The following is a 62,718-nucleotide window of genomic DNA, read 5'->3' on the forward strand; positions in this document are numbered from 1 at the left end:
TCACCTTCTGATATACTATATGATAATGTGTTTACTTGTTATGTTTCTTGTTTTCCCCTGACTCCCCATGACAGATTGTAAACACCATCATGTCAGGGATTTTTTTTTTTTTAAGAGATTTTTGACTGAGTTGTCCACTAATGTGTCTCAAGAGCCTAGAACAGTGCCTGGCACATAAAAGGCATATGTAGGAACACGTGAGCAAAGGGGTGCATGAATGGGTGAATAGATGAATGAATAGCGACTCTAAGCCTCATACAACAGGGGTCACAACCTCAAATCCCTTGCTAGCCTGCCCATAACAAACAGACGAAGGAGTAAGTGCCCAGTTGTGACCTTTCAATTCGAGCCAGCTAAACAAAACCCACCCAATGGCCTGCAGGCCCTCAGTGTGCCTTCCTAGGCACTGAACAGAACGTTCCCATTTTGTTGGTGGAGAAACTCTGGCCAGGTGGTTTAAGTGGCCTGCGGCGGATGACAGAGCTGGTACTGAACCGTCGTTGATCTCCCCAGTCTTTTCCCCGTCCCCGCGACTTAGATACTATTTCTGAGAGTCTCGCTCTCTTCCCGTAGTCAGAGGTCAGAGCCTGGTGCCCCCAGGAGCTGAGTCTGGTGTCCCAGTGCGTGCTGCAACGGGAATGGGCGCCCGGGTCCCGTGAGTCGCCGGGAGCGGGACTCCCGCCGTCCCCCGAGCCGCGCCGCGCTCCCGCCCCTGCCCATCCCCGGCCGCGCTGTCAGTCTCCATTAGCGCTAACAGGCTCCAGACAGAGCGGGCCCGGCGCTGGGTTAATGCAATCGGCGCGTTACCTGGGGCGCAGGCTACATTACCAGCCCGGCCCCCGCCCGGCGCGGTCAGAACCAGCCAGCGTGAGCCCCGCCGGCCGCCCCGCGCTTTCAGCGCTCCTCAGGCCGCGCCCGAGCGCCACGCGGCGGAGCCCAGCCCCAGCCCGCGCCCCACAGCCTGGCGAGGCGAGGCGAGGCGAAGCGAGGCGGGTCCGGAGCAGGCAAGGCAGAGCGCACGGCAGCCGGGATCCCGTCGCCGCCGAACGCGTGAGTGCGCCCTGCGCGCGGAACCGAGCTAGGTGTGCCGGGGAGGCCCAGGTTGGGATGCGCAGAGGTAGGGTGCCAGCGAGTTTGAAGTGCAGAGGTAATAAGTGTCCGGGGAGACTCCTGGGGCTCTCGGACGTGGCTCAGACCCGAGCCGAGGGTAGGGGGCAGCCAGCTGCACCCGGCCGGGTCACCGCCCTGGGAAATCTCTGCCTGGACGTGTCCAAACTCCGCCGTTTGGGGACAAGAGAGAGCGGGTGAATGAGGGAAGAGCTGCGGGGTGCCTAGCAGGATCCCTAGGGCGGCAGGGGTGGTCTCCACCTCGAAGTGCCGTCCCAGTCGGGCGCCCCACTACCTCTGCTTCCAAATTTTTCCAACAGACGCGCGCCCTTTTCTAGGAACCTTGCGTCCGCTCAGCGCGCGCCGACCACAGTATCCCGGCGCTCCCGGGAGGCCTCGGGAGGCGCAGGCAGGGTGGAAGGGCCCAGTGACCGCATCTTTTCCTTTTATTCCAGCAGAGTCTCGGCGTGCTCCCAGTATCGCCGACTCCCCTCTCGCCAGCCGCACCCATGCTTCTGGCGCGGATGAACCCACAGGTGCAGCCTGAGAACAGCGGGGCGGGCCCGGGGTCGGAGCAGCCCCAGCGGAAGCGCAAAGCTGCAGAACTCTTGGTGGTGAAAGAGCGCAACGGCGTCCAGTGCCTCCTGGCATCCCGCGACGGCGACGAGCAGCCCCGGGAGACCTGGGGCAAGAAAATCGACTTTCTGCTGTCGGTGGTCGGCTTCGCCGTAGACCTGGCCAACGTGTGGCGCTTCCCCTATCTCTGCTACAAGAACGGCGGAGGTGAGCCCCCTGACGGGCTGGGGGTTTGTACTTGGGAGGCTACCTGAAGTCCACAGCGGTGGCCGGGAGAGGAGCTGGGATACACACGGGAGGAGAAGAGGAGGCGGAAGGGCAAGTCTGGGACGCAGGAAGGGACTGGATAGGGCTCACGGAAAAAGGAGTCCCCTGTGGAACAGGGAAATCGAGGCATGACTTTGGACGGTGATAGGCGCATGCGTGGAAGGACCAGGTTGGGTGAGGAACTCTGACTTTTTGATGGTCCGCAGGAAGGGAGGTGGAGAGCTCTTGACTGGGCGCCGAAAGTGCCCACGGTGACCCCAACTCCAGCGCTCCAGGTTTGATAAAGGACTTGGGTACCCTGAAGGCACTTGGGAGGCCCTGCTCCCTTGGGGACAGAAACCCTGGAACAGAGACGCATAAAGAGAAGCTAGTGGCAGAGAGAACTCCACTCTCGGGTTGGTGGTCCTTTGGCTGGAGGGACCAGAGCACACAGCCTAGGCGGGATTGCATCAGTGGGTACCAAGAACTGGCCTGGTCCTTGAGACAGGAGGCCTGGGTGATTGGGATGAAGCGTCTACCTGCTGGGGTCCTGGCCACGTTGCAGGGTGGAGTGGGAGGAAGGTCTGGAGGAGACCCCAGTCCAGCAACCAGGCTCTCTCCCCCTCCCCCTGCTGGGTGACCGATTACTGTCTGCCCTGGGATGAGAGCCTTGAAATCAACTATAGCCTACTCAGGGGGCAGAGTCCTGGGCGAAGCAGCCCAGGGGGCAGGATCCTGGGGCCTAAAGCCCTAACTCCTTCCTGAGAGCTTCTGCCCAAACCACCCCAGACCTGCCCCCTTTGCTGGGATGAGCTCAGGAGTACCCTGTAGAGAGCCTGGGAAAATGACCCAGAGAAAGAAGTCGGCAAAGGGGTGGCCACCAGCAACCGAAACACTTTTCTATCCACTGGGCCATCTGCCTGGCAGGGGCTCTGGCTCAGGACTCCAGGGGGTCAGAGGGAGGTAGGGTGAGGGTTTGGAGCTGGAGGGAAAGCTCATGACCTTGTTCCATAGGGTCTGGGCCCCTGCTGATTGCTTCAGTGTGTACTCTGGACACTTGCTTTGGGTGAGGAATGGAAAACAGATGATCCAGAGGTGAAACTTTTCCTTGTTTGACTGCTGCATCTTCTCAAGAGTTTCTGGTCAGGTTTAAGCATTCTGGCCCTTTGGACTCAAGGAGGGAGGAAATGCAGATTCTCTGTATTTTTAGCAGACAGGGAGACGAGGAATGAAAGACAGACTAAGAAAACCTAGGACACTCTGTCTAGCATGTCCTCCATGACTGTCCGAGGCTGCGTGTCCCTAGACAGCAGAAGCTTCTGTCATCAATCAGCAATACTGATTGGGTTCCTCTTGGCATGAGCTACAGTGCTAGGCTCTGCAGGGGTCACCTAGATGTACTAACCACCACTTCTGCCTGCCAGGAGCTCTAGTCATCTAAGGGCTTCATTGTCATGCACTACCCATCATTTCCATTGTTATAAGTATCTGTTGAAACTAAAAGCACCCCAGATGGCCAATTGAACACATCAGCTAGATGGATATTCTGGGGCTTTCACTCACACTGTCCGCTCACTTGGCCACCGCCACCAACTGAGAGCGCCTGCTGTATGCAAGGTAGTCTGTACCAGGCGCCCAGGGCACCAAACACAGCACATTTGTCACACGTTCCAATTTTTAGGTGAAGTTGGCCAGAAGCTCCCTCTCCTAGGCTTGCTAGCCCTGCACATCACCCATCCTGAGTCGTTGAGTCATTTGTCTCTTTGTGAGTCTGTCTTCCAAACAGACGGGGGTACATTGAGAGCAGAGACTGTGGCTTTTTCATGCCTGTATTTCTAATGCCCAAGATAAGGGCTAGATCCTGGCAATGTGGTAGAAGGTGCCCGACAAACTTCTGTTGAATGAAAAAAATGAATGAAATGGTTCAAGCCCTCAGAGACCTAATGCCTACCCAGGAACAGCAGAACCCCCAACTCCACCGGCAGGAGCTAACAAAGTGAGGCAGCCTGTGCTGGTGGGAGGCGGGGTTGGCACCTAGAGATCAGAAGCCCTGGCTGTGGAGTCCTGGGTTCCAGCTTCTAGCTGTGTGACATTGGGCACCTCTCCAAGCCTCTGTTTCCTCATCTGTCAAATGGAAACAATGGTGTTCAACTCAGAGGGTTGTTGTGAGGACTCAATGTGATAATGCTGTGGAGGGCCTGGCATGAAGTACGGCCTTAGTAAAGATAGCTGCCACCTCTTATTCACATCCTTGCGATGATGCGCGAGATGGATGGGAGAGGTGTCATGTGCTCTAAAGGCCTGAGGAGAGGCTGCTTAGGAAAGACTCAGAGGAAGTGAGCTGTGTGGTTGGAACTCAGCTCCTTGGGACGGATGGAGCGCGGACAAGCCTGGGGAAGGGAGCAGGTGTACTAGTTGCTCAAGAATGCAGGAGGGATGGTCTCTGAGATTAGGAGTGCAGACTGGCTGAAGGGCAGGCCGGGAGAGATAAGGGTGGAGAGGCAAGTTGGGGCCAGGCTATGGAGACCGTGGCTGGCAGGCTACGGGGTGGGGAGGTTATACGAGTGAATTTCCATTTCTGGCTAGGATGTCTACGGCTGGCACAATGGAGCAGTGCAGTCCCACATCTCAGAGTCTGAGGTGTTCTTACTCTGCACCCCTCCAGGGGATGCTCGGCTGGCTTCTTCTGGGCTTTGTCTCTGCTGAGACCTCCTGGCTGCTCCTTGTGGATCAGTTCTCATCCAGCAATTATAAAGTCAGGCCTAGAGATGGGCAAGCAGGTTGGCAGGTGGATATCCTGTAATTCTAGAAGCAGCCCAAAGACCCAAGTTCAAATCCCATCTCTGTCACTCTCTCTGAGCTCAAGTTCCCCGCTACAGCTGGAGGTGAGCTTGGATGACCCCCAAGATCCGTCCCTCTCCAACGCCTGGCTCAGCACTGCACCCAAGCCAGGACTCACGCACCCTGTTATTTAACAGGCTGTGTTCTCTTCTGGTGCCAATATTAACACGGTAACCTCCAAGTCCAGCTGTTCATGCTGGCCCAGACTGGAGGATGTTTTGAAATGATAAAAGTGCCAATAGTTTAGGCCCCTGGCTAATATATTTTTTTTTGGCTAATATTTTTTGAATGCGTTACTGAGAAAGATCAACCTGTCCGAACATCTTCCCATAAGCCAGCTGCTGGGATGCACGGGGGCAAGTGGCTTCCTTCCAGCCGGGAAAGCCACTCTTGGAAATTCCAAGGCTTTGTTCAGAACCTTCTCAAACAGGGAGGCGGTGTCAGTGGGGCTCTTTCCAAGGTGCTCCGCTCCTGTGGTCTTGGGCCAGGCCTGTGTTGGTCCCCAGGGAGGAGTGGACGGATCCATCGAGTCCCCGTGTCTGTCTCCTTGCCATGGAAGAGGCCACTCTGAATTATCCTTTGTAAATGAACGCTTCTGTTTGAGATGTGTCCGGCTGACAGCTCTGAGCTGTCAGAGAGATGTCCTTTAAGTTCAGACAGACCTGAGTTTGAATCTGAGCCTGACACTTCCCAGAAGTGTGGCCTCGGACAAGGCACTCGTCCTTTTTGGACCTCAGTTTCCATGTGCAGAAAAGGAAGGTGACTGCCTCTCCCCACAGGGTGATATGACATTAGATATAATATAAGCAAAGTACTTACAACAGTGTCTGACATGTAGTAGGGGCTCAATAAATGAAGTTGTTGCTGTTATTTTTATTGTTCAATGATTTTTAACTGCTAGACCCGGGCTAGATACAGGAGTAGGCTGGGGTCCTGATTTTGGAGCAGATTTGATTCTAAGAGGAAGTTAGAAGGGATATAAGGCTGGAAAGTGGTCACACTTGGGCCTGGGGTTTCTAACAGCCTAACCTTATCCCACTGTTTTTTCCCTACCTGGAAAATGGGGATTAACATTCCTATATGGGGTCCCATGAGATATGTAGTTCTGGGTCCCAAATGGGGTTCCCTTCCTTCCTCAAGTGAGCTCAGGGTCTCAGGTACCCACAGACCTTCGGGAATCCTCTTGGCCAAAATATCTGGGGTTCTTGAGGTCAAGTAAGAGGCGGTGACGGGTACAAAAGGCAGGAGTTTGCAAACTCATCGCCCTCGCGTTGGGCCTGGCTGCAGGGGGCCATCTACACCCTGAGCCTGCCAAGCCCGAGGCTGATGGTTCAGCTCAGATGTACATGAGCCAGCCAGCTGGTATGGCCCTTCGGCTAACAAGTTTGCAGGAAGGAGGCATTCATCAGGGGCTGGAGCTGAGACTGTGATCTGGCATTACCGGCATGATTTGGCCCATTGCTCTGAGCTGGCCAAAAAGATCTAGAGGGACTGTTTTCAACAAGGTGGGATTTCATAGGGGTAAATGTTACATCCTGCCCTGTGATCCCAAACCCAACTGCCTAAGTAAGGATTAGGCCACAGCACAAGTGGAGAAAGGCCCCGGGGCTTTCATTAGCTGCAATCCTCTGTGTGAGTCACTGCCGGGATCCATTTATTTAACAAAAAAACCCCACTTACTAAATGCCTGTCATATGCCAGGAATATAGAGGTGAGCAAAAGGCAATCCCTGCCTTTAGGGAGTTCATAGTCTATTACAGATATTCTACAAGTTAACGTCATTTTCAATTCTGTTATTGGAGGTACTATATCCCAAATCCGGGAGGTGAGGTTCCACTCTGTTCTTTGTGAGTTATATTTCCTTCTCTAATATAGTTCTGACCATTCCAAACACCCTGTAATTTGTTCCTCTTAAAGAGACCAGGAAGGAAGAGGTGGGAAACCAGAATCTTTGAGGAGCTTCATTAGTAAGAATCAAGTCAGATCCTGCAAAGTTGACACGGAGGGAGAATTGTCACAGGAGGGGTAGCCTCAACTCCAATTTCCCTGAATTTCACCCCCACTGACCTCCTTAGAGGGGCGGGGTTTAATCTACCAGAGGAGCAAGCATGTTTCCTCACTGCAACTGTCCTTCTCTCAGAACTAGAGATGTGTGATGGCAGGACATGCTTCCCATTTACAGAGCACCTCAGTGCCAGGGACCTCACCTCCGTTATCTCTAATGATCACAGCAAACCAGTGATGCAGGTATTATCCCCCCTTACAAAGGGGGAACCAAAGCTCAGAGAAGTCACATTGGCTCGAGGTCACAAAGCCATAAATAGCATGGTTGGGGGCCAGGATTGCCTCAGATCGAGGCAAGGGGGTAACAGGAAAACTCCGTTTTTGTACACATTCTACCGTCTTTTGACACCAAATATGTGGGGTTTTTCTTAACACCAACCCATCCTCCAACTTTGGGGTGGGTGTCCTACCGTTCAATTCTGACACCACCTGGAGTTAGTGCAGACCCCACAGGTTAGGGCTCAGTCTCACAAGAATTCTCTCACTTCACAGGCCAGTCACAAGGGTCAAGATGTCACCTGTGCTTCTGACCAACCGGCTATAATCAGGGGTTCCCATGATCCCCTCTGCAGGTTTGATAATTTGCTATAACAGCTCACAGAACTCAGAGAAACATTTGCCAGTTTGTTATAAAGGCTATTATGAAGGGTACATGTAAACAGCCAGGTGAAGATGTACACAGGGGGTGAGGTATGGAAGGTTCCTGGGTGCAGGAGCGTCTGAGCCCGTGGAGTTGGGGTGCACCACCCTCCCAGTATGTGCACGTGCTCGCCAGTGCATCAGTCCGGAAGCTTACCAAACCCCCTACGTTTGGGATATTTATGAAGCCTCCTCACAAGGGCATGATCGATATTAACTCAATCTCTAGCCCCTCTTCCTTCCCTGGAGGGTGGGCGTGGGGCTGAAAGTCCTAAGCCTCTAATCATGGCTTGATCTTTCTGGGGACCAGCCCCCATCTAGAAGCCCACCAAGAGTGGCTTCATTAGAAGAAAAGACACTCCCATCACCCAGAAAATTCCCAGGGATTTAGGAGCTCTGCGTAAGATGCTCCTGTCACCCCCATCACACAGGAAGTTACAAGGGTTTTAGGAGTTCTGTGTCAGGAGTCCAGAGCAGAGACAGGGGGTCTGCCCTGGGCCCTGTGCCCTGATCTGCCCTCCTCTCTGCCTCCCCCACGCCAGGGCTGAGAGGGCCTGCCCACCCAGAGCACTGATTCTAACCCCCATCAAACTCCAGGTACCTGGACTCCGGAATTCCCTGCCCAAACACTCCAACATCCACCCACCCCAGTCTACAAGGTCCTCTTACCTGGACCCTGCTTCCCCAGCCTGGACTGTGTTACAGGCCTGCACAGCCCCAGGCCCAAGGGGAAGCCAGAGGCTGTGGACAGAGCTTAGACATGTGGGCACAAGAGTCCACACGTACGTGCAAAAGGCCTCACACACTGCTGGTTGGAGCTGAGGTGGGGATGAAGCAGGGTGCGGGCTCCCCCCAGGCCTCCACACTCCAGCGCAAAGCTCCAAGAACTGGGGATTCCAGATTTGAACTTTATAATAGAACCATGCTGAGTTGTCAAGGTAGGATGACAGAGCAGGTTTGGCTTAACAGCTGTGGCCTGAGTTGTCACCTTTAAATATGTGGATATCGCAGGGTAAGTCTCCACCGGTGCTCTTGTCCCCATTTCTACAAGTCGGGTGGGCCTGCTGCATGCAGCCCTGTCTCTACTGAAATCTCACCTTCTTTTGCACCCTGATGTCTATACCCTTGGGGTACCTGGGAAGCGGGGACAAATCTGGCTACCGTAGGCATTGACCAACTTTTTCTTGGAATTCTGGTGAAAGCCACGGGCAGTGACCACCCATAGCTGAGCTACAGGCACCAGGCGAACGGTCCTGTGGGTTTTCACTTCTTAATACATCAGGATGTGGCCAGTTTGAGGAATCCTACCCTCCACCAACTGGGAAGCTGGGCCAGTGAGGTCTCAGGGACCCTCCTCTCCCTCCTGCAGCCCCTCCCTGATCAGTCTCTCCACCCCCACACCAGGCCTGGCCCACACCTCCTCTCGCTGAGCCACCTCCCACAGGCATCCCGTCCTCTCCCCTGGGGTCCTCCTCACCCACCAGGGGTCTGCTCCAGCACTTCCCATCTGAACTGAGTGACCACTGGCTTCCCTTTTCTGAGGACTTGACATTTGCACAGAGGAGTCCAGAGCCCCTCTCTGACCAGTAGGGTTCCTCTCTAATGGCGGGGCGGCATCAGGCAGTGTGTGCCAGACAGATGCTTTTCTTACTGAATTCATCCAAAGGCCACGGGTCGGAGTCCCTTTCGCAGTTGACAGTCTTTTCTTCCTGTGTTCATGTGAGTGTGTTGACGTGCAGAATCCGTGTGTACCTTTGCATGAAGATGTACAGGTGTGCATCTGTGTACGTGTGTGGATGTTGGAGACCCCTAGGAGCTGAGACCCTCGGGAGGTCTGCCCCTGTCAGCCCAGCCAGAGCATTCCAGAGCCAGGATTCTGGGCCTGTAGCTCCTCAGGTTCTCAGCTCTCTGGCCCTGCATGAGGCTGGATGAAGCTTACACTGCCACGCATGGAGATGAGGCAGGGCCGTGGGAATGTGGCACTTATGGGCCTCGCAGAGCAGTACCTTCTAGGAAGTTTGCAACCAGCCTCGGTGTCCCAGGAGCTGCTGCAGGGCTGTTTCTAGGAGAAGCATCCTTAGCTGACCTCAGGCACCCCTGAAACCTCTTTCTGACTCTTCAGCTCTGTCCTGGCTTCCTCCAGATCTTTCTGCAAGGGGGCTTAGGCCATCTCCCTGGTCGATGTCCTCTTTTAGAATAAGACACTGGCCACTGGGCAGCTTTCTGGTTTTCATTCATACTCAGCCATTCCAACATTCTTGAACGTTCCCCATCTGTTACCACCTGAAGCTTTGGCTGCCCCGCATCAGACGCACTTGGAAGAGTCTTGGGCTTGTGCAGACCCATAATCTTTCCTCCTCTCCTTCCACTGGAACTCCCAGCCAGCACAAGAGGGTTATTTACCTACAACTGGGCAATTTACCTACCTGTTGGCAGTGCCACCCAGAGGGTTAGAGTTGAGAAAACTGGCCAATGGGAGATCCCTGGTGAATTGGCTGACATTGCTTTTTCCTCTGGTTGTAGAAAAGAACATCTAGTTGACAGAGGCAAACCACGGTGCTGAGATCTGAGCCATGACTCCTGGCTTCTTCCTTCCCTGTTGTCCCTTAGACCACTGACTTCAGTCTTCAGGCCTGTTAAATACTCTAATACAGCTATTTCCCTTACTCTCTGGCTCCAGGCCCCCAAGGGCAGTGACAGGTGGCCACAAGGCAGATCCAGATGTGGAGCCAAGCAAGCATATTTACTAGTTTGGACAAGCATCTTGACCTTTCTAAAGCTCAGTTTCCTCATCTTTTACATGGGATTGGTGGTAATTCTCAGGGATGGTTTTAAAGGAATAATTATGCAAAAACTTAGTGTGTGGCTTGGCATATAATGGAGCTCAATAAATGGTACTTGTTACTTTCACCAGCTCCACCGTCACCACCACCACCCCGACCTCCATCAGCATCACCGGCATTGCTATCACCAGCGTGAACAGACGTGGGTTCTAGTGCCAGACTAGCCCTCTCTGTGTGGGGAAAGAGAAGGGTGGAGATTGAGAGTAGAAATGAGGAGGGGAAGAGAGAGGTTAGCATGTGGCCGTTTCAAAGAAGTCCAGCCTGGAGCAGGGGCTGGAGGCTTGGAGCAGCCCATGACCAGCAGACCAGCTGGCTCAGCTGGCCCCAGAGTCCCAGTTTCAGATCACCCTCCACCAAGCCTCTATGCAGACTCATGTCCTCCATCGAGGCTGGGATATTCTGGAATCAACAGAATATTTTGGGAATGGCTCTGGAGCTCTGGAGCCAGGCAGACCTGGGCCCAAATCTCAGATCTATCACTGACCAGTTGGGTGAATTTAGACAAGTCACCAAGCCGCAGTTTCCTCCTCTGAAAAATGGGTGTAGCAGTTGCCACCTGAGATGGTTTCTGGGTAGGATAAATGGGATCACAGATGTCCAGTGCCCAGTGCCCTGCTTGATACATAGGAGATACTCATGTTCCAGTGGTTTCTTCCCTACTGCCCACCCTGCTAGTCCGTCTTCTGCTTCAGAAGGACTGGATCTCAGAGCACTGCAGCCAAAACTTCATGCTTTGTCCCTAAGAGCCCTGGGCTTCCTGAGGAGAAGCCCTGGGAGGAAAGTGGAGACTGACAGTCTGAGTAGCTGGGGGAGTTTGACCCTGGGTGCGTGCGACTTTGCCACAGTTCTCTGCTAGCCTGGTGCCCCGGTTTCCACATCTGTAAAATGGCGGTAGTAATACTTTTAGGGTTGTTGTGAAGATGGAATGAGATATTGCATGGAGCACAGTGCTGGGAACACAGTAGGGAATATTATATTCCTAATATTATCATCGTTACGCATTTCCCGGTTTCTGCACTTTCCTAGTGCGGGCGGGTCAGAGAGTGTTTGGTTTCCAAGGTTACGACATCTCAGCCAAAGGCCAATGGCAGGAGGAGTGTGGATCTGGCCTGGCCACCTCCGGTTGCACCAGGCCAAGGAGCAGCCTAGGCTGACGTGGCAAGTACCCCTGTGAGTCACCTCACGGCGTCAGAGCCCGTTAAGCTCACCCCAGGCTACCAGGCGTACTGAGAACTGTCTCTGGAACTCAGACGTGTCTAATTCTACCAGGAATTTTCCCAGGGACTTGCTGCTGCCCATTGCCAAGGGCTCCCTGTAGCTTCGGCAGTGTTCTGGGTGGGCATCTTCCCTGGTCAGAGACTTGAGCCTCTGACCTCTTTGATCCGGTGTTTGTTTACCTTCAGCCAGCAGTAACAGAATGAGCTTGATGGTTGGAAGACATGAATGCGAATCCTGCTTCTGTCACTTAGCAACAGTGCAAACAAAACCAATTCGACTCCCTTCTCTGCCTTCAGTTTCCCCTGGGGGGAAATAATGACCCTCTCTGATTATTTCTGTGAGCTGATGTGAGACTAAGGACAATCCAGTGAGGTCATGTTTGGGGCTACTCTTCGTTGCGGTGCGCAGGCTTCTCATTGCGGTGGCTTCTCTTGTGGAGCACGGGCTCCAGGTGCACGGACTTCAGTAGTTGTGGCTTTCAGGCTCTAGAGCACAAGCTCAGTAGCTGTGGCTCATGGGCTTAGTTGCTCTGCGGCGTGTGGGATCTTCCCAGACCAGGGCTCGAACCCATGTCCCCTGCATTGGTAGGCAGATTCTTAACCACTGCGCCACCAGGGAAGCCCAAGCCTGTTTAGCTTTGATGAACACAGATTTTACTAATTTGAGCACAGAACCTCACTATTATGACTATGATTATGACTACTGCTATAACTATTATTATGTTATGGCTATTTGTATTAATTGCTCTGATTTACCTACCACAAGACATCCCTTGAGAAGTGGCCGGGTGCCATGAATGAGGACCCTCACAGCTCTGGCTGACATGGGTCCACACACTCTGAGGGGCAGGCCCAAGGCTGAGCAGGGATCTAGGGGCTCACACTCTGCTTCTGTGTCTTCCAGGTGCCTTTCTGATCCCGTACACCCTGTTCCTCATCATCGCCGGCATGCCCCTGTTCTACATGGAGCTGGCTCTGGGGCAGTACAACCGGGAAGGGGCAGCCACCGTGTGGAAGATCTGCCCGTTTTTCAAAGGTAAAGAAGGAATCTGGGGGAGTCAAAGGTTGTTCTAAAAGACTTCTGTGTGCCCCTGGAGAATCTGCTCCAAAGGTGGGATCTGCGGTAGACCAGCTCTCTCGAGATTTACAGTTATTGGCAAGGTCAAGCACGTCCACCGTTCAAAGTTACACGGAACGCGTTGGGGGTGTCAGGGACAGCTTTAGCCTAGAAAGTCTGGAAATCTGGGTTCCAGTCCAGGCTGTACAGCTGAGTAACCAGAGGGAATCTGTTTTCCTGATTGGGAAAAACTCATAGAAGTGTCAGAAGTACCCAGAACACATACCACTACTCTCCCCTCTTGCTCCCATGGCAGACATGATAAGTGGATCACGTGCCTTTCCACCGTGGGCAAGGGGCTTCCTTCCGCTGGGAGAGAATGTTATCATGCCTCAGTGTTATCCTGCCCAAGGGGTGGGGGGAGCTGGGATACTTATGCTCCAACGCCCGACCCGGCTGCTCCCTGGGGCATTAAATGTCCTGGCACTTTCGCCTTGCCTGATGATAAGTGGACAGAAGGGGCTCCAGGGGCAAGAGAGAGCCCTCAGGCAAAGGAATGGGGGGTGGGGCCCTAGGGGGTTTAGGGCTCCGACAATCTGCTACAGAAAAAAAGAGAGGTGTGGGGGGTCGGGTAGTGCAATGGTTGGAGCAAGCTCCCCAGGAGAGGTGGTTCTGAGGAAGCCCCTGCCTGACCCCCTCTGCCCCCCACCCAGGAGTTGGCTACGCTGTGATCCTCATTGCACTCTACGTTGGCTTCTACTACAATGTCATCATTGCCTGGTCACTCTACTACCTCTTCTCCTCCTTCACCCTTAACCTGCCCTGGACTGACTGCGGCCATGCCTGGAACAGCCCCAACTGCACCGACCCCAAGCTCCTCAACAGCTCCGTGCTGGGCAACCATACCACGTACTCCAAGTACAAGTTCACGCCGGCAGCAGAGTTTTATGAGTAAGTCATCAACCCCTTGTCCTGTTCACACGGGCGCATCGAGACCTGTGCTGGGCAGGACCTGAGCCAAATGCTAAGGAAAACCACAGAAGGGGAGGGGGCCACGCCAGTCACTGTAATGTGTACTCAGCAGCCACCACAGGCATGATCCTGGCTAGAAGCCAAGGATACAGCCGTGGACTAAGCTTGAGGAGCTTGTGTTCTGGCGCAGAATGGGGGTGGGGAGACAACACACTAGCAAAAAGGTAAGGAAGCAAGAACGCTGTACAGCGTGAACATGCCCTTCAGGAAATCAAACACATTTTAGGGAGTATAAGTGCTCTTAAGGAACTAAAACCAGTGCTACACAGTGATTGTGTAGGGAAAAGGAACTTTAGTGCAGGTGGTCAGGGAGGGCTTCTAGGAGGAGGTGTCGTAAGAACTGATGAAGTCAGCCAGGGGAACACCTAAGGGCTCAGCTGGTAGATGATGGAGCTGCAGTGAACCCAAGTCAATCTGATCCTGAAGCTGTCACCTGGTCCACCGTGTGCTGCTGTCTCTCTGGGGCTTCCATGGGTGAAAGTAGCCAGAGTTTGTGAGTGAGATTTAGGAAGCGGGAGGCAGGCCAGCTGTGTACAGCTCAGAGAAATTAGTTGGACTATGTGTATGAGAGGCACTGACTGGTGTAGAAGACAGAACATCTTTTAAAAAAAGAAACATTTTATGTTGAAATCATTTTAGAGGTAGAAAAAAGTTGCAAATGTAGTACACAGAGCCCCTGTAGACCCTTCACCCAGTTTCTCCTAATGTTGACACCTTATACAACCATAGTGCAATGATTGAAATCAGAAAATTAACATGGATTAACACTCAACCTGCTAAAGACTATTTTTGAATTTGTTAGTTTTCCCACTAATGTCATATCCTGGTCCAGGATCCAACCTAGAGTCCCATGTGGCATTTAATTGTCACATCTCCTTAGTCTCCTTCAATCTGTGAGAGTTCTTTAGTCTTTCCTTGAGTGTCATGCCCTTGATGCTTTTGAAGAGCACTGGTCAGTTTTTCTATAAAATAGCCCTCAGTGTGGGTTGGTCATTGTTTTCTCCTGATTAGACTGACTTTGACATTTTTGGCAAGAATAACTTGGAAATGACATTGTGTCCTTCTCGGTGCATCATATCAGAGGGTACAGGATGCCAGTCTCTTATTACTAGGCATGTTGACCTTGATCACTCAGCTAAAGTGCTATCTACCAGCTTCCCCCTGTGCAGAGGTAGCATTATTCTCTGTGATTAGTAAGTGTCTTCTGGGAAGTTACTTTGAGGTTATGCAAATATCTCATTTGTCATCAGACTTTTGCCCACAGTTCTTACCATCCTTCAGTGAGTCTTGCAAACAAGGATTATTATTTATAGTGTTGATCTAAAGTGATTTCTAGTCCCATCATTCCCTCTAGATTAATTGAAGAGAAAAGTCCCTTTTCCCCTATTTATTCATTCGTTTGTTTACTCATTTATTCATTTCTATCAGTATGGGCTCATTGGTATTTATTTTATTCTGTGGTTTTAACCCATAGCCATCATTATTTATTTTGTTGCTCCCTAGAATCCTCTCAACCTCTACTCCGTCCTTTTAAGTCCTTGAGGTTGGTAATAGTCAACTTGTTTTCAGTCACCTTATTTCAGATGTTTGCATGGTCTCTTCAGAATGTAGCATCTATTGTCTTTATGCTTCAGGCGGGGGTGAGTCCCATTTTAGCAACCCCTACGCAACTGTTAGCAGCTAAGCAGAAAGTCCCTGGTACAAACTGTGGGGCAGGACAAGTAAATCCCACTCAAACCTCACTCTCAAGGTACACGTGGTCTGAGTAGTGATTGGAAAACTTTCCAGTAAAAAATTAGATAGGAAATATTTTGGGCCTTTGTGGGCCACGTAGGTCTCTTGCATATTCTTTATTTGATTTTACCCTTTAAAAAGATAGAAACCATCCTTAGCTCACAGGCCATAACTCAATGGGCCACAGCTGGATTTGGGGACGGGGCGGGGAGGGGCGGGGCATGGCTTGGTCTGCTGGTCTGGAGCAGTCCTGCTCAGGAGAACTCCCCGTGATAGAAATATCCTATGTCTGCACAGCCCAGTGCAGTAGCTACATGCCACACGTGGTTAGTGAGCAGTTGAAATGTGGCTAGCGTGACTAAGTTGAATTTTTTTTTTTTTGCGGTACGCGGGTCTCTCACTGTTGTGGCCTCTCCTGTTGCGGAGCACAGGCTCCGGATGCGCAGGCTCAGCGGCCATGGCTCACGGGCCCAGCCACTCCGCGGCATGTGGGATCTTCCCGGACCAGGGCACAAACCCACATCCCCTGCATTGGCAGGCGGACTCTCAACCACTGTGCCACCAGGGAAGCCCTGAATTTTTAACTTCATTAATTTTCATTCATTTATGTGTAAATAGCTCGTGGTTACCATATTGGGCAGTGCAGGTCTAGAGGATGGAAAACAACAAATTCACCAACACCAAAACCTTAGGGCCACTCTGCTTTGGTCCTATATATTCCCTCAGCTAAGGACCTTGGAACGAGTCCTGATCATCCAGAGAGTGGGGTTCCTGAGGACCATTTCCACTCCTGCCATCTCGGTGCAGCATGACCAAGGAGCCTTGGTGTGGTTACAGGTGGCCTCTGGAAAGTCTGCTGCCTCCTGGGGCTCGAGGAGTCAGGGTTCTCAGGGCCCAGGAACTACCCTCAGTGAGCCATGGCGGAGAATTTGCTAAGGGTCCTGGACCTGTGTGTCCACCTACCCCCATCTGTGTTTTCTGCAGACTTCAGCAGGCATGTGCACAATTATGTAGATTTGGGAATTTTGTGGGGAGAGGGTCCACAGTTGTCATGGAATTCAAAATCCTTCTACAGCCCCAGACGGATCTGAAGGACTGCTGTTACTTAAAGTAAGCATCTAAGCAACACCATCGTCCCTGTCTTTCTCCTCATCACATCAACAGCTAATCACTTACCGTGTGCCTCAAGCTTTCTGCTAACTTCTCTGTATGTGTTATTTCAGTGTAAGCCTCACACCAACCTGATGAGGTTTCTGTAACTCTTACCTTCACTGCATATGTGACGCGGCCTCATTTTGCAGATGAATAAATCACTGTAAATCACTGGCCCATGGCCACATGGCTAGTCTTGTGCAGAGCCAAGATTTGGACCCAGACGGTTTGCAGCTACAGGACTCGAAGAGTGGGAGCCCCCTTACACTTTGCCCCCAGGAGCCTCACTCTCCTCACCCTGGCCCCTCCCTTGCCAAGCAGTGAAACTCCAGAGTCTGCAGGCTTAACTTCTGTGTTATATTGGATTCTAGCCATTATAAACGGCTATTATTATTCCAAAATACTGTCATAGTCACAACTAACATTTATCCAGCTTAGATTATATCCCAGCCATGCATTTGGAAGTGACATTTGAAGTGGGTTTGAATCCAGGAAGTCTGGCTCCGAAGTCCAGGCTCTTAGCCCAGCAATGCTAAACACTGGCTGCTCATTGGAACCACTTGGAGAGCTTTAAAACACACTGATGCCTGGATCCCACACCCAGAGATTCATTTCATTGGTCTGGGTGCAGCCGGTGGGGCGTGGAGATTTGTATTAACAGCTCCTCCAGTGATTCTAATATCCAGCCAAGGTTGAAAGCCCCTGTCTTAGCCACTGCATTCTCCCATCTCAAACAGAATAGGATCCTTAGTGGGCTCAGGCTAACATGCCTACAGGACCATGTCATGGAAAATCTAGGGCCTCCTTTATTCTTCTCCTTAGGGGTGTGGCCTCGGACAATCCCAGAACCCTTAGGGACCTTGCAGGCGGAGGTTTTAGGCCTTCCTAGTTTATAAGTGTGGTTTGGACTAGGAGATGGTAAAGGATAGTGGAGCTGAGGGTGCTGCATGATACATGTAATTGGTTCCATGCTTTCTCCTTTATCATCCCATGATAAAGGAAGAAAACATGATCGTTCTTTTTGCTCTTGGCAACCCTCGTCCTTATAAATTAAAATGGGAAATGATAGCCTTGTCTCTAGTCTAGTTATTATTTGATTCCTTCTCTGACGTCTTCATAGCCAGCAGATCTGCCCCAGCCGAAGGGAGAAGTGAGTTGGGTTTTGAAACCCAGGTTGCTTTAATTACAGCCTTAAACTTCCTCCCAGCTTGGCTGTGAGCAGAATAAGGTGGAAGAAGATGACATTCTCTTATGTGGGGCTGAAGGGGCTTGGGGGATGTTGTGGGGAGCAGAATCCAAGACTTATTTCTACAGCTTTCTGCTCCACAGAGCTCCTATCCCCTCCCTGCCTCCCCCTTCTTTCCCCTCCTCCATCCTTTTAAGTACATCCCCACCCCAAGCTTCACAGCTGCCGTGAGCCAGGCACCAAGCATCTTCTCATATCCAAGTCCCATTTAGTCCTCGCAGTTCATGGAGGTGGGAATTACTCCTATTTTCCAGATAAGAATGTAGTGGTACAGGTTTTAGGGAAGTGGCAGAGCTGGGATCCGAACCCGGGCCGTCTGAGTTAAGGCCCTCATCCCATCCACAGGCCTCTCCCCTGTCTTCTCTTCCATCCCATCAGAGTCTCCAGTGGGGTGTATTCGGGACAGGAGTGCAGGAGTGTCTGTGGGTAGATCAGAGCCCTTCTCATGCATCTCTTTCTCACCCTGAAGCTGCTTTTGTGTGCTTCTCAGTATCTAAGTCATGAGCTGCCTCTGGATTTGTTTTTGCTTTCTTTTGTTTTTCTTACATCTTTATTGGAGTATAATTGCTTTACAATGGTGTGTTAGTTTCTGCTTTATAACAAAGTGAATCAGTTATACATATACATATGTTCCCATAGCTCTTCCCTCTTGCGTCTCCCTCGCTCCCACCCTCCCTATCCCACCCCTCTAGGTGGTCACAAAGCACCGAGCTGATCTCCCTGTGCTACGTGGCTGCTTCCCACTAGCTATCTATTTTACGTTTGGTAGTGTATATATGTCCATGCCACTCTCTCACTTTGTTTTTAATGGCCCTTTTATCTAAATGCTTCTGCTTTAAAAGTTACCCCCTCTCAGTCTGGGGACCCAGCAGGTAGGACTCCCAGGGCCAACCAACCCTGAAGAGATTAGTTGTTTTTTTTTGCTTTCCTCAGAGCCTGCTGGCCGATTCTCTTGCCATCTTGTACTTATTTAAGCTGACAGATTGAACATATCATTCAAGGGAACAAAACTTCGATACTCCCCAGGCTCTAGGCCTGAGGCCAAATAGCCCAAGGCTGAAGGAAACCCCGAGGCTCTGTAACTTAATCTGTAAAAGGGCACCCTTGGTGAACACGCTCAGGGAATAGAAAACTTCTACCCGCTGCGTGTTCCTGGTGGGGAAGAGAACTCTCCCTCCACCCCAACACTAACCCTTTGCACTTAAATGTCAAGTGAGATCTGAGCCCGTTTGGCCTGTAGACATCGGAAAGTCTGGACCGTGTGCTCCACGATGACTCATTTTCATTAAACTGCTGGAAAACTACAACAAACAACAAAGTTACTTGTACTAATCCCCAAGACTTCGGCCTGTTACGGGAGAGGAGGCTGGATTCACTTTTCTTGGAAATCAGCTCTGGAGTCTGGCTTTTTCACTGATGAAATATCTAGACAACCACTGCAAGGCTGAAAGTGGACCTCACACACATGTGGGTCACCTGGGCCGGTTAGGAGGCGTTTCGGCCATCTGATTGGATTCTAGAGTCATTTTAGCACGTTTGAGGGCAAGCACAGTTGGTTCAGTGCCTTTTTTTTTTTTTCATGATTTTAACAGTCAAATTGGCCAAATGGTTATTGATACCATTCAATACTTGGCCCGTATGGAAAGAAATGGGAAGAAGCAGGATTAAGAGTCAGATGGGCTCAGTACCTGATTCTGGTTCTCCATATTTTTAGATATGCCCGGCCTCTCTTCTCTTCCAATCTCCTCCCTTCCCTTCTCTCCCCTCCCCTCCCCTCTCCCCTCCCCAACCCCATGCTTCTCCTCCTCTTCCCCTCCCCCTTCTGCCCTCCCCCTCCTCCCCTCCCTTTTCCTCTCTCCCCCCCTACTCTTCCCCCTCCCCTCCTCCCCTCCCCCTCCTCCCTTCCCTTTTCCTCTCTCCCCCCTACTCTCCCCCTCCTCCCCCCTCCTCTCCCCCTCCTCCCCCCTCCTCCCCTCCCCTTCCTCCCCTCCCCCTCCTCCCTTCCCTTGTCCTCTCTCTCTCCCTACTCTTCCCCCTCCCCTCCTCCCCTCCTCCCCTCCCCCTCCTCCCCTCCCCCTCCTCCCCTCCCTTTTCCTCTCTCTCCCCCTACTCTTCCCCCTCCCCCCTCCTCCCCTCCCCCTCCTCCCTTCCCTTTTCCTCTCTCCCCCCTACTCTCCCCCTCCTCCCCCTCCTCCCCTCCCCTTCCTCCCCTCCCCCTCCTCCCTTCCCTTGTCCTCTCTCTCTCCCTACTCTTCCCCCTCCCCTCCTCCCCTCCTCCCCTCCCCTTCCTCCCCTCCCCCTCCTCCCTTCCCTTTTCCTCTCTCTCCCCCATTCTTCCCCCTCCTCCTCCTTCCCCTTCTTCTCCTTCTTCTTCCTCTCTCTCTTTCTCTCTCTCTCCCTCCCTCTCCCACTCTCTCCCTCCTTCTCATCATAGGAGAGGGACCTCAGCCAGGGCCTCAGTTTTGAGCTGAGACTAGCAGGGACAGAAGTTCACCAGGCAGATACATTGGGCCAGGAAGTGTGTTCTAGGCATAAAGGAACAGACGGTTCCAAGGCCCAGAGTGACGAGAGCTTCATATAATTCGGGAATGACAAGTGGCTGGTGGTCGCCAGGAGCCAAAGGCATGGTGTGGCAAGGCATGGGGTGCCCTTGGTACAGGGCGACTGAGAAAGGCCTCCGATTCTGAAAGGCACATGTCTTTATCCTCTCTCCCAGGATTCCACAGCGCTGACGCTTTTGACATTTGGGGCTGGATAATTGCGGTGGGAAGGCTGTCCTGTGCATTTTGGACGTTTAGCCTCATCCCGGGCTTCTGCCCACTAGACACCAGTAACACCCCTCTGCCCTCCAGCTGTGACAACCACAAATGTCTCCAGCTGTTGCCAAGTGTCCAGGGAAAGCAGGGGCAAAATCGCCCCCAGTGAGAACCACTCTTTTAGGTGATAAGGAGCCTCTGAGGATTTGGGGGCAGAAGAGTGACAAAGTTAGAACACAACTTCAGATGAATCGGATGGTTCTACAGCAGCACAGACTGTAGATTTAAGGAGGCTGACTGGAGGTAGAGAGACTGGGATGGTGGGAGGATGGGGAGCTTTTTACAGTAGTCCTGGAGGAACAGAATATGGGTCTGGCCTGGCATCGGGCCATGAGGACGGGGGTGTTGGTTGAGCTGATTTCCAAGAGCTAGGGCTAGGAGGGGCCAGACACAGAGACTGATTGCTCAGGAAAGTTGATGCAGGGTGAGTAGTTTGTGTCCACAGCATCCTGCCTGGGGGCAGTGGGGATGAAGGCCGTCCTGGAGATGGGGACACGGGTCTTTGTGGGCCTTGATCAGCCACACAGCTCTGCTCATTCATTCCTGAGCGCTCACTGCAGACTCCTCTGTTTTCCTGTCACCACCCACCTCCCTCTCCCCATCTTGCCCCTACCACACCTGGCCACCCCTTCTCAACTCACCGGCTCTCCCACAGGCCCGCAGAGAAGGCACCAGCCAGCCCCTCAGTGGAGCCCGCCACAGGGACTCCCTTGGCTGAGTTTTCTGGGCACTCCTTAGCTTCTTTGCCAATGCCCGCTGCTCCTTGAAGGCTGGGACTCAGTCAGAATGATAGTTACAATGACCATTGGCGCTGAGCATCTCCTGGGTTCTAGGCACTGTCTCACATTCTGCAACGTAAGCCTCGCGAGAGCCATTTTACTGAAGAGGAAAAGGGCTCAAGATGGGGAATGTTTGCACCAGCTATTGTCACCCAGGAGTTCCATGTGGCTGGAGCCATCACCTGCTTGTCCACAGCCTTGTCACCTGCCCCCAGCAGTCCTCTTTCAGTTTTGACTTCTTTCTCACGAAATTAGGTGTGTGAGATTCATCCATACGGAGCTAGTTGCTATATAATATTCCAATTTATGAATATATCATAATTTATGTAGTCTACTGTTTTTGTTTTGTTTTGTTTAATATTTATTTATTTATTGGCTGCATTGGTTCTTAGTTGCAGCACGCGGGATCTTTCGTTGCAGTGCGCAGTCTTCTCTCTAGTTGAGGCGCACGGGCTTAGTTGCCCCAAGGCATGTGGGATCTCAGTTCCCTGACCAGAGATCGAACCAGCATCCCCTGCATTGCAAAGCGGATTCTTAACCACTGGACCACAAGGGAAGTCCCTGTAGTCTACTGTTTATAGATATTTATTTTGCAATTTGGGGTTGTTATGAATAATGCTGCTATGAACATTCTAGACCATGTCTTTTGGTGAACATATGTACAATGTTTCTACTGGGCAAACACCCAGGAGTGGAATTGCTAAAGCAGAGGATACACATACCTTTAGTTGGGGTAGATATTCCCAAATAGGAGAAAAGTTTACTCTTATCTCAGTCTCTAGACCAGGGATTCCAAACCTCAGCAACATGGGAATTTTGGAGGCTGTCCTGTGCCTTATAGGATGTTTAGGTTGTCCTGTGCATCATAGGATGTCCCACTTCTCTATCCTCTAGATGTCTCCTACCCAAGTCGTGACAATCAAAGACATCTCCAGACATTGCCAAATGTTCCAGTGTCCACTGCTTTAGACCATGAGTGCTATGAGGGCAGAGACCTTTCCTCTGTTTACCATCTCCCTAGGACCTGGCTTGCAGGTGGCACTCAAGAGATATTTGTTATGTTGAAAGCTTCTGTTACCGTTTAAAAAGCAGCCTTGGGTGGGGACTTCTCCCCAGATGAGTTGCTGGCCCAGGGCAGGGAGGTGCTGGGCACAGGCCATGACTATGCAGGGCAGGTCCAAGTGATGCAGGGCTGTAGCGGGGGCAGCTGAGGGCCTGTCTCCATCAATGTGCACTTTCGAGGACTGGCCTGTGGTCGAGGCCTTGATCATCCTCCTTGACGACACCATCTTCCCCGGTCCGCTCCCCTCTCCTCCCCGCAGACGTGGCGTCCTGCACCTTCACGAGAGCAGTGGGATTCATGACATCGGCCTGCCCCAGTGGCAGCTCTTGCTCTGTCTGATTGTCGTCGTCATCGTCCTGTTTTTTAGCCTCTGGAAAGGAGTGAAGACATCAGGAAAGGTAATATCTTTGTTTCTCTTTCAGTTGGGAGGTTGGCCTCAAAAAAGATGTTTTTTTCTACCTATAAACAGGTAGTTGGTGAAAAGAAAAGGTGGTGCTAGAAGTACAAAACCTGGGTTTGCACCCCAGCTCTACCACTGGCTTGCTGGAGATTTTAGATGAATCCCCTCCCTTCCCTAAGCCCAGGACTCCCCAGCAGTAGGATGAGGGAGTGCAAGTGGATCAGAGTTCTTCACAATTTCCCACCAAAGCCTCCCTAATAGCAGAGACCAGGGAACGGGACACCTCAAGGGTCTCTGGAAAAAGCCCAAAGCAACCTGTTGACATGTGTTTGATAAATCTTAAATTCTGGACTAAAACTGCATGCAAATATTGCAGCCTTCTCTAGCATATAACCATTTCCTTCACCATAAAATTGATTGTTCCCACCTCTGAATTTTTGAGTAAATGAGAATGCTCCAGAAGATATCTAGGTGAATCCTGGGGCATCCTCTGACACAGTGCAGAGTGCTCGCAAGGGTCTACGTTTCCTGGAGAGAGGAGCACAGGATTTGATGACCTAGGAGAGCCTGCCAGAGTTGGCATTCTGACTTAGGTGACAGTGCCCCCCATAGTCAGCACCTCATGGTGGAGTATACTCAGATCATGGCCCACATTGATTCTGAGCCTGACGAATATCATGAGAACAACAGCTCCATTTGGACCCTATGGGTCCATGTGGAGCTTGGCTGTATTAAAGAGGCTGTAGCTGGGAAATATTCTGTCCAGTGTTTTGGTTAGCTATCGCTGTGTAACAAAATACCTCAAGATGTAGAGCTGTAAAATAACAGCCATTTTATTACCTCTCATGATTCTGTGGGTTGACTGGGCTCAGCAAGGTGGTTCTTCTGCTCCATGTGATATTGCCTGAGCTACATGTCTGGGGGATTGACTGGGCTGGAACCTCCAAGATGGCTAACACTCATGGATGGCAGTTGGTACTGGCTGGGAGCTTAACTGGAGCTGTCAACCAGAGCAACTTGGGTAGTTTCCATACAGCCTTGCCCTGTAGCTTGGGTATGTCACAGCATGATGGCTGAGTTCCAAGAGCATGTTCCAAGCAGACAAGCCCCAATGTACAAGTAGCTCTTCCAGTCTCTGTTTTCATCATGCTTGCTATTGTCCCAATGAACAAGATAAGTCTTGTGGTAAAGCCCAGAGTCAGTGTGGAACACACAGTGTGTATGTTCATTGGGGGTTACAAGGCAACAATAATCAGGTAGGCATGAATTTATGAGAACCTTCATTAGGCAACTGATTTTGAATTTTTTTTAATTTATTTTATTTATTTATTTCTGTCTGTGTTGTGTCTTCATTGCTGCACGTGGACTTTCTCTAGTTGTGGAAAGCGGGGGCTACTCTTCCTTGTGGTGCACAGGCTTCTCATTGCAGTGGTGTCTCTTGTTGCGGAGCACGGGCTCTAGGCTCACAGGCTTCAGCAGTTGTGGTACACGGGCTCAGTACTTGTGGCTCGCGGGCTCTAGAGCGCAGGCTCAGTAGTGGGGGCGCATGGGCTTAGTTGCTCCGCGGCATGTGGGATCTTCCTTGACCAGGGATCAAACCTCTGTCCCCTGCGTTGGCAGGCAGATTCTTAACCATGGCGCCACCAGGGAAGCCCTAGGCAACTGATTTTGAAAAGTGGGTTTCATCAGGGTTCTCTCTGGTTCTCCTAAAGTCTTGGTTATGCCATAGATAGCAAAGATAGTGACAGGGGACCAGCAGCCAACGGGAATGAAATTTGACAAGAGCCTGAAGTGGAACTTCCTATCAGCATATTGGAGACATGGTATCTGCCCCAAGGAAGAACCCAAATGAAATGCAGACCAGGGCTTGGAGGAATTCTAAGATAGAGCAAAACCAGGCTAGGACCACAACCATCCCAACACCTGACACATAGTAGGTCTTCAGTAAATATTTATTGACAGAGTAGTGAGGAAAGAAGGGAAGGGAGGAAGAAGGGTAGGTGGGTAAATAAGTTTGGGGAACTTCATTAAGTGTTCTTTTGAATTCAACTTGGTAAACATTTATGGATACCTACTATGTGCCGGGCTTGATGCTAGTACTAGTGATGCAAGAAGAAATAAGACAGATTCAATTGATTGTAGTATTATGTGTGTTATAGCCAGGTAGGTGTAGGTCAATGTTATTATTTTCTTGCATCTCCGTTCAGAGACATATGTGTGTCCCCCTTTCAATAAACACTAATGGTCACAAACTATACACACTATTGTAGATCTTGCTTTTTAAAAAACTTAACTTTACCTTGAAAACAATTTTACATCAGGTAGGTTGCACTTTAATTGAGATACAAACTGTGGGTTTTTCAACTGTCATTAAATCAATTTAGTGGGTCACCACAATTTTTCAAAATGAAATCGTCTAGATAATAACAGTGTGCATTGCACATACTAAAGATAGAGATGTCTTGTGGAATTTTTGCATTTCAGTTATAGCAACCCATACGTCTCGATAAATAAGGTTTTTCTTACCATGAGTTCCCATGGTCCAAAAACCATAAGATGTTACATTAGTGGAAGAAGGAAGCTCTTCAGACTGAGAGGGTCTGCAAAGACCATGGAGAAGGTGGCATTGGGCTAGGTCAGGTAGAGATGGGGCAGAGGGAAAGGGTTTTCAGCTGCAAGCAAAACTACAGAAGCCCCAGGCCAGCCTTGTCCAGTCTCTCTGTGCCTCTCCTGGGTATCGAAAGCAGGGCTTTCCTGGCCTCTGCAGGCAGCAGAGCTGCAGAAGGTGTATGAACTCTACTACTGCTGCCGGCCTGGGTGAGGGGCCACCACGGGCTTCTAATATTACACCTCAAGATTAAGTTTCCTGTAGCCATCGCCACATCGCCACAGCCTGCCCCACCTTGTATAGCACTTGGCTGGAGCAGGCCTGAGTTGTCTATGGGGAGACTGATGCTAAAGAGAAAAGGAGGGGAGACTCGCATGCTCCGTTTCTTTGTGCAAAGTCACCTTTGGAGGAGGAGGACTCACGCCCTCCCCTGAGGAGTGTAATGACGAGTGGGGCAGGAGTGTTGCCCTAGGAAGCCCCCCGCAGATGGAAACTTGCCGCCTGAAGTCCCTGCCCACATTTTGCCTCCAGAGCAGGCGAGGACCCCTGCAGTCCATAGGGAGGGGCTTTCTAGAATAAGGAACTTCATGCAGGACATTGCAGTGTCCTGTCTTTCATTGTTTTTATACTCTGGCTCATGAGAAAACCAAGAGCATTGCTTATTTCTTCCCAGACTACGTCTGGAACAGGACACGGATCTTTTCTTAGCAGGCTGCCAAAGCCACAGAGCTGGCCTGAAATGAATTGCAAGTGTTCAAACTTCCTGTCTTGGCCGGTGAAGGCTCTGTTCTTGGGAAGATGGCTCCACAGCCGGCAGCTGGGATACTGGGGGGCGAGGTACAGTCTGAATCAGGGAAAGGGGTTACCGCAGACCACACACTCTGTGACCCTGGCCCACCGACCACCGCAGGGTAGAGGGCGGAGGCCAGTCAGCCCCCAGGGCCTCGGGCAAGTGTGCACACAGTGCTGCTTGCCGCCCTGGAGTCCTGTCTGCCCACCCCCCACTCATAGGTGTTGGCTGAACCAGCACTTAGAAACTACAAGCCTGTACCAAACGCCTAAGTGTTGAACTGGAAGGTTCTCCAAAGCCATGTGCTCCAGCCTGCTTGTACAGATGGGGAAGCTGAGGCCGAGAGAGGGACAGGGTTTCACAGCCGTCTTGGCAGAGCCAGGACTTGCACGTGGGTCTCAAACATGCAGTAGCGTGAGTGATTAAGAACACAGCTTTGTGTTGGTTGATGAGTTGGAGTCCCAGCACCATCATTCACTAATGGGTGACCTCGGGATGAATGAGGCTCCCTAAGCTTCAGTGTCCTCACGCCGCAAAATGAGGGCAGTTCCTGATCCTGCCCGCCTCCAGGGCAGCTGGGAGGATGGGGTGAGAGGTCCTCGCTGCTGGGCTAGCAGATGGAAATTGCTCAATAAATGATCCTCACCTGGCTTTGTCCCCTGCATCCACCTGAGGGAGCCTTTAAAGCATGGAGTGCAAGCCCCATCCCAGACCAATTAAATCAGAAACTCCAAAAATGGAGTCTGAACTTGGACATTTTTGTCTGTAACTTCCCCCAGAGTCGTCTAATGTATAGTCAGGGGTGAGAAGGAACAGCGAGGAAGCCTACGCAGCCTTCTCCTCTCCCCACCTCTCTTCTCTGTTTCTTCATCGTGGGCAGGGTGAGCTGGTGGCTCTTTTCAGTCTGGGGACAGTTTTTTCCCTTATGGGTTTCTGGATGAGGCAGTTTGTCTTTGCCCTAAATCCATCCCCAAATAAAGAGCAGCCAGGGATTCTGCTTTCTGCCCAGCCACGTCCCTCCCTGGGTGGTGAGCTTAGGAGGACAAGCTTGAATGAAGGTAAACGAGAGGGGGAGAGAAGGGAGGAAGGAGGGCGTAAAGGTGAGGGTGCTAGTTAGTGCAGGAAGCTGGTAGAGCAGGAGGCGCTGGGCACCGAGAGAGTCTGCGTCCTCACTGCCTTGGCTTCCTTGGCAGCGGTGCCCCCAGGGTGCTGACTTTCTCATTGGGTGCAGCCTTGGTCTGTCCGCTCTGTCCTGGAGTGCCCCAGGCCTGGCCTAGAGGTGGAGCTTTTAGCACGCGCACGGTGTGAAGGAACGTGTGGGGAGGGTGTGACTGGCTCGCCCCCCGCCAGCCCCCCACCCCGCTGGCAGCAGAGTCGGGCCCTCACTGCGACCTTGCCCACCGCCAGGTGGTGTGGATCACGGCCACGCTGCCTTACCTCGTGCTGTTTGTACTCCTGGTCCACGGCATCACACTGCCCGGCGCTTCCAATGGCATCAACGCCTACCTGCACATCGACTTCTACCGTCTGAAAGAGGCCACGGTCAGTGCCCAGTGACCACCCACCCTTGGGCCAGGGTTGGGGAGGGTTCTCGGTACAGGCAGTGAAAGAAAATCTGGTCCCAGCTCTGCGTAGCCTGGGATGGATCCTTCCCACTCTGGGCTGCAGCTTCTCTACCTGACCAAGGCCAATTTGATTTGCACCTGACAGTCTCCGTGAGCCTGTCCAGCTCTGATGGCTCGGGATCTGTGGTTCTGTTGAGTGGCCTTTGCAGACCCCTCCTTTCAAGGAAAGCAATACCCTGTCCTGGGTTCTTACCTCTGCCCTGTGCCGTGGCCCCAGCCTCACCCCAGCCACCCTAGCCCTATTTCTACTCTGGTCTCCAACTCTGGCCTCTGGTACCCCTCCAGCTCACTGTCCTGCCCAGAGGCAGCGATTACAATGAAGGTGGGGTGACTTTGGAGTGGAGTCCAAAATAGCACGGTGAGGCTGGGAACAGGGACAATCTTAGAGGTTCCTAGTGCCTTGAGCATCTTCAAATCACAGCTGAGATTATTTCCGACCTCCTCCCTCGCGTCTGCCTCAGTGACCACACCTCAATATTTCCCCTCATAATCCCCAAAGACTTCTCCACACTCTACTTGAACCCATAATAATCCTGGCAGGCAAGATCAACATAGGATTAGGACGGATGCCTCCCAGTACACACCTCCCATTGTCCTAGCACAACTCTGGGTTACAGCCCAGTAACCAAGAGAAAACCCTACTTCCTTAGTAACTGTCAGAAAAATAACAGAGCGTAAGACATGAAACAGCCTTGTAAATTGTGAAGCAAGTCAGAGTTCTATCTGTTCTGCATTGTTTAAATATCCTAAGTCTTTCTGGACAGTAGAAACTCAGCCTGAGTGCCGTCTCAGGGAGCAGATATATCTTCCTCCGTCAGATTGCTTCTCTCATTACACCCTTTGCTTACAAAGCAGGGGAAGTCTAGAATAGCACGAGTGGGGAGATGACAGAAGTCTCACAAATCCGAATTGTGGCTTAGTCCTGGTGAGCTAGGTAAAATTATCCCCACTGTACAGATGAGGAAACTGAGATATAGACAGTGAAATTGACCAGGGCAAGACCATGAGGCTGAGAGGTTGGAGAGGAGCTCAGATCTCCGGGCTTCCAGCCATGCAGTTTCATCATCCAAAAGATGAAGGAAGTAGACCCGACTGGCCACCAAGGAGTCACCACTGTCTATGGGTTGGTAGAAGCTACTAGGAATCATTACCCCTTTCTGAAGATGTTGTCTCCATAACCGCTGAGATAGTCATAACCCTTTGCCCTTGCCCTATCCACATTCTAGTCTAGAACATTTTGTTTATTAAATTTCTTTGAAAATCAGGATGTCAGATTGAGCCAGTGAGTTCCTCTGGGGTGAACTCACTCACGACCACCCAAGGCTGGGAGATGCTAGAGAGACCCCAGCCTCTCTCCACAGTGATTTTGTACAGGCTGCTGGAGAGCAGGAGTTGCATGGCTGCCCATCTCTAGTTCAGACCTCATTTCCTCAGGTCTTAGGGCATCCCTGGGACTTCCCAGCCCTTCTGGAGCAGTGAGGTAGTCCAATTCTGTGGAAACAGAGGGTGATGGCCTTTATCTGCCCATTTCAGGTATGGATTGATGCTGCAACTCAGATATTTTTTTCCTTGGGCGCTGGATTTGGTGTCTTGATTGCATTTGCTAGTTACAACAAATTTGACAACAACTGCTATAGGTAAGATCCTTCCTGGGGCTCTGGAAAGCTCTAAATCCTGGGAATCAACCCTTGCAGGGATGGGAGAGAGGGCTCTGGTCTGGGACAAGTCAAATTTTCTGCTTGGGTTTCTTTCCCCGGGAAATGAAGCAGAGTAGACCATCCTGGATGTTCTGTGAACTCCAACATGGCCTATGGGGGTCCTGATGAACATATGTCAGTTCAGGACACCTCCCAGATAGACGCAGGGTGAGGAGCTGGCAAAGTCGAGGCCACTAACACTGGGATATCATGAGGGTGGGTAGCTGGGACAGAGGGGCACTGTGTGGCTTTCAGAGCAGCCAGCACTGCCTGTCTGTCCATCTGATGCCCAGGCAGACAAGGTTGGAATATCCAGGCTGGTTGCTTGAGGGGTGAGGTCCTAGCAGGGTCAGAGCTTAAGACCACACAGCAGAACGAGAAGTCTGCTCAGTGCCGTAGAGTCAGAAGACCATGCTCTAGATCACCTGGTCCTGTAAGCATTTAATGCTGCCTCCTGCAGCCCCAGTGCTGTGAGGGCTTCAGACATGGGCACAGATGGGGCTGCTTCCATCCCTCTCTATCAAAGGCTTAAGACAGAATCATAACCTCCCTGGTACAAGACAGAGTAGGATGAATGCATACCAGTGGGACAGGCTTTAGGGAGGCTAAGGAAATGGGGTGATCAGCCATCTGATGGGGGGTCAGCAAGAGCACAGAAGTGCATTTGAGGTGAGCCTTGGAAGATAGTTAGGGTTGGGATAGGCAGACACGGAGTGAGTGGACAACTTACAGCATGAGCAAAGCCAGGGGAGGTGGTGTGTTTGTGAACCGGCAAGTTGACTGGTTTGCTCAGAGAGTACGTGTTGGGGAGTCATGGGAAATAAGCCTGGAAAGAAGTTTGGGTCATCTCAGCAAAGCTCTTGAATGCCTGGGTGAAAAGTTGGGAGGCACTGGGGAGCCACAGAAAGTTTGTTGAGGAAGGAGGCTGGTGCCTCGATTTCCCAGCAAGAGTTTGATATCAGGCTCTGGTGTTAAAGTGTTTCATCCAGAAGCTGCTGACCTATTTCCTGCACCTACAGGTTCTGACCCTGTGATGGTGGGGTGCTGGAGGCCCATGTGGCAGCAGGGACGCTGAAGAGAGGGTTGGCATTTGAAGCCGTGGATTCCATAGATGATCCAGCAGTCCATAAGCGGGGTTGGGGAGAGTCAGACCACTTGAACTAACGGTGCTTTCTGTTTTCTCAGGGATGCCCTGCTCACCAGCACCATCAACTGTGTCACCAGCTTCATCTCTGGGTTCGCCATCTTCTCCATCCTTGGTTACATGGCCCATGAACACAAGGTCAACATTGAGGATGTTGCCACTGAAGGTGGGTGGGCAGACTCGCCCACTGAGGAGGCGGGGGCTGCAAAACTCACCTCTTTCTTAGCAGTTCTCCTGTGGCTGTGGGACTGAGAGGACTGGACACGGAGCTTTCCCAGCTGCCCACTTTCTTTGAGGCCATCAGTAGGAAGTCCAGGCAGAATCATCTTCTGAGTCAGGCCAGACCAGATAGATTTGGGAGCACTGACTCTGTACCAGCCCCTGTGCTAAGCACTTGATGTATCTTGGGTTAGTTCTTGCAGTGTTACTAGGCAAGTGTTAATAGACCCACTTTAAAGATCAGAAAGCTGAGACTCAGGCGATTGAAGTTGTTCAACCAGCTCGTGTCCTTCCCCGCTGCTTCTCATATTCTTATGGCCACAAACAGGCCAAGACTTGGGGAGGGGCTGCCTCTGATGGACTCTGAAAATCACAGAGTTTTGAGAGTAAGAGGATCCCTCATGGGGTGCCAGAGGTGGGGTTTGAGGCCCATTGCCTGTAGCTGTCCAGGAGAGGCACTGCCCTCTGGCTTGGCTCTTTAAGGTCAACCTCCTTGGTGCATAGGTGAACTCAGGCTGAAGCTGGTTTCATCAGTCATCTTTAGACCTTGGTTTGCTCCATCTACACATGACTGCCCAAACATCATGGGGCTGGGCTGGGGCTTTTTGGGCCTCAAAATGCTCTCCTATCATCTGCAGCTCAGACCAACAGTCCCAGCTATTAATGAGGTCCTTGATGTTTCTTACAGGAGCTGGCCTGGTCTTCATCCTGTACCCAGAAGCCATTTCCACCCTATCAGGATCCACGTTCTGGGCTGTCGTGTTCTTCGTCATGCTCCTGGCTCTGGGAATTGACAGCTCAGTGAGTGACCTGGCTGGGGATACCATCCCCCCACAGACACCACTAGACCTGACCCTCCCTCCCCTAAATACACTCACACTACTCAGAGTTCCCCAGCATTCAAGCCCCTGATCAGTAGTTGTTTGCAGAAGACCTTATTTAAATGCAAATGAGGAAATCAGTGCTCACTCAGAAAGGCAAGATTTAGGCCAAAGCCAAGAACCAAGAGAAACCTACTTGACATCATGGAACTCTACCTTAGAAGGGACCTCAGATAAGCCAGCCCAATGCTCTCCTTTTACAGATGGGAAACTGAATTCAGAGAGGGCGTGGCTAGAACTCTTGTTCTCTAACCAACCACTCTTCCCACGGTATTTCATCAGCATCCACTTAGGCTGAGTGAGCGGACAGGAGTCAGGTCCCTGTTGATAAGGGGGAGACAGGAGTTATCTCTTCACCCTCTCCCACATGGTTTCTGAGTTCTGAGGTTGGTTGAGAACAGGGCAGAAGTAGGGTGAGAGGATGGGGAGAAGGGAGGATCTGCTGATTTCTCTAGAGAAGCAAGGCAGCCTCCAGGGTTCATGAGTCCAGGGCTGCGAGAGGTCCAGGGGAGCCGGGAGGCCTGAGACCGGGGTTCAGAGAGTCCCTCACTCCTGTGTTGACTGAAAAAAAATGCACAACCTGGGACTTCCCCGGTGGTCCAGTGGTTAAGACTCCGAGCTTCCACTGCAGGGGGCACGGGTTCACTCCCTGGTTCGGGAGCTAACAATCCCGCATGCGCGTGGTGCGGCCAAAAAAAAAAAAAGTGCACAACCTAAAAGTTGAGAATTATGTTTCAGTTGGCAGACTTTCTGGGGACTTCAAGCCTGGGAGGCAGGCTCTCAGATCGCTCTGAGGGACTGCTCTGAAGAGGTCAGGGAGGAGCCAGGATATGTAGGAGTTTTTGCAACAAAGACCAGGTGGTCAGAGCATCAAAAGATTACTGTTAATTAAACAAAACCAGACATCTCAAGTTAATGAATTTAGCGCTTTTCCATATATGGGAAGATGCAAGAGTCTGGGCTCATTGAAATCATTCCTTTGATATGCACCAGATCTACGTAGAGCCAGTATCCTTTCTTTCCCATCCTGAGTCCCCTCAGGTGCACCTTTGCGGGGGCAGCAGTAGTGGCTGATGACTTGATGGCTGCAGCATCCTTTGTTTGCTGATATGTTGGACAACATTTTTCATTCACCTCTGTATCCCACCTGCCTGGTTCCCTTCAGATGGGAGGCATGGAGGCGGTCATCACGGGCCTGGCCGACGACTTCCAGGTCCTGAAACGACACCGGAAACTCTTCACATTTGGTGTCTCCTTTGGAACCTTCCTTCTGGCCCTGTTTTGCATAACCAAGGTGAGGGGGGGCTGGGCTCTGGGTCACCTGGGGCTTCTGAGGCTGCATTTCAATCCAGCCAGATATTCCCAGACTTGAAGCTGGGAGGTAGGGCTAGGGTGAGCTCAGGGGAACCATGGCAGCGCCTGGTATCCTGAACTCCGTGGCCCAGTCCCTTAGGGTTACACCCCATTGTTATCTGTCCCTTCTGAGCCTGAGGATATCCAGACAAATCTTTCAACTGCTTGTTGGTTTGGGGGGACAGCAAAAGTCCATTTTAAACTGCCAACTGAAGGAAGTGCACAACCTGAAAGCTGAGAATTATGTTTTGTTCGGTGGACAAAACTGAGGACTTAAGCCTGGGACACAGCATCTCAGATAGCTCTGAGCGACTGCTCCAGAGAGGTAAGGGAGGATCCAGGATACATGAGTTTTTGCAACAAAGACCAGGTAGTTGTTACATCAAAAGATTACTGTTGACTAAAGAAAACCAGACGTCTCAAGTTAAGGAATCTCATGCTTTTCCATGTATGGGAAGATGCAAGAGTTTGGGCTCACTGAAATCATTCCTTTGATATGGACCTCAGCTATCTAGGGCCAGTATCCGAGCTTTTTGCTGACTGCTGGATGGCGGGCATCCTGTTTCTATCCTGAATTCCCTCAGAGCTCACCTTCAGAGGGGTGGCTATAATGTGATGGCTGCAACATCTTTTGTTTACTGACGTGGCAGGCAACATTTTTTTTTTTCATTGATAAAATCCATCTTGCTTTTTACTGGCTGAAGTCCCCACCCTCAGACCCAGTGAATACACAGAATACGTAGCAGCAACACAGTAGCACCAGAAACCCCATTACCTGTGTTGGGGGTGGGTGTGGGTTCTGAGTGAGCGGGACAGGGGACAGCTCAATTTTGATGGATGTAACAGTTGATAGCCATTTCTATCCATCATGGCCTCAGGCTTTCTCTGTCCATGCCCCAGGGTGGAATATACGTGCTGACCCTGCTGGACACGTTTGCGGCGGGAACCTCCATTCTGTTTGCTGTGCTCATGGAGGCCATAGGCGTCTCCTGGTTTTATGGTACGTGCTGGGTCCTGAGCGTGTGGAAAAGCCTCGGGCCCCATGTGCTTCTGGAGCTTTTTCACCTGGAGGTGCAAAGGGGCTTTCCATTTCCAGGGCAGTCACTGGCTGATCCCAGAGTTGAGCAAGTTGCTTATTGGGCACAGCTCTTCCAGCCCTCAGCTCATCTTTGCATGAGCTCCCTTTAAAAGTAGGAGGCAAGGGCCCCAAAGGCATCAGTGTCAGCTGTTAGAGAGGAACTCAGAGGAAGATGCTGCTCCTCAAGCCATGTAATTCACTCTAGAGTAGGGTTGCCAGGTTTAGCAAATCTGGGATACGACACATCCAGTTAAACTTGAATTTCAGATAATGAATCATTTTTTTAGTATATGTCCCAAATATTGCATGAAATTATTTAAACTAAAATGACTTTTGTTGTCTCTCCGAAATTCAAATGTAACTGAGTGTCCTCTATCTTCTCTGGCAACCTTATTCCAGAGCTGAATGGGGAGAACATGGTAGAAAGTGATATGTGTTGTCATTGTTCATTTTTCCCCATGTGTCACTCACTCTTTTCTACTCATTGGAAAGAGTCTGGTCTCTTCTACCAGATTAAAGTCGGGGAAAGCTCTATATACACAGCCATCATTGTTTTAAGAGGGAGGGAGCGGGAGGAAAGAGCTGGGCTTTGGAGTCAGGCCAAGTCCCCTCCCCTCCCCGAGCCCTGGTTTTCCCTCTGAAAAAGGAATTGGGGCGGCACCTACCAGGGGATGCTACCCCTGAGTGTGTTCTCTCCCCTGTTCTGAACCAGCCAAGTGCCTGTCCCCAGGTCTCCTAAGTGCCAGGGTATCCCTGTCTTAGGAGATACTGTTCTGCTGTCCACCTGGGGACAGACCCTCTTGGGAAGGCAGCAGGGGTGGCCCCAGGCTCTGCAGGGGCCGCTGTGATGGGCCTGCCCTGTGTGTGCGCAGGTGTGGACAGGTTCAGCAACGACATCCAGCAGATGATGGGGTTCAAGCCGGGCCTGTACTGGAGACTCTGCTGGAAGTTTGTCAGCCCTGCGTTCCTCCTGGTGTGTAGTGCGTGGTTGGGCATCCTCGGGTGAGGGGTGCTGTGTGTCTGGGGTGAGGGTGGGGGTGGGGATCTTTGCTTCTAAGGGGAGGAGGTTGGGATGCAGGGCCCTGGTCACGCAGACAGATGCTCAGGATGCTCCGCCCTGTTGATTCCCAGGAGGCTGCACATGAGAGGGGTCGCCAGCCTGGGGCCAGGTCTGGGCCGGGGGCTGTCTGTGCCACCACTCAGTTCCAAGGTCACCTTTCTAGTCTTCTCTTTGTATTGCTCCTGTTTCTTTGTCTTCTTTTTGTTATCCTTCCTTACTTGGATTCTTCCTCCTTTCTCTCTCGATCTCCCTCCTTCCTTATCTTCTCCATTCCTGCATCCATCTCACACGCTGGCCCTCACTTCCCTCTGGTCCCTCTCTGCATCTCTCCCTCTCTCCCGCCTCCTTCCCTCTCTCTCCCCTCTCCCTGTCTCTCTCCCTCTTCCTTCTGTCCCTTCCCCCCAGTTTGTGGTGGTCGTGAGCATCATCAATTTCAAGCCGCTCACCTACGATGACTACATCTTCCCACTCTGGGCCAACTGGGTCGGGTGGGGCATCGCGGGCTCCTCCATGGTCCTGGTGCCTGCCTACGTCGTCTACAAGTTCCTCAGCACGCGGGGCTCCCTTCGCGAGGTGAGCTCTGGGCCGAGCCTGGGGGAGGGTGGGGGACAGCACGGGAGGGGGCATCCCGAGTCATTCCCGCTGGGGTGAGAGAGGGAGACAGAAGGACACGGAATCTAGAGTCAGACGGACCTGCCACGTTGGCCACGTTATTTACCCCCAAGCCTCAGGTTCCACATTTGTAACCTGGGGTAATCATACAGACCTTGAAAGGTGAAAGGAAGTGCTTAGCGCAGGGGCTGGCACACGGTAGATGGTCACCACGCGGCACCTGCTATCGTGTTGAACGTCATATGCACCGTGTGCTCCCACTCTGTTCCTACTGTTGTTTATGTGAGGAGCTCAGCCCTCCAGTCCCCTAAAGAGCAGTTAATCTGCATTAACTGTGCCCACTCCCGTGTCCCACCTCCTAAGGTTTGTCATGTCCCCAGATGTCCCCCACTCTCCCCATCCAAACTCACCGTGACCTTGTATCTTGGCTTTCACCTGCTTCTGTTGTGAACCTGATACCTGATCAGCCTAAACCAGAGACTTCCAAAATACATTTTCTTCTTTGACCTGTGTACATTGCAGGTACATATACGCATGATCTGCGTTTTCATTAAAATTATGTCTTTCCTATAGTTTGGTTGTTAAATGCCCTTTCTTTTATAAATAATGGTGATAGTCATTTCCTCATGCCCTTACTTATAAAGATCTCATCCTTTCATTCCTTTATCCACTCCCTTCACAGATATCTACTGAGAATCTGTACGGGGCAGGCAGTATCCTCAGCTCTAGACACACTCCCCGGAGCTCATGTTCTCATGAGGGGACAGAAAGACACAGGAGGACATAAAGGAGTGAGCTGTACAGGAACTTAGGGCAGAGGGTCCCAGGCAGGGCTGGGACCCCCTCCCCCTGTGACATGTTTCCTGTCCATGAAATCCCAAAGTCCAGGAACCTCTGGGTCACTGGGAGGATCCATGTTCTGTGAGCTCATCCCGGACGTGGAACCAGGACCTGCTTTGAGCTTTTTATTCTCTACACTTTGGGATCCCCCTCTAGTGATCAGACATTGACTCCAGACGCATTCCCTGAGTCCACCCTGTGTCTACAGCCCAAGGAGGCGGCCCCAATCCCCAGGCAGGGCTGAGGTCCCATCACTGAGTTCTCATTGTGCTCTGAACTTGTCCTCTGCAGCACTGACTCCAATCGTGGTTGTAAAACTGCCTGTGTGTGTTTCTGTTCAGTGTCAGCCCCTTCCCTGAGCTGTAAGCTCTCCCAAAGCAAAATGTGTGGGTGACCTTCAGCTCTGGATCCCCAGGGCCTAGGCCAGTGTGTGACTACAGTCATTGACTCAATAAACATTCACTGGATGAATATCTCAAAGTGAACTAACCAGGGTGGGGAGTGTCTTGTACGAACCTCTCCTGCTGTCCATGTGAGACTTCAGGGCCAAATAGCAGGTGGCCCTGATGTGTGGTGTCCTCTGGGCTGCTGGAAGGGTGTCCCTGGGCCAAGCTGAGGCCTCCTCCCCTTCTCCATCCTTTCACAGAGACTGGCCTATGGCATCACCCCAGAGAACGAGCATCACCTGGTGGCCCAGAGGGACGTCAGGCAGTTCCAAGTAGGTGCAGCTTGGACCATTTTGATGGGGGCCACGGGGCGGGGCCCTACTGCTCCCTGCTGTGCTATCGGAGGCAAGACCACACACCACACTCCAGAAAACCCAGAGCAGCTGTGGGCTATAGCCCCTGGGGGTGTGATGTTACGAACCGGAGGAGAGGGGCCTGTCTTCTGCCTTCTACCAGCTGTCGCCTGCCCCTCCACTCCTTGGTCCTGAGATACCAAATGCCCAGACTTTCCTAAACTCGGTTCTCCCTCTTTGAGTTGTGACCACGGAGTATCCCCAAATTAGGCTGAGGATTTCTTATCTTGAAGGAAGCGCTGTAGGTACATCAATAACGTGTTGACCTGAGTCCTACCCTTTTCCCCTGTAAAATATGGGGGTGGGGGAGCCAGGAGGGTCCCGGTGAGCCCCCCTGCTTCAGACTTACTGTGTGACTTTGTGAAGGCTCCTTTGCCCTTTCTGGGTGCGTGTGACAATTAGGGGATTGGCCTGCGTGTTCTGCGAGTCTTTGAAGGAAACAGCTGTGTTTTCTGCCCCTCCATGTGTCTTACTGCCCTTCTCAGCTGGCCCTTGTCCCTCAGTCCCTGCCTGCCCTGGCCCTGGCCTAACAGCCTTGCCGTCTTCCTCTGCAGTTGGAACACTGGCTGGCCATCTGAATCTGACCCCGAGGAGGAACCCTGCTGCACCAACGTTCAGGTCAAAGGTTTCCTACTACCCCAGACACTGTCTGGGGATTCCTCTCCGACCCCCCTCTTCCTCTTTTCCAAGTTAACAACTGATTTAGTGACCTGGTTTTCGTTCACTTTCTGTTCACCTGGCCTGAGGGCTGTGAGCTTGGATTGGTAAGCCTTGTGGGAGAGGAGGAGAGGAGGGAACAGGAAAAATGACTTCCGTCGAACCTCTTTAGTTTTGAGGAAGTCTCACCCAGTGTGGGAACCGGCCCGAGCTGACGTCCACGGGCTTGGGAAGGACTCCCCACCTCGTTTGCTGGTACTTTGGGCCGCAGAAGAAATCCTCAGTCCACCAGATCAGACAGAGGATGTTGCTTTTTGGTCAGACACTGTAAAACCAAAACACAAATAAAAAGCCCAGCTGAGTTTGGGAGGTACAGAGATCTTGCCTCTCTCGTCTGCCCCGGTTAGTGCTCTGTTGTCTGGACCTTGGTTGGGGAGCTTGGGGATATTTGTCGCTGTTATGAAGTCCGTGGATAGAAGCTCTGGGGGGTCGTGAGCAGAAATCTTCATAGTTAGTTTTCACTCTGGTTGACCTGGGTTTGATTTGTGTGTGTTCTGGAATATTCTTCTGGTTTCTGGCGCTCAGAGGGTCCAGAGCTATGGGTGTCACAGTGAGTGGCTTCTGCAGAAGCAGCAGACAAGTCTGTAGAGACCACATGCGGGTCTCGCTCTGTCAGATGCACGGAGCTCAGGAACCTACCTGTGGCTCCTGAGACCTTCCTGGGGGACTCAGGACAGGAACCCAGCAAGGCCAGCTGCATGTCTCCGCTACGGGATCCTCTGCTGTCCTCACGGGGCCAGGTGGGTGTCCAAGGGCAGCCCGACAGGCTGCCTGTTTCTGTATTGTTCACAGACACCTGCAAAGCCTGTCCCTGGGAAATCCCACCCAGCCTGGACCAGAAGTCTCAAGTGATGGGAAGTGGGCCCTGAAAACTCCCTTTGTCTCTCCTCATGGGCCGTACTTTGCACCGCGGAGGGCAGCATGGAACCAAGCATATAGCACCCCGGTCACTCAGGTTGAGGGGAGAATAGTCTCAATTGACGGAGCAGGTTGGCGGTTGTAGAGAATTTCAGGTTGATTTCTGATACAAACTTATAAGTGGTGCCCTCTGGTGGTGCTGGTGGCTGGTCTCAGCTCATTCAGAGAAGCGATTTGTAGTTGGTAAGTCGGTGGCATCCATTTGCATTTTTTTTTTTTAACATATGGTCTGAGTTTCTTACGCTCTCATTGGCAATCTAGAGTTGTGGGTTATTGTCCTGACTGTGGGAGCCCCTGTTGCAGAATCTTGGGCAAAAAAAAAAAAAGGCCACATCATTTCCACTGAGAGTAGAGGGTGACACACATCCAAAAGGTGCTTTTGGGGAAAGTGGGGTGTCACTGAGCCTAATCTATCGATCATGCAGTCTGTGGAAGATGGGCTGGCTGGGGGCATGGCGGTGGTTTTCTCCCAGGGACAGGGTCCTTATGGCATTCTTTAGAGAAAAGTAGGAAAATCAGGAGACCTTGGATCTCTCCATATAAAACGTTCAGTTCAAAATCTGAGACAGCCCAAGTGGCAGGTATCTTGGACCCTGAAAAAGAGGGGGCCTGGGAGCATCCAACAGAGTGGAACAAACAGGTAGGGGTCTGGGAATGAGAGCAAGGTGACCCGTCACTGATGGAATTTGGCCTCACAAGTGACTGAATCCACCCGCCCCGTGAAGGGTAATTCCTCCCTAGGTGTGACAGCTTGTTTGTTTGTTTGTAACAAAGCACTTTCATCCACGTTTACTCCCATCCGCCCAGCAAGTACTGCAGGGCTGGCTTCTGTGTCCCCATTCTGCAGGTGAGAAAACCAAGGTCCAGCATTTCAGTCATTCTTGCTCAAGGTTCCCCAGCTACTAAGGGATCCAGTTGGACCCTCAAGTCAGAGCCCCTGACTCTCAGCTGAGAGCACTTTGAAATTCCCAGCACAATATGGTTCACCCCACCCAGGGCTGTCATTAAACATAAACAAAAATCCATCCAGTCAACTGGCCAAGGCATATTTCTTAGCAAAAGAACAATGTGTTGGAAGAAGGGGGGCGTGGGGGGATGTCATTTATTTTCCTCTAACTGGTTGCTAGAGAGGAAATGATTTAGCTGCTCTCCTTTGATGAAAATAATCACTCTAGGGAACAGTGGGTTGTGAAAAGCTGAGCCTACTTGGCAGAAATGAGTCAGAAAAGCCTGTGTATCAGGGGCACCCTTCAGAGAGAGCCTGACGTTTGCTCTTTGCCATCTGCTCGTGGCCCTTCTGCCTCCAGACATTTGTCCGAAGGCGAATCAGAGATGTGGTGCTACCTGAACCAACACCAACCAACCCAGGGGTGCTGCCTTGCGGGGGAAGTTGGCTCCCGAGCCTGGGGAGGGGCTCTGGAGATGGGGGGACCCGGGGCACCCGTGGACATTTTCGAGGAGGTGCTGGCAGACCTTCTGGGTTCACCTTTCACCCACACTCGCTGGAGAGGGAGCATGGGCTTTATCATAAGTAATGTTTGACTTCTTATTTGAGGCCTTGTTTTTGATAGTAGAGGTTATCCGGGATAAGGGTGCTCCTGTGTACTGTATAGAGCACTTTTGATACTTTACCAGATTTTTTAAGGAATTATTATTTTCCATGAAGTGTAAAAATATCTGTTTAATACCATCCCGTTAACATCTACTCAACGTCTAATTATATCATTTAGTGTCTACCTGTGAGTCGGTCTTCATTCTAGATGCGAATGAGACAGAGGAGAAGGGGACCTGCCAACTCTTGCCAAATATCATGCCAAATAAAGGTCCTAAAAGCTGCCTTAATTCTCAGAGGGGTTCCGGCCCAGGTGGGAGCCAGTCTCTTGCCAAATGATCCCGTTAATGTGAGACCAAACATTCTTACCAAAGATATCATTTCTTAGTAAGAAGCCCACTGAGCTCACTTCATTTCTTTATTTCCTTTGAAAGCCACGGAAGGGAGAAGAACAGAGAGGGAGTGTGGCGTGAGGGAAACAGCACAGCATTTAGAGTTGCATGGACCTGGGTCTACGGCTGTCTTACTGGGTCACCTGGGGAGAGGGTCTCCACCTCTGTGGGCTTCAGAGTTCTCTGTCTGTAAAAGCAAGGGTTGGATCAGAGATCAAAGGTCTCATCCAGTAAATAAAATTTCCTGTCTCCGTAACAATGTTATTGTTGTAAATTTACAATGAAGGAAGCACACGGTTTACTTTAGGACATTCCAGAATGATCTAGTGACCAATAACCTACTACTGAGCAGACATATCAGAACTATGATTTTTCTGGACATTCAGTAGTTCCTCTTTCGACAATATTTCTGCAACTGATGCCAGAAACACTTGGTATTTTAAAAAATAAATCCAACCCTTTTGTTTTGCGGAATTTGAGGGTAAGTTGTCATGCTCTCATGAGTCCCAAAATCCACAGCTCTGCGATGTGCAGCATGGCTGTAGCTGCGATCATAGAAGTCACCAAAATTCTGGTGAATGTGAAGTAGCTTTTGGGGTTCCCGCCCTCCTACCTCTGTTTCTCCACTTTTATGTAAATAAGGACTCTTTCAGTGGTGCCCTGTGTCATGGACTGTTCCAATGTCATGCATATTTCTATATCTGGTGTGTGCGTTTATTTTAAAAGCTGTTCTCTTCATGGAAAATTAAGTATACAGAATAATAAAGGATATTTCCTGTGCCACGTATCTGGTAGTAGAATTCTTTCTGGCGTGAAGGTAAAATGCTACAAATTAAGTCCAATGGGTCTTCTGTGATCAGCCTCCAGCTAGTAAAGTAGAGCTTCTGGTCATAGTGGCCCACCTTTCACCCAAATAACTCTCTTGATAACCTATGGAACAGAAGACTAGGGGGGAGTTAAATCTGTAATCCTAGCTCTGAGATTGACATTTTTTTTTTTTTTTTTTTTTTTTGCGGTACACGGGCCTCTCACTGTTGTGGCCTCTCCCGTTGCGAAGCACAGGCTCCAGACGCGCAGGCTCAGCGGCCATGGCTCACGGGCCCAGCCACTCCGCGGCATGTAGGATCTTCCCGGACCGGGGCATGAACCCGTGTCCCCTGCATCGGCAGGCGGACTCTCAACCACTGCGCCACCAGGGAAGCCCGACACATTTTTATTTAAGTAGAAAGTGGATACCAAGTTAGTAGTTTCACTTTTTTGTTTCTAGGGCTGAATTTCAAGGGGATCAGAACTTCCAGTTGGATGGAAATGAATGTGCAATTTAGCACTTGTGTGCATTTTTCTGGGAAGAGGGATACACTAACACTTAGGGCCTTAGTGCTATATTGTATTGTTTGGGGAAGGTGTGACCTTACATTGTTATTTTTAATGCAAGTAAGCAGATAGACAGTGACACCAATATAAGGGAGGTATTGACAACCAACAATTCAGTTTATGTCTTCAAGTATGTAAAGGCCGTCAGGGAGTGGGTGGTGGGCCCGAGGGCTGAATTGAGGCCAAACAGAGAATGGGATAGTGCCAGAAGTAGTGAGCACCCCAGTGATGTCTCTTAGGGAGGTTGTAGAGGGAACTCAGTGTCAGGTAGGGGTGTGAGAGGGGGTTGCATACCTCTAAGATCCCTTCCATTTGGAGCTTATGGAATTTTTTTTTTTTTTTTTGGACAGCCATGAACCCAACCTTGCACAGCAGCATTGGGAGAGTCAAATACATTTATGCCAAAGATGTCAGGGTGGGTTTGGCTTGTCGAATTGGAGCTGGGCAGACATCCCAGAGGGGGTATTATCATCTGATCATTTAAATTTTACCTCCAGAATTGGAGTTAGGGTTTATTATAATGAATCAAACAAAAGGCAACCACATTGCTTCCAGCCCTCCCCTCATGCCTGCCGACATTTAATAAGGGGCCCTGCGGGAGTAGAGGAGGGAGCCTGGAGCAGAGGGGGAAAGGGCAGCTCTTCTGGGGAGCTGGCTGCCATTCTGTCCCCTAGGCTGACAAATGTAGTTGGAGAAGCCTCACAGGTGGGCTTCACTTTAAGAAACTGGTGGGCTTTTGAAATGTCCCAATTTTAATAGCACTCCTGTCCTATGTTTGGAGAGATAGAGCTTCATTTTTATCTCCTTCCAAAAGGCCCTGATATGTGGAGTCTCTCCCTGGGCCTCAATTTGTTCATCTGTGCAATGGGTCAGGGGTTATTAACACTAAGTGTTCATGGATAGGCTTCAGAAATATCAGAACCTTCTGAAATGAAACGCAAATTTTTGTGTGCATGAGTTTATGTCTACCTTTCCGGGAGAGAGAATTGATACATTCATCAGATTCTCAAATGTTGAAGACTCACTGGTATATATTACCTTTGGGGGCCTCTTTCTTCCAATAGTACATGGCATCTCTCTCTGTCTTCACCCCAAATGAAATCAGTATGACAACAGAGTTCATTTCTAAATCTCCATCACCCTGCATTATGTTGACTTTTCATTTTAATCCACCCCAGATCCAATATCTCATCTGTTTTCCTGGCAACAGTTGTTAAACCTTAGTTTTCCAATTGGTAAAATGAAAAGGTTGGATTAGGTGATTCTGTAAAGTCCCTTCTGTTTTTTTTGTTTGTTTGGGGGGCGTTTTGGCCACACTGCGTGGCATACAGGATCTTAGTTCCCTGACTTGGGATGGAACCCCATGCCCCCTGCAGTGGAAGGGCAGAGTCTTAACCACTGGACCACCAGGGAAGTCCCCCCTTCTGTTTTTGACTCTATGATATACTCTCAGGGAGCGACCACAGATATGGTTGGTGAATTCACACTAAAATGTGAATGACTACCTTTCTAGGCAGCTGCTGATAGACAGAAGTGGGAGTTGCTGCTTTTCACCCATTCTACATTTTTAGTGTACGTTTCAGCAAACATTTTCTGTAAAGGTCTCTGTCAGAAGTACTCCTCTCCTGTTGTAGCATAAAAGTAGCTTTATTTACAAGACAGGTAGTGAGCTGGATTTGGCCTGAGGTCTGTGGTTTGCCCTGGATTAATGAAAAGAACAAAGGTTTTGAGCCAGATTAGACCTGGGTTTGAATACCAACTCTACTACTTACTCCTGTGGAAACCTGGACAAGTTATGTAAAATCTGAGTCTCTGTAGCTTCTGAAGAGTGGGAATAACACTGCCAAGAAGGTCAGCAGGATCGAATAAAGATGGTGAACGCTTAAGACCAACCTCTCTGGGGCCACATTGTCTGGATCCAAATCCTGGTTCCATCACTCAATTGTGTGAAGACTTGGGCAAGTTACTTAACCTCCCTTTGCCTCATTTATCATCGATCCATGGGAATGACAATGACCCCACCACCTCATGGGATCATAGGTAGGATTAAATATTAATATTGGATTCAGAATAGTGCTAGCTTACACAGCTTGTTGTTATATGTTTAGTACATGTCAGTTACATAATGCTGATCGATTTCTTCTCCTTCTCACCCATCTTTGCCCATTTCAAAGGCAACCCAGCTACTGCTGTGCTTTCAGGTAGCCGAAACAATGTCTCTGTTCCCTTGTCCCCTCCTTAGGAAACTGCCCCAGAGGTTTGAACTGGGGTCTGAGTAGCCAAATCTGAGTCTCCTTGGGCCTGAGTGCATGTGACCACTGGGCAGGAAGTTCCAGCTTCGGAAATACCAGCCGCCACAAGCCTTGCCAGGCAGCAGCCAACCTCCTGCAGGACCTGGCTGCCTCACAAGCCCTCCGCTGTCAGTCCCCATTAGGCTGCTGGCAAGGGAGATGCTCCCTCAGCTGGGCCATGTTTCAGGGAGGCCCTGACCTCAGCTATGACCCAGAAGAGCTGGAGACAGAAGTGTGGTAACCAGAGGCTCCTGAAAGTGCTGGCAAGTGATTGGCTTCTGATGTCTTTCTTATTAGCTACTGGCTTGTCATCAGGCCTGGGAGGGGCTGAGCTGGGCCCCTAGCAGGGCATGAAGGTAAGGGGTTGGGCCGTAGGAAATCAAGGGAAACCATCTCTGTCCCCAGAGGACGCCCAGCAGGGGTCATGGCCGGAACATACCCTTGAGCCACGGTTGATTGTTTCTACAGCAAAGAATATAGAGGGAGCAGCCACCCCACCTACTGCAGGCTCCAGTGCAGAGTCTCAGCCTAGGACAGGAAGATGTGGAGTCAGAAGAGGAGAGGCCTGAAGCAAAAACCCAGCTTCTGGCAATGGTGAGCCTGGGGCAGACCTGAAGGCCGTGGTCAGGCCAACAACAGGGTACCTGCCTACTGCTCACCCTGAGTCCATTCCCAGGTTCTTGCTACATTTCTGTTCTTGCACCACGGCGCCCCAGACTTCCCTGGTAGTTGCCATTGACCCCTGACTCCCATCTCCAGTCACTAGATAGTAACAATAACCTATCAATGGAGAGGAGTGAGAGGGCAGGGCCAATAAACGAGGCAAACTCACTTCACAGATAAGGAAGGACATTGCCACTCTGGCATTTCAAGTGAGCTGCAGAATCAGATCAGGGAGTGTCAGAGCCAAGACTAGAATTTTTAGGTAAGCAATTAAATGCATAGAGTTCCCCACCGGAGTTTTGGGATTGGAAGGGAGCACGGCACAAGCAGTACCTGGCTGGCTTTGTTAAAATAGAAAATGGGGCCATCCAGGTCTCACAGGCCATGGTTCCCAGGAGGACTGAGACCTTAGGAGCATCAGCACCTTGGACAAGGCCAATGCACTGGGCTGACATTCAATTAACAAGCACATCAGCTTATCCTGCCGCAGTTACTATTCCCGGTGCTTTACAAATTGCAACTCTTTGAATCCTCTTAATGAGTCGATGAGGTAGTATTATTATCCCCATTTGTAAGTGGGGAAAATGGAGACACAAAGAGAAGCGACAACTCACTAGCTGGTGGGACTGTGATTTGAAGCCAGGAAGTCCGGCTGCAGTCTGTGCTTCTAACCACTCTGATGTGCATATTCCTTGGTCCCCGGCCATCCAGGCATACCATGGTCCAGCTGGTAGGGGCATGGGTCCTCAACTAGTTCCAACACCCTCTCCAATTACAAATAAGTACTAGAAATGAAAATAAATTTATTTATATGTATACACATTTATAATTTGTACACATATACATACTTTATATACATATGTTATATATGCATGCACTTAAATCTGTATACATTTATATATAAATATAATTTGCCTACATGATGCTAGGAAGCAAATGACTTGCCCTAGATCACAAAGTAAGAGAGTTCATCTTGAACAGACCTCTCCTTTATCTCAAGGAAAATCTCTTTGCTGGCTTTCTCTATACACACCCCAATCCCATGCTTTCTGGTTCTTATGTCCATCTGGACTCACTATCAAAAAGCAAAAATATTATACTCATATGCGTTAGGATGATAAGTGGCTGCATGTAACTGAAATCTAACCATGGTCTCTTAACAATGAGTTTTTCTCATTTTCTTGTAACAAATACGCAATGAGTCAGAGAGAAGAGTGTTCTTCAGCAGGAAGAAAAAGGAGAAGTGTCCCTGGTTCTGGAGAAGGACTTTAGTGAGGATCTCCTCCTGGACATGCCCAGAAGCCCAGGATGCCTCTGGTGATGCTTAAGAAAGTCATCAAGGATTTGGACTCCTTCTAGCTTCCTGTTCTACCATCTACAGCATGCGGTTCTCACAGTCATGGAGAAAAATGGCTAATCCACCTGCTGACATCTTGCCCACCTTTCAGGCAGGAAGAAGGGAAATAAAGAGAAAGAGCAAAGGGCAGAGGCCTGCTGAATCTGTGCCTCTTGACTCTGAAGAAGAGTAGATTTCCTAGAAACCCACCTGGATGTCCATCTACATCTCCTAGGCCAGATTCATGTAACCTGGCAACTTTAGCTGTAAGAGAGTCTGGGGTGGGAGAAAGACTGTGTAACTGGATACATTGCTTCTCTGGACAGAATCAGGAAGAGGATCTTAGGAAGAGGATGAGAAGGATATTGGGAAGACACTGGTCATTACCTCCCTTTCGTGGCTTCCTCACCTGAATTCCATCATCTGCTGACAATGGCAGGGGCCCTTGTGCAAAGCACCATGGTCTGAGTGGCCATAGATAAAGGGCTTCTCTGTCCTATGGGGTGAGATCAATGACTCCCTTGGGCTCAAGTTATGGGGATTCAGGACGCAGGTCTTGCAGGTGAGAACAGACTGACCTGGGTTGGCATTTACAGAGGCACCTCTAACTGGCTGAGCTGGCAGCTAGGTCTGCTTGTAGCCAATTACAGAGTTAAAGTTTTAACAGCTGACCTTCTCTTTTAACTCATGTTTTAATTCAAATAATGTACACATGCTGCTTCTCTCTGCTAACTATGCTGATAGGCTCTAGCCTGTTTGGCTATTTCGTTTTATCCTGAATCACGGGTGTGTAGGATCAAGCAGGCAGCCGAGAAACAGTCAGTCTGGTCTGCCTTGACCGGAGGCAGACCACCACAATGTCCATGAATCATGGAAGTATCAAAAGAAATGGCTCCAGCCCAGCGAGGTCTCAGTCAATAGTCTTGCGATCCCCACCCTCAAAATTCTCCTTAAATAGACCTGCCCTCTTTCAGAGAGTAGGACGGTAGTTTTCAAGATCTTAGTCTGTTACCCTCCTCATTTGCTGGCACATTAAGAAATTTTTCCTTCCTTTATCCTCAAAACCTTGCCCTCGTTATTCTCATTTGGCATCGGGGACAGGGACCAAATTTTCGGTTACAAATTGGCTGAGCCAGCCAGAGGCACCTCGGCTCCCCAGTGGGGTGGTGTTCATCCCCTACCCAAGCCCGATGGAACACTGTCAGAGCGGGGAGGGCCCGCCCCGAGGGCCCGCCCCCGCCCCCGCCCCCGCCCCAGGTTGCACTTGGAGCCCACGCTGGCAAGAGGGCTGCCTTCCGGGAAGAGAGTGAGGGACTGTCCAAGAAGCGGCCAGAGCCCCATTTAGCTCTGGGGAACTCCGGTCTCTCTCCCCAGATAGGACATGGTCCCCTGCAACTTGAACCTTCTTGGAGGAAAAGGAAACAGATTTTGGAAGAGTCGAGACACCTTGGCCATTTGGGTAAGTCCCCTGGTGTGCACACCGAGATCCTTGATTCCGTACTTTTAAGGAAGGTTGTGAAACTTCCAGCCCTTTACGGGTTGTTTGTGGCACCAATGGTATGGAGGTCACGGTTGAGTGAGACCAGAGAACCCGGGGAAGTTGTTCTCTTTTGAGTTTTGAAAGGTTCCTGTTTGTTTAGCTGGCCTTGTTGGGTTTGGTTCCTTTGTCGTTTGTCTGCTTTTAAACATGGGAGGTGCCGTTTCAATTCCGTCTGAAAGTCCCTTGGGAAGGATTATGGCCGAATGACCAACTTACAGCTATAAGCCTATGTCTAAAAGGAAAATGGGTAATAAGAGCTCTATTCCATCTTGTACTTGTTCCCTAGGGTGTATTTTACGAAACTGGGTGATTTTTAGTATGCTTCTAGAAAGAGAAAGAAGTTTTTTTGTTTGTTTGTTTAGAAGATGTTGGGGTTTGGAGTTTATTAATTTATTTATTTATTTTTGCTGTGTTGAGTCTTCGTTTCTGTGCAAGGGCTTTCTCTAGTTGTGGCAAGCGGGGGCCACTCTTTATCGCGGTGCGCGGGCCTCTCACTATCGCGGCCTCTCCTGTTGCGGAGCACAGGCTCCAGACGCGCAGGCTCAGTAGTTGTGGCTCACGGGCCCAGTTGCTCCGCAGCACGTGGGATCCTCCCAGACCAGGGCTCGAACCCGTGTCCCCTGCACTAGCAGGCAGATTCTCAACCACTGCGCCACCAGGGAAGCCCAAAGTTTTTTGTTTTTTTTTTAAACACTGCATGGCCACAGTGTTCTTTAGCCTCTGGAGAAAAATGGCCAAGATGAAGTTTTTTTATTCCAAAACTGTTTCTTTTTGCATATGCAGTTAGAGAAAGCTGGTTTGATAAAATACTTTTTTTCAGAATTCTGACCCTGTGAGAACAAAAATATGCCTAAGAGAAAGCTTGAGGTTAACTCTTACATGTCCTTGAAATATAAGCGCAGCCCTCTTTGCCTGAGACTTCAGCCTTGAGTTAATAAGTAGAACTGTTGCCGAAATCTCGGCTTCTCTGTGCACCGATGCCGAACAGAAATTCGGAGCCAGAGATTTTGGAGGAAGAGAGAGATGGCTTGATTTTTTTCTTCCAGGCACAAGGGAAGACACAGCAGGCTAGCGCCTCAAGGACTGTGCCCCCCACCCTCCTTCGGGAATCGGAGAAGATTTTATAGGTGGGGCTGCAGTCCGGGGGGTATATGATAAGGATCAAAGTAGTGAAGGTCTTGCATTCTTCTTCTTCCCGCATTATTTCAAAACAGTCACAGCTGGCGTCAGGCAGTCGGGTAATTGGGTCCGTTTGTCTCTGCCTTATCCGCCTGCGACTTTTTTTCTGAAATGCAAATCCTACAAGGGGTGATTTACTACAAGGGAGTGTAATTCACATAGTGTTAAAGAGTAATAGGTTAGCTTTGTGAAGTGCAAATCTAGTTACAGAAACTACAGATTAGTAACAGTTAAAAAAAAAAAAAAAAAAAAAACTAGGAGTGATTAACCTTTCAGGCCAGGTCATGTTTCTTCTCTAGCCTGTTCAGTGTTCCCTTGTTCTCAGGAGGGAGAAAACTTCACTTCTATTTTTGCTGCAACAAATTCCCCACTGCTAGTTCATTCCCTCCGTATCAATGGAGGGAGGGAAACAGGCGTCCTTCTTGTCTGGCTGAGTACAAAACTTCAGTTTTGCTCCACTTGACAAACACCAGCTATCCGGCCCAGGGGCCCATCTATCTCCTATTTTTATACCCCCCCTGAGAGGCGTGAACCCCAAGAAATCTTCATTGGGAGGATAAGGGACGACAGTATGTCTTCTGTAGCTTCTTTAGGCTGGCAAGGGGCTCGTAGACCCTACCTAGTTGGGGTCACGGAGCTCTCACCCTGTCTTGTTAAGGGCCCCGGGGTGACTTCTGTTGTTGTTTTGGCAGGATCTGTTCTGAGAAATGGCTGGAATCTTTGCATCATCATTATCTTGATGTGAACCTATTGTAATCTGGAAGAGACAGAACTTAACAAGTAGTTTAAAAAAAAAACAGAGGCCAAAGATTAGTAAAAGAATTATTGTAGCCGGGGTCCCAAGCAGGACTAGGAGCCATGTTACGCTCGGTGGTAATTTTGATCCTGGTCTAGATAGAGTCAGCATTTGGGTTACCCTGTCTAAAGGAATGGAGCCATTTGGTGTAGTCATATATATAATTTTATGTCCTCTTCTATTAGCCCAGTGTGATTGATGTAGGTGTAACAGACCCTGTTAGAAGTATTTGGGGGAGTGACAACCTAAACGTTAATAGACAAAATAGATCTCATTTCTTTTTAGGAGAATAAGCCTGAAACCCAGTCTAGGCCTGGCGCTTTGGGGACACTTGTAGCTAGGTAGCCGGTTATCTAGTTTCATCAAAATAGGTTTTAACCTTTGATGTGGTATTAACATATAACTAACAGGAGCTACTGGTCACTACATATGTGTTTTCTCTTTTTGTTAACATATGATCTAAAGCAAGTTTTTCATCTAAAAGTGTAATAGTTACCAGAGGAGACCTTTAAGAAGTAAGGTTGCAGTTACCAGCTGCCAGCAGACGTTCTTTTGAGAATGGCCGGTAACATCCCAAATCTAACACAGCTCAGAAAACTCAAGTTCTTAGCAATAAAAGGACTTGCCTAAAATAACACCTTAGTGTCCCTGTTAATGATGTCAGTGTTTCTCTAGGTATGAGAAGATGCAAGACTTGGGGCTCATAAAATCTTCTCCTGAAAGTATTTAACTATCTGAAGGCCTGTCCTTGTCTGTTTTTCCCAGAGTACAGTGTGCCTCATTTAAGATCTCCACCCTGAACTCCTTGTAGAGGTTGTTGAAGGTCACCAGCTACAGAAGCTCATGATTTAATCCTTGTAGAAGGAGATGGCAAGTGTCAGTTTTCAGTCGGCAGGGCCCCTTTATGGTCATAATTTCAACCATGGTTTGGGGCATTTCCTGACCATTTTGTCCCACGGTGCTAGGAACGCTCTTTCCCAGGTCTGGCAAAGATTTTGCTAGTAGGCCACTCCATGTGCTATTACTGGACTAGGCCTTTACTCGTATCCAGAAGTCTCTGGACCACCTGTCTTCCTAGTCTCTTATGGTCCAGGATATTCCCTCTTGTTGCTTCTTCTCATATCTAGAGTTAGGTTATGGTAATCATTTGATCTCCCATGGAACTATATATCCTCACTTTATCAGAGGCTCAGTCACACATTTGGTAACGTAAGAAACAATCATTTTTTTGAAATAGGCAAAATACAAATAGCCAAGAACTTCCATTAGGTATAGCCCAGTATATCCCAGGTTGTCTTGACTTAGTCTGTTCTATACTAATCCCTGTTCTTCAGGGAAATTATATATTGGCATTGTCCATAAGGTATTCAGCCCAGCTTCCTAGTGTTACTAGAATGATTATCCTTAGTATGATTTAATTGTTCCCAGCACAGAGGAGCCTTTAACCTTAAATTACCATAGCGTGGTGTTAACTACATAAATCCATCCCGTGATGGTGGGAGGTTTTATTCCTTGGCTGAAATTTTGCTTGTTGCTCTGATTGAACTTTGAGGAATAGAGGAAAATTCATATTTGTGGTCAGGGTCAGAGCAGGTATTATGAATGGGTCAGGTGAGGGGATCTTATCTAGTAATACCAATAGTGGCCTGAACGTGACTATAATTTTCCTTTTACGATTAATTTCTTAAGAGTCAACCAATTAGAGCCTTGGAGTGGAGAAATCCACTCAGGTAATCCAGAAGTACTAGACATAGGTAATTGGCCACAAACCCAACAACTGGATTGATTTTTAAAACTAGCATAGGATCGTGCCTATGACAGAAAAACATTTGATTCATATGCAAAGGTCCAAGAAGTCAAGAGAACATTATAGATGGGCATATGAGTCAGGTCCAGGATCTTGGGTAAGCTGTCTACTTCTGATGTTGTCTTTTTCTCATCCTGGGGTGAGTGTAGTTTCTCCGCTGTTTGAGCATTGTTTTAAGGTGATTTTGAGGTCAGCTGCCCTCTCTATAGGCCAGTCCAGTGCAGGGGCCCTTTGTGAGTGGAAATTAATCCAAGAATTAATTCCCTTTAGTTTTACTGTGTACGAGCTAGTTAAGAGTACCAGATAAGGGTCCTTCCATCCAGTTTGGAGATAGTCCTTTAAATTATGTCTTTTCCAGTATGTATAATCCTCTGGTTGTCGGTCGTGGGGCATCTGATCTTCATCCAAAGATAGATTACTGAGATCAGCTTTAGAAACAAACTTAGAGTGGCCTTTAATAATTCAATTAAACTTCTTAGCAATATAACATAACAGCAAGGAACTATCTGGGAAGTGAGTCTTGGTAAACACAGACCTCAATTAACAAAACTAGAATTTAATATTCAGTAAAACATAATTTTTTTTCTTCACTGTGAGGGCATTAACCTTGCAGCCAGGGAAGGCTTTATACCATCAAATAAAAAATGAGGTTTGTTAGGGAGCCGGAAAAAGCCAAGCAGCCGTCTTGGATTTTCCATAGCCCTGACTGTTTGATTGACAGCTATTGTTTACACATTTTTAATTCCCTGATTTAGGAGTAGACTGTTGTCATGTTTTTTTTTTTTTTTTTAACATCTTTATTGGGGTATAATTGCTTTACAATGGTGTGTTAGTTTCTGCTTTATAACAAAGTGAATCAGTCATACATAAACATATGTTCCCATATGTCTTCCCTGTTGCGTCTCCCTCCCTCCCACCCTCTGTTGTCATGTTTTCAGGACATCAGGATGGCAAAAGTCTGACAATGAGGGGTCAATTTTTGTAGAAGCAGAGTGAACTTTATCTACGTGCGCCATCATAATCTTTACAGATCACTGTGAAATAATATTTACTTTACCAAAGTAACAGAAGATTTTAAAAGCAAATGTAAATCACGTAAAGGCAAAGAAATTGACATAGTCTGTTATTAAAGCAGCATTCCAAGAAAACCTTGTTCTGTAAACAGAGAAAGAGAACCAAATTTTAGTCTGGTATCAATAAACTTGGCCTGATGATTTATATAACTGTAATTGATCATATAGGCTTTTTGCTTGCTGAAACTTTTATAAGGAGTCTCAGACTGAACTTTTAAAAGACCTCTCAGGGAAGTCACACCAAGGGCTTGTCACAGATTTCACTTACCAGATGTAGGTGAATTCCTCCCTTTGCAAGGTCCCGAAAATACCATGAGATTTCTATACCTGTTAGCGAGGTAGCCTTCCTAATTTATCTGATAAAGCTGCTGGGGACCTAAGAGTTTCCAGTCTCTGGAGGGAGCAGATAGAGAAGATAAATGTTTTAATTTTACCCATAAATGTAAATCACCAAATTGTTGTAAACCATAAGTAGCTTGAGGAGAAGAGCTTCTTTATATCCAATTTAGCATTATGGTCTGAAAGTCAGAAACTTGTATTTATCCAGAAGTCCTTTTTATAAATCTTCTTGATGAGGAAGCATTTTTGCAAAGGGATCAGAGTGAAACTGTGTCTCTGGAGACAAAAGGCTTAAGGCAAATTTAAAATCTGATTACAATGTAATTAACAAGGTAACTTGGTTACTGTTGTGACATATGACACTTAAGATAATAACTAGAATTATGACTGATAACATTTTACCAGGACATAGCAGAATTTTTTTGAAACTCCATATAATTTCTAGACTATCTATATTAGTAACAATTACCATACAATATAACCTAAGAAGATTTATTACACATTTGACAATACTTCCCACATACTTTTAACATACCAAATGAACCTAATTAGTGTAATCTCTCTCTTTGGGATGTTTCAGGGGCCATTTGAAGCACCCCAAAGTTGCCTAGAGGTCAAAGAAACTTCATTACATTTGATTTGGGAAGTTTTATGAAAAAAATCAAAAGCGTTTAGAACACTCAGTCAGATAAGATCATACGTCACTGGGAAACAGTAGTTATTCACTTAGCCAAAGTAACGATAAAAGATTTTTTTTTTTTTTTTTTTTGCGGTACGCAGGCCTCTCACTGCCGTGGCCTCTCCCGTTGTGAAGCACAGGCTCCGGACGCGCAGGCTCAGAGGCCATGGCTCACGGGCCCAGCCGCTCTGCAGCATGTGGGATCTTCCCGGACCGGGTTACGAACCCGTGTCCCCTGCGTCGGCAGGCGGACTCTCAACCACTGCGCCACCAGAGAAGCCCTCGATAGAAGATTTTAAAGGCAAGTATCAAACGGATCACTTAAAAGGTAAAGAAGCATGGGACTTCCCCGGTGGCACAATGGTTGGGAGTCCGCCTGCCAATGCAGGGGACACAGGTTTGAGCCCAGGTCCGGGAAGATCCCACATGCCGCGGAGCAACTAAGCCTGTGCGCCACAACTACTGAAGCCTGCACTCCTGGAGCCTGTGCTCCACAACAGGAGAGGTCACTGCAATGAGAGGCCCACGTACCGCAACAAAAAGTGGCCCCCGCTGGCCACAACTAGAGAGGGCCTGTGTGCAGGAACAGAGACCCAATGCAGCCAAAAATAAATGAATGAATGAATGAATAAATAAATAAATAAGCAAGCTTGAAATCTGTCATCCAAGGCAGTTCAGCATCTTAAGAAAACTTGTACCATGTATAAAACTCTTTTCTAAGGGTCCACATTCTGCAAACCTTTTTTATCACTTTCTGTATCCATCACTTTATTTTCCCAATCAGAAACAGCCACCTGTAAATCAGACCTACTTCCTTTTCCTTTAATAAAATGCAATTCCATTCCTCTTACCTTCCTTACTAAAAACCACTTTCTACTTTCCTTAAGCAACCATGAACTGTCCTTTATATCAGCACTCTGTAGATTGGTAAACATACATCCAAATAATAATTTTTGAAGAACGTGCTTCCTTATAGAAAATATCTCAGTGTGGCACCAAACACATTTTTTAATAGTTCTAAACCTTTTGTTTCTCTGTAAAAGGAAGCCAATGTTCAGTAATTACTGTTTAATAAACTTCCATCCTTTAACTTAATTTAGCACAACTCTAAATTTTCAAGTTGTTTAATATCTGGAGAGATCATGCTTAAGTAAATATTCCTAAAACATAATTATTCCTAAAAATTCACCCAAAGTTCTTACCTCATTTGCAGTTTTTCTTCTTAAAAGTTTCTTCACATCGAGTTATTTTCATTGCTGACAAATTTGTAGCAGATATAATCAGATCTTATTTAGTTTATATTAAACCTAGGCACAATAAAAGTATTATACTTAATGTTGATGGCTCTAAAGACATGTTCAGATTAATTAGATCAACAAACTTAAACATTAATACCAGGTATTAATTTAATATTGAATATTTCCCAGTTCACATGAACCTGAAATTTATTTAACTTTTCTTGTATTTAGAATTGTTTGATTTGTAAGCGCTTACTTTTCTTTAAAGCCAATGAAATAGAGCTCCTTTACAAATTAACCTCAGCAATATTATCCAAAGACAAAAACACGTACTGAGACATACACATATATCCAGACAGACAGAGATCTCATAGTTTCCACTTGAGATTTAAAATGTGTCTTTGCCTCTTTTTTTTTTTTTTTTGGCTTGAAGTTCTACTAATTAACCCAAGGCTGAACTCTCAAGCAAAGTGGGCTGTGTTTGTAACTCAAGGACATGATAAGAGTTAACTTCAAGCTTCCTCCTAGGCATATTTTTGTTCTCTCAGGGTCAGAATTTTGAAGAAAAGTATTTTAACAAGCTAGCCTTTTCTAATTGCACATGCAAAAAGAACTGGCTTTGCAATTTTAAGAAAAGTTTTATTTTAACCAGTTTTCTCCAGAGTCTAAAGAATACTGTGGCCATACTGTCAAAAATGATCTTTCTCGGGCTTCCCTGGTGGCGCAGTGGTTGAGAGTCCGCCTGCCGATGAAGGGGACGCGGGTTCGTGCCCCGGTCTGGGAAGATCCCACATGCCGCGGAGTGGCTGGGCCCATGAGCCATGGCCGCTGAGCCTGCGCGTCCGCAGCCTGTGCTCCGCAACCGGAGAGGCCACAACAGTGAGAGGCCCGCGTACCACAAAAAAAAAAAAAAAAAGGGCACAAAGTCCTGAACATAAGGGAACCTCGGTCCATTTTCCCCATCCTGTGGCAATAAAGATCTAATTGTAGGAGACCCATTTTCAGGCCATTTTTCTTTGTCATTGGATCATAGCTACAGGTCGACCAGTCATTTAAGATTTTCCCTAAAAGTTCCCAGATGAGGGTGGAACCTTAGAGGAAGCGCTTCCCATTTTGTCTAGAGCAGTTGGTAACAGACGTTAGATGTTAGCGCGCTCAAATCAAAACATAAGCCTTCTCCTCGTCAGCTGGAAGTCACACATAAACATAAACCATAAAAGGAAACAGCAAAGGGATGCTCAAAAAGAAAAAAGAGAAACATATGGCAGAGACCTGCCCAAACGTGACTTCCGAGTCCCACTCGACCTGGATGGTTGCCCCAAAGCGGCGCCTTACATCAGAATCTCCCTTTGCAGGGAGAATTCCACATCAGGATTTACCTTTGCAGGAAAATCCCGCAAATTGGAACCGAGTTCCCCTACGTAGGGGGGGGGGTACGGTCAAAGGTCCCGGAGTGCACTCCCGGAGACTCACCGTAGGTGCTGACGGGGTGTGTCGCGACCTCCGTATGCCCTCTTTCTGATCTTCCAATATTCAGTGTTTTCTCAGAGTGGAAGTCCAGACCGGCACGGGCAAGAGAAGAGAAGGTGTCCTTAAGGCAAAAGAAGCCTGGCAGCTGCTGGGTCAGCCTCTCCCGCGTTCTCTGCCGCAGCCTCGGAGTTCCGCAGCCGAGTCGGCGGGCCGGGTGTGATCGGGGCACAGCCCTGGGGCAGGGAGTCCCTGGCGATCTGGACTCAGGGATATCCTCGAACCCTCCGCTCGCCTGAAGGGCTTGGAGAGAGATCCCCAAGCTTCCGATCAAGCCGAGGGGCACTGCGGAGCCGCCTGCCTGCGAGCAGATCACGGAGGAGCCCCCATTTTGTGGACGAAATCTCGGCTTCTCTGTGCACCGATGCCGAACAGAAATTCGGAGCCAGAGATTTTGGAGGAAGAGAGAGAGGGCGTGATTTTTCTGCCAGGCACAAGGGAAGACACAGCAGGCTAGCGCCTCAAGGACTGTGCCCCCCCCACCCTCCTTCGGGAATCGGAGAAGATTTTATATGTGGGGCTGCAGTCCGGGGGTATATGATAAGGATCAGAGTAGTGAAGGTCTTGCATTCTTCTTCTTCCCGCATTATTTCAAAACAGTCACAGCTGGCGTCAGGCAGTCGGGTAATTGGGTCCGTTTGCCTCTGCCTTATCCGCCTGCGACTTTTTTTCTGAAATGCAAATCCTACAAGGGGTGATTTACTACATGGGAGTGCAGGATGTAATTCACATAGTGTTAAAGAGTAATAGGTTAGCTTTGTGAAGTACAAATCTAGTTACAGAAACTACAGATGCTAGTAACAGAACAAAAAACAAAAAACTAGGAGTGATTAACTCTTTCAGGCCAGATTATGTTTCTTCTCTAGCCTGTTCACTGTTCCCTTTATTTTCCTTGTTCTCAGGAGAAGGGAAACTTCATTTCTATTTCTGCTGCAACAGAACCTCAAGCCAAGGAGGAAAAAAAGGCAAAGAGGCTTTTTTTTTTTTTTTTTTGCGATACGCGGGCCTCTCACCGCTGCGGCCTCTCCCGTTGCAGAGCACAGGCTCCGGACGTGCAGGCTCCGGACGTGCAGGCTCAGCGGCCATGGCTCACGGGCCCAGCCGCTCCACTGCATGTGGGATCTTCCCGGACCGGGGCACGAACCCGTGTCCCCTGCATTAGCAGGCGGACTCGCAACCACTGCGCCACCAGGGAAGCCCTAAAGAGGCATTTTTAACCTCAAGCAGAAACTATGAGCTCTCTGTGTCTGTCTGGATATATGGATGTCTCATTACGTGTCTTTGTCTTTGGATAATATTGCTGAGGTTAATTTGTAAATGAGCTCTATTTAATTGGCTTAAAGTAAGCACTTACAAATCAAACATTTCTAAATACAAGAGAAATTAAGCTAAATAAATTTCAAGTTCACATGATCTGAGGAATATTAAGTATTAAATTAATATCTAGTATTAAAGTCAGCTTAAGTTCATTGTTTAAGTATGTTAATTAGCAAGGCACATCTTTAGAATCATCAACATTAAGTATTGTACTTTTATTGTACTTGGGCTTACTGAGAGTCAATAAGTTCATACTATTGGGATCGCCAAAAAGTGCCTTCGGTTTTTAAGTAAAAATAAGACACATTTTTCATTTTCATCAAGAACTTTATTGAGCAACGTATTCACCCTTTTGTTCCACTACCTTCTGCCATTTTTCAGGCAACTTCATAATTCCATCTTCCTAAAACTTATCTTTTTGAGCAAAGAACTGTTCCAGGTGCCTTTTACAGTCTTCCAGGGAACTGAAATTTTTTCCATTAAGAGAATTTTATAAAGACCGAAATAAATGGCAATCCGAAGGTGCAATGTCTGGTGCATATGGCGGGTGAATCAGAACTTCCCAGCCAAGCTGCAACAGTTTTTGCCTGGTCATAAAACAACATGCAGTCTTGCGTTATCCTGATGGAAGATTTTGCGTTTTCTATTGACTAATTCCAGACGCTTTTCGTTGAGTGCTGCTTTCAGTGGGTGTAAATGGGAGCAGTACTTGTTGGAATTAATCGTTTGGTTTTCTGGAAGGAGCTCATAATAGAGGACTCTCTTTCAATCCCACCATATACGCATCACCTTCTTTGGATGAAGACCGGCCTTTGGTGTGGTTGGTGGTGATTCATTTCACTTGCCCCACAATCTCTTCCGTTCCACATTATTGTACAGTATCTACTTTTTATCACCCGTCACAATTTGTTTTAAAAACGGAACGTTTTCCTTACGTTTAAGTAGAGAATCATGTGCAGAAATACGGTCAAAAAGGTTTTTTTCGCTTAACTTATGTGGAACCCAAACCTCAAAGCAATTAACACAACCAAGATGGTGCAAATGATTTTCAGAGCTTGATTTGGATATTTTGAATACGTCAGCTGTCTCCCACATGGTATAATGTTGATTGTTCTCAATTAATGTCTCGATTTGATCGCTATCAACTTCAGCTGGTCTACCCAACCGTGGAGCATCATCCAGCGAGAAATCTCCCGCACGAAACTTCACAAACCACTTTTGACACGTTCGATCAGTCACAGCACCTTCTCCTTACACTGCACAACTCTGTTTTGCATTTCAGTTGTATTTTTACCGTTCTTGAAATGATAAACCATAATATGCCAAAAATGTTGCTTTTTTTCTTCCATCTTCAATATTAAAATGGCTATACAAAAATTCACCAATTTTGATGTCTTTTTTTAAATGCATGCTGATATGACAGCTGTCACATACAAGCTAACAAAATTGTTTCGAATGAAGTTAAAGAAAACTAAGTGCTACTAGAGACATCTTATGAAAAAAACCGAACGAACCTTTTGGCCAGCCCAGTATATCTTGCAAAATTTGTCAGCAAGAAAATTAACTTGGTATGGGATAAAAGCTTTTGGGTGAACACTTTGGGAATAATTATGTTTTAGAAATGTCTACTTAAAAATAGTTTTTCCAGGTTTCTGGTAACTTGAAATATTAGAGTTTTGCTAAATTAAATTAAATGATAACATTAAATGTCAAAATCATTTTTAAGGTAAAATACTGGAACATTGATTGCTGAACAAATCTAAGTTTACCTACTTTTGTCTTCTTACGAGAGGGAAACTAAAGATGTTTGGGTTTATTAGACATGCATCTTGCACCACATGCAAGAGAAATCATGCTATGAGGAAACTATGTTTTTGGAGGTTATGAAATAAATTCTTAAGTTTGCTAATCAAGGAATGCTGATATCACAGCCAGTTAAATTACTTGTTTCTTCGTTTTGTTAAGGTTTCTAAGAGTTTAAAAATTATTATATATAACTAAAGCTACTAAAATAATAAGGGAAACATTTCAATATGTAAAGATAGTAGGATATATATTGTCAGTGACAGAAGACATGAAGACGGGAAATATATTCATGGGGAAAAAAAATAATTTTGTCCTAGAGCTGCTTGTTTATAGTTTTAAAAAAGGGGACAAATTAATATGGACACATAAAGTTATGGAAGGTTTACAGAAAAAGAACCTTGAAAAAAGGAGGGTTTTTTAATGGTCAGGATTGATTAAGATTAGATTGAATTTAATTAAATAAATGGATTTTGTTATTAACAATAAGGTGGTACCAAAAAAAAAAAAAGAATTTGGTTTTCTCTCTGTTAAAAGAACAAAGTTTTCTTGAAATGCTGCTTTTGATAACAGATTGTGTGAATTTCTTGGCCTTTAAGTGACTTGTATTTGCTTTTGAAATCTTTTATTACTTTGGTTGAGTGAATAAGTATTGTTTCAAAATGACCTATAATTCCGTTCACCAAGTGTTTTGAAACTTTTTGATATTTTTGACAAACTTCCCAAAAGTCAAATTCTAGTTAAGGTTCTTCTGACCTCCAGCTAACTTTGAGGTGCTTCAGAGGGCCCCTGCGGCATCTCAGAAAAAAATATTAAACTAACTAGGATTATTTGGTAGATTAAATTAGAGGGGAAGCATTGTCAAATAAAAGGTAACATTAAGCCTTCTTTTTATTATGTCTATATAAGTATATTGTGGGTGTTACAGAAATTATATGAAATTCCTTAAAATCTTATATGACCTGACATAAAATGTTATCCATCATCAAATTTGAGGCTCACACCAAAGGGACTGAACCTGAGTGTTAGGGAAATGCCCTAATTGACTTTCATGCAAAGGCAACAACAGAATCTATAAAGATTATAGCACATGTAGATAAACTCCATTCTGGTTCTACAAAGAAACTTAACCCCTCATTGCCATCCTGATGTCTTTATAACATGGCAACAGTCTGCTCCTAAATCAGAGAAATTAAGATATGTAAACAATAGCTGTGAGTTAAACAGTCAGGGCTATGGGAAACCCAAGACAGACACTTGGATTATCCCAGGTCCCTGGCAAACCCCATTTTTTATTTAATGGGTTAAAGCCTTCCCTGACTGCAAGACTGATGCCCTCACAATGAAAAAAGAAATGGTTAGAAAATGTGTTTTCCACTTGGGATATTCTTTCTACAATCATAATTTGGCTATACTTGGTAAAAATGAGAGAAAAGATTGTTTTTAGAGAGAAAAGATTGTTTTTAGAGAGAAAAGATTGTTTCAATAGGTGTTAAATTCTAGTTTTGTTAATTGAGGTCAGTATTTACTGTCTAAAACTCTCTTCCCAAATAGCTCTTTGTTACTATGTTACGTTATTGTAAAGTTTAACTGAGTTATTAAGAAGATATCCTAAGCTTGTTTCTGAAGCTGATCACTGTAATCTATCTTTGGATGAAGATCAGGTGCCCCATGATCTATAACCAAGGGGTTATGCATACTGGAAAAAGCATCATTTAAAGGACTGTCTTCAACCTAGATGAAAGACTTCTTATCAGGTGTTCTCAAGTACCCCATGCACAAGGAAACTGAAGGGAAACAACTCTTAAATTCATATTTCCCAATTAAGAAGGGCCTCTGCATTGAACTGTCTACAGAAAAGACTGCTGACCCCAAATGACAACCACACAGGATAAGAAGACAACAGCAGTGGTAGGCAGCTGACCCAAGGATCTGTATCAGCCCTGAAGAACCATCCAACTAATTTAATTGAATTGTTTACCAAATGTTTGTCTTCCTATCAAAATGGAAAGTTATTGTTTTACTTCTGACCATACGTTTAACACCAATGTTCAGGATGGAAAGAAATTTCTCTAGTGAAGTTGTCTAACTATTCATGACATATATCACTGCTTGCTTTGAGTGTACTGCTAAAAGCACGTATGTTTGAATGACAATTTGGTACAATTGATTAAGTGCATAGCCTATAAAGTGTTTCCCTGTCAGCATACCTCACTATATTTGTTTGTCCTATCTCATTAGTTTTCCCCCAACGTGGAGAACTAGGCAAAGGTATAAACGAAGAGTAAGCCTAGCCCTGAGGGACATGAATGGACCTGGAGCAGGCAGCTAAACCACTCCAACAACAATGGAAAAATGTATTGATTATCAGTGCTTTCTATGGAGAGATTTGCAACTAAAAGGGAAAAATGATGGAGGAAATTTTCACATATTGAGGTATGGGAAAGTCATTCTGGCTTATACATTATTTTGAACTTTAGGCTAACCAGAACAGCCTGTTTGTGTCCTATTACATACACTTGTACATCTGCTTTAACCATTGAGAAAAAGTATACATTTAAAAATCAAAGTAGAGTAAATATGGTTCAGGCATTGAATACAGAGCTGGATGGCTGTTACAGATGTGGTTTCAGACATGTTTCTGTACGACTGAGAACCT

General features: G+C 48.4%; 1 protein-coding gene and 1 long non-coding RNA gene across 6 annotated transcripts; both read left to right on the forward strand.

Moving 5' to 3' along the window:
• Positions 1–757: 757 nt before the first annotated feature.
• SLC6A2 (solute carrier family 6 member 2) lies at positions 758–38,572 on the forward strand. Of its 5 annotated transcripts, none has more exons than XM_067718214.1 (15): positions 765–1,050; positions 1,563–1,890; positions 12,438–12,569; positions 13,304–13,541; positions 22,672–22,810; positions 27,618–27,752; positions 29,369–29,472; positions 30,718–30,842; positions 31,584–31,696; positions 32,942–33,070; positions 34,030–34,129; positions 35,080–35,180; positions 35,673–35,840; positions 37,366–37,437; positions 38,073–38,572. In XM_067718214.1, exons 1-15 carry the CDS (start codon positions 790–792, stop codon positions 38,094–38,096), a joined length of 2,169 nt encoding a protein of 722 aa, XP_067574315.1. In that variant the 5' UTR covers positions 765–789; the 3' UTR covers positions 38,097–38,572. The 5 variants fall into 5 exon arrangements, 4 of the variants coding, with proteins under 4 accessions (XP_067574315.1, XP_067574316.1, XP_067574319.1 ...); XM_067718215.1 differs by having other exon boundaries at positions 1,566–1,890; XM_067718218.1 differs by lacking the exon at positions 765–1,050 and adding an exon at positions 1,063–1,117.
• A 3,783-nt stretch (positions 38,573–42,355) lies between these two features.
• On the forward strand, positions 42,356–57,932 carry LOC137214430 (uncharacterized). The gene is made up of 3 exons (XR_010938904.1): positions 42,356–45,356; positions 48,136–48,220; positions 57,842–57,932. It is a non-coding gene; the product is annotated as an uncharacterized lncRNA (long non-coding RNA).
• The last annotated feature ends 4,786 nt before the right edge of the window (positions 57,933–62,718 follow it).

The sequence above is a fragment of the Pseudorca crassidens genome, chromosome 20, assembly GCF_039906515.1.
Source record: "Pseudorca crassidens isolate mPseCra1 chromosome 20, mPseCra1.hap1, whole genome shotgun sequence".
NCBI lineage: Eukaryota > Metazoa > Chordata > Mammalia > Artiodactyla > Delphinidae > Pseudorca > Pseudorca crassidens.

Excerpts from the sequence above, each read along its gene's own strand:
- SLC6A2 (XM_067718214.1), top strand. The coding sequence starts at position 790 with ATGCAATCGGCGCGTTACCTGGGGCGCAGGCTACATTACCAGCCCGGC. Across the intron at positions 12,570-13,303 it reads GATCTGCCCGTTTTTCAAAG|GAGTTGGCTACGCTGTGATC; the intron begins GTAAAGAAGGAA and ends CCCCCCACCCAG. Across the intron at positions 22,811-27,617 it reads GAGTGAAGACATCAGGAAAG|GTGGTGTGGATCACGGCCAC; the intron begins GTAATATCTTTG and ends GCCCACCGCCAG.